The following is a 59,029-nucleotide window of genomic DNA, read 5'->3' as shown; positions in this document are numbered from 1 at the left end:
TGGCGACGGAGGAAAGGCGGCAACTTGGTGGCAAGGTCATTATTTATATTATTTTTTTTAAAAAAAAAAATAAGCGGCGAAGGTGGGGCGCCTGGCCAGGACGCCCACCCACTGGCGGTGGCACCAGCTCCGGCAGCCAGTGTCGGTGGCGTGGCGTGTGGCTTGGAAGCCCAGCCAACGGTAGAGGCGTCCAAACCAGGCGCCTGCCCACTGGCTATGGCTGCCGGATCTGGAGACACCGCCAGTGGGTGGGCGTTCTGGCCAGGCGCCCCACCCGCCTTATATATATTTTTTTTATTTTTATTTTTTTGGAAAATCAGAAAATTTGTGTTACTTTTAAATAATTTTATGTGTTAGTATATATATTTTTTATAAAATCAAATAAAAAACATAATTTCCACATCCTAAATCAAAACATAAATTTATTAAACATAATTTAGAAAAAAAAAACTGCTTTTAATGGAATTCAAGATTTTCATTTTTTTTTAAAAAAACAAAAACAAAATAAAAAAAAAAGGCAAAAAAAAAAAATTAAGGCGGCGTCTGGCAGAAACGCCAGTGTTTCGGGGTTTTCTGATGTCCTGCGGGAGAGTTACAATTCCGAGACTGGAACCGGACGCCTGTACCTGCAAAACAAACGGATACTCCGGATGATTGGAGATCCGCCTCCAACGGTCAAGTTAGTACTTGTTTAAGGAGTAATTAATGCGGAATATAATTGAGTCTCTCTAGGTGAGAGTGTTTAATGTGCGTAATCCCCTTTAATGAGGATTAATGAGCATATTTATATGCTTTGGGATGCGTGCCAATTCCTAGGTTTAGGTTATACCTAGAACTGACTGGGCCTCCCACGAGGATTGGGCCTTGTTGGCCGGCTTTCCCATTTAGCATGGGTGGACACGTGTCGCGTCACAATTGGTCCATGGAGGACGCATCTCTGCTTGACACGTGGCAGGCTCCTATTGGCCTACATGTAGGACACGTGGCGGAACCTGGTTGGTCCACGTGTCAGATGGTGATTGGTGGATAAAAATTCCCTAATCATTTGCCCCTCACAGGTGGCACGTGACTAGTCACGTGTTACCTGTGACAGGTGTCGCACCGTAACAGGCGACGGCCTGCTACAGGTGTCACTTGATGAAAGGCCGAGAGGTTTCCCGCTCAAATTTTGAATTTGGGAGTGATCCTTCGCCTTCTCATTTTGCCTATATAAGGGTGTGTTGACTTCAGTCATTTTCACACTTGAGAACTTTTTAAGAGAGCATTCGGACCCCTGAACCTGCTCTGACATTCCGGATACTTTCTGCCTACCGCCTGCTCTGACAAGTCGGTCGTTTTCTCAGAATTTTCAGAACTTCGTCAACTTCTCTCTCGTTCAGGTAACCGTCGGTTCTCTCACTCTTAATTTTTCTTTATTTTTTCCTTTTTGAAATGGCACCACGGAAGCACACGACACGACCTAGGTTAGTGATCAGCCGGTCACCGGGGACGGCTGAATCTAGGACTAGGAGTGCCGCCTGCCCTTTTCCGAACCAATCTTTGCCCTTTATACAAAGTCCGACTGTCTCTGTGTCTATGCAGAACATAATGGCCAGAACAAAAAGAACTGCTAGGATCACAAACTCAGACGGCTCCTCCTACCAGGTGCCGATTAGTGAGACATCTGACCAGGCGCCAGATGCTGAAGTGAACCAAGGCGGCTTGACCGCCGACAGCTCTGAGGGAGGGGTCAAGGTGGTACCCTCCCATTTTACCGTAGACATGTCTACATTTTCTCCTGCTCCTATTGAAGGAGAGGAGGCGGGCCCCTCTGGGAGAGGAGAGGAGTCGTCCTCTTCGGACTCTTCAGAGGACGAGTCCGAGTCTAGTTCTTCTGGTCATGCTTCTCTAGACACAGAAGAGAAAAACAACCGCCTACAAGAGGCGAGGCTTTCTCACGCAGTTGAGAAAGGAGATAATTGGGCGGAGCCATCCGCCTCCTATAGAGAACAAAACACCCCCTACTACTGCACAGTTCCGAACGGCCGGATCAAGGCCATGCAAGAGAAAGTGGGGAGCTTTATTGCGAACCACACAATGGGGCCTGGCTTTTTAGTTTTTGTGCCAGACCCAGAGGACACGGTCGTCTGGCCGACTGGTACCAGCTACGATAGCACCTATTTTGGCTGCTATGAGGCGGCCATCAGAGCTGGGCTGCGCTTCCCCCTACATCCGGCTGTTCAACGGATCTTGGATGGGTATGAGTTGGGGTTATGGCAGTTAGCCCCAAATTCCTGGTTCAACGTTCTCGGCTATGTGGCCGGGTGCGAACTGCACGGGGTGGAGCCAAACTTCGAGGCTTTCGCCCACATGAACTATCTCAGTCGGACCCCTAAGGCAGGCGGTACCGGCTGGTACCAATTGACGAGCCACCGTGGCTACCTCATGACAAGAGGTAAAGAGAACAAATGGAAGGATTGGAGAAGCACCTTCCTTATCATTGAGAGTTCAGACACGGAGCTGAACAAGCGCTTCAACAGATGGAACAGAGATCCGCCTCTTCTTGCAGGCGGTTGCAGCATGTCGCTTGTTCCCCCAAGAGCTAAGAAAGAGATCCTGGACAAAGGACTCTTTAAAGTAGAGACGAGGGTCGACTCTACTACAGGGGTACGAGAGCAAGTACCCCTGCACTGCGTCCCGAGCTTCAAATGGCTCTATGACGAGTACTTTCTGGCCGCCTATGGCCTCAGCAGTCGGTGCTCAAGAGGTAGCTGACCTGAAAAATACGCTCTTTTGCAGAATTTATTGTTATTATCTTTTGTTTAACTTTGGTATCTATTTCTGCAGCGGACGCCATGAGCAAAATTACCGCCTCAAAAACTGCGGCTGCTATGTTGCGTGCTACTATCATGCAACAATCTTCTGCCGACTCCCCTAACAAGGAGGCGCCCTTGGTAGGTTCCAAGCTTTTCACCCTTTCCCCCTTTTGTGTTTGAGGTTGGGTTCATATACTGACCGTGTGCTCTCTTTTTTTTTTTTTTAGACGGGCACACCAAGAACTTCCTCCTCCCAACAGCCGGACTCCAAGACCAGGAGGACGACTGTTGCGAGCTCTCCTGGCACTGCCAAGAAAAATGCGGCGGCTGAGAAACAGCCGGCCACCCCTTCTCAAACTCCAAGCAGGCCGCCTAGAAGTATGAAACTGTCATTCCAGCTTTCAACCTTCTTTCCTTGTGCGTTGTCTAACATTGTTGTTTATGCTTGATGCAGCCGGCCCTCAGGAACCGGACCTGGTCGAGGTGGCCAAGTCTATGATCAAAGCCGTCCCTCCGGCTGAGAGAGAGGCGGTCAGGGGTGTCGGCACCCTTGACCTAGACGGAATTGCAGGGCACCTTGCCGAGGTATACTTAGCATATTTTTGTTGTTTAATTCCAGGACGCCTGTTTTTTGTTTGAAACCTGACGTCTGTTTCCTTTTACTCAGGATCTGCTCCGAGTGAACGGCCTTCGCAAGCCGCTTGATAGGAAGAACAAAGAGGTAAAGGCTGCTAAAGCTATGGCCGCCTCTGACTGTGATAAGGCAATGTTTCAAATTGCTCAAAATGAGATTTTGACAACTGATATTCTTTAGTATCAGGCGCAGGCTACTTCTGCTATCCGGGCTCTGTTGGAGGCGGCCTAGAAGAGAAGTAATGAGCTGGAGGCGACCATCAACAATCTCAAGGACGAGCTGAGACCTCTTCGCCAAAAAATGACCTCATACGACACCTTGGAGAAATCCTTGAAACACGTTAAGGAGCGCTTGGCGACTCAAGAGAAGAGTCTCACTGAGGAGCTCTCGGCAAAGGCCGAGCAGGAAAAGAAGGATCTGGTCCGAGAGATGATGGAAGACTCGACTCAAATCCAGCGCCTGACCTGGGGCCGCCTTTTCCCAAATGCCGACTTTGCCTCATGGGAAAAAACGTACTGCCAGTGTTCCGAGAGATATAATCAAGAGATCCTGGCGGCTGCTGAGGACGAGGCATTGGAGGAGGAGGATCCGGTAGTGGCCCTAGTGCCGCTTGGGGTAGGTGCGTCGAAAAAAGATGCAGCTGAGGCCGAGTCAAGCAAGAAGAATGCTGACCAGGCGGCAGCTGCTATTGTTGAAGGCCTGCCCCCATCTTAAGCTTTTGTCTTCTTCGGCCTGCGTGCCGTTTGTTTTTCTTTACCCGGCCAGGGGGCCGGGGCTCTGAATATTTTGCCGGTCTTTATGGCTGGCTTCTTTTTGTATCTTTACCCGGCCAAGGGGCCGGGGTTTTGAATAGTTCGCCGGCCTTTATGGCCGTCTGTTAATATAACTTAGGCGGCCATTATTTCAGGTCACCTTATTTTCCAAAATGCTTCGAAACTCATGATATTCAGTTGCATACTATATCGACTGTTTTGTATGGCCGATAGTTGTAGACAGGTAAAATGTAGACACACTGCCTATGCCCCTGGACGACTGGTCGTCTGTTTCCAGGATAGACGATCAGTCGACCATTTATCCAACCAGTATCTGACTCATTTTGAAGACTGGATTCCCTTTAGGCAGGCAATCCTGTCATTGTTAGAATTAACCAAGTAGGAATGTGATGTCCTTACCTGCCATGTTTTTAAGCAAAAGAGACACTAAGCGGTCTAGGCCGGCTAGTCCCTGCTGTGTTAACTTAGTAAGAACAGGCGTTATATGAACACCTTTTTAGTTTTGCACTAAGTTTTAAGGAGTGACTAAGTAAACATGATTGTTACTTAGTCGCCGAATGACTGAGTAGTAGAGGTTTCAAGCGGTGGGTACCGATTGTTCCCCTTTATTCGCCAATGTTTGTTGGCTATTAACTCATAAGGTACCGGCTGTTCTTATCCCAAGTAGTTCAGTCGGTTGTTTGACTCGGATGGTTACCGTAAACACTTGTTGGACCTGATTAGTCGGTTAAGTGAGAGGTATCTTTGTCTGAGAAACGGCTACGTAGTTGTCTGGGTTAGACAGTCGTATAGGTGCCGTGTAATTATTTTATAGAACAATGTTCCACCCAAAAGGGAGCTGCTCTCTGTGACGAATTTCATTCGGATGGATGCCGCCGGACGCCTGCTATGATGTTGGGATAGGTCGAATTAATTTAATATTTGGATCAGTTGGCCTGGCGCCTAGTCTGATCATTTCGGCCATGAGCCTTTGATCATGTGTAATGGGAGAGTAGCCGGTTGTGTGGAACAAGCGGCATGCCCCTCCTAATTAAACATGTAAAAAATAAAGCATGGAGAGCGGCCGACTGTTCATCAGTAGGCATGCCCCTCTTAGTACAAATAAAATTGGATGAAATAGCAAACTTTTATTAAGTAGATCTCGGCTATTTACATCATTCAAAAATAATATTTCTTAAGATTATCTACATTCCAAGTTCAAGGCAACGGTTGGCCGTCTGGTGTTTCAAGATGGTAGGTACCGTCCCTGACTTCTTCATAGATTCGGTAGGGTCCTTCCCAATTGGGAGTTAATTTTCCAGACTCATTAGCCCTACCAACTGATCCATCTTTCTTAGTACAAAGTCCCCCACTTTGAGTGGACGCCTGTGTACTTTTTTGTTGTATGATCTAGTCATTTTCAGGCGGTAAATTTCATGGCGCAAGACTGCATTGCCCCTCCTTTCTGGGAGTGAGTCCAAGGCCAAGCGCATGGATTCCCAGTTTGCCTCTTCGTCATATAACATTACTCGAAGAGTCGGCTCGTAGTGTTCAATTGGAAGAACAGCTTCTGCCCCATAGGTTAGGAGGAATGGAGTCTCTCCAGTCTCCCCTTTTTCAGTCGTCCTAATGGCCCAGAGAACATGTGGTAGTTCATCTGCCCAAAGGCCGCCTGCTCGTTCAATCTTTTTCTTGAGACCGTCTGAGATGATTTTATTAAAGGCTTCTACTTGGTCGTTTGCTTGTGGACGGCCGACTGATGCAAAGTAATGTGAAATACCTTGGTCACCCAACCAGCTTTTGAGAACAGGCGTCTCAAATTGGGGACCATTATCAAAAACCATAGACATGGGAACCCCGAACCGAGTGATGATATTTTTCTAGATGAATGAAATTACATCCTTCGTCTTGATTCCCTTGACAGCCTCCGCCTCCACCCATTTAGTGAAGTAGTCGACTGCAACAAGTATGTACTTCCTACCGCCTGTAGCAGGCGTATAGGGACCCAGAATATCCATCCCCCACTTAGCAAACGGTAGTGGGCTATGGATGGTGGTGAGGTCGGTAGCCGGACGGTGAATCAACTTGCCAAACTTTTGGCACTTGTCACATTTTTTCACCATCTCCATTGCATCTGCTTCTAGAGTAGGCCAAAAGTAACCCTGCCGCCTTGCCCGTTGAGCAAGCGACCTGCCGCCTACATGGGAAGCGCAGTAACCAGAGTGGAGATCTTCTAGGATCTCTCGTCCTTTTTCTGGAGTAACACACTTCAAGAAAGGCTGAAGATACCCTCTTTTGTGTAGTTCTCCCTTTATCATTTCAAAACTGGCTGCTCGCTTTTTCAGTGCAGCCGCCTGGTAATGATCATTCGGCAAGGTGCCGTCTGTCAAATATGCCCTGATTGGATCCATCTAGGTTGAACTTCTGTCTAAGATTCCAATAGGGTCTTCCTCGATGCTTCTTTTCTCCATCACCTCCCAGAAAACAGTTCTTGGAGTATCACAGGAGGCCGAGGATGCTAACTTTAAAAGAGCATCCGCCTGATTGTTTTCAGACCTTGGTACTTGAATCAAATGAAAATCTTCAAGGGATCCGACTGCTTGTCGTACCGTTTGTAAGTACTTGATCATTGCCGGATGGGTCGCTTCGTATTCACCATTGTACTGACTCACTATCAATTGTGAATCAGAACAGGCGTCTATCTTTCTTGCCCCAGCCGCCTTGCACATGCGGATTCCGGCTAGTAAAGCTTCGTATTCTGCCTCATTGTTTGAGGCCTGAAAGTTGAAACGTAGAGCATACTCGTACCTGTCACCTTCTGGCGACTGACATATGACGCCTGCTCCACAACCATTTGAAGTAGAGCTTCCGTACACATATACCTTCCAAACTTGGTCTGGGACTTGAGAATCAAGGGGGCGAGTCATCTCAACAATCAAATCAGCAAAGGCTTGCCCCTTCACTGCTTTTCTAGGCTCGAATGTGACTTCGAGGCTCTGAATTTCTATGGCCCATTTGATCATCCGGCCTGACGACTCCATGGTGGTCAGTGGCCGCTTGATAGGTTGATCTGTATACACGACGACTGCATGTGCCAAAAAGTAGGGCTTCAATTTTTTTACGGCTATGAAGAGTGCAAGACCGAACTTCTCCACTAAGGGATACCTCAACTCAACATTTTTCAGTACATGACTGACAAAGTAAACTGGGAGCTGGCAGCCGTCTCTTTCAGCAAGAAGGACAACGCTTAAAGCATGATCCGAGACGGCCAGATACATGTAAAGTAGTTCTTTGGGCAAAGGGCTGACCAGCCTCGGCAAGGAATGCAAATGAACCTTTAATTTTTGGAAGGCCGCCTCAGCATCCGGCCCCCATTCAAACCTTGCCTTCTTAATGGCCTGGAAGATGTATAAGCATTTGTCACCTGATCGACTTAGAAATCTGAACCTCTCGGACGGTGCGAGGCGACTGCATGTCGATGACCGCCTGCACTTTCTCAGGGTTCGCCTCTACTCCTCTCTGATTGATAAGGAATCCGAGAAATTTCCCAGACTCAACCCCAAATACACATTTCTTGTGATTGAGCATGACATGGTGCCGCCTGAGTGTGGCGAAAGTTTCTCGGAGGTGCGACAGATGATCTATCTGAAGCTTAGACTTAACAATCATATCATCAATGTATGCCTCGACGTTCCTCCCAATCTGATCAAAGAACACAGTATTTATCATTCGCTGGAAGGTGGCCGGGGCATTCTTCAGACCAAACGGCATGACCGTGTAACAGTATAACCCTTGATCAGTGACGAAGGCCGTCTTCTCCTGATCTTTCTTCCATAAAGGAATTTGATGGAAACCAGAGTAGGCGTCCATAAAGCTCATCAAAGCATGGCCGGCTGTTGAGTCGACCAGATTATCAATTTTAGGCAGAGGGTAACTGTCCTTGGGGCACGCCTTGTTTAAGTCTGTGTAGTCCACACACATTCGCCAGGTACCATTCGGCTTTTTAACAAGCACTACATTTGCAACCCAGTCTGGGAAGTAGCATTGCCGAATGAACCCTGCATCAAGTAGTTTCTTTACTTCGGCGGCTGCCGCCTGACTTCTTTCTTCGCCATGGTTCCACTTCTTCTGCCTTACCGGCTTCTTTTTCGGATCCACGGCCAGTTTATGTACCGCCAGGTCAGGACTGATGCCTGGCATTTCATGGACTTCGAATGCAAATATGTCTTTGTATTCTTTCAAAAGTTGATGGAAATCTTCACCCAGAACTTTCAGAGCAGTCGTCCCAACCTTGACTATTTGGTCAGGGCGCGAGTCGTCTAGGATCAAGTCCGTATGCTCACCAGCCGGCTGAGGGCGGAATTCATCTGACCGCTCCTCTGCCAATGATTGCTATTTCTTCTCTTTTCTTGCGGCCCCCATCTCGGCAGCCTTTCTTTTCTTGCCGCCTGCTTCTTGAGCAGGCGCATTCTCCTTGACTACGTCAAGGTATGTTTTTCCACCACTTGACCCCGCGGCCATGACAGTGGGTTTGATATCCGAGAGGTAGCACTCTCGGGCCATCTTCTGATCTCCCCTTAGGGAGCCGAATGTTCCATCATCCCTCTCAAATTTGAGCAACATAAGAGACGGGATTATAACGGCCTTGGAATTATTCAGGGTTGGTTGTCCCAGAATCATGTTGTAGGCCGAGAGTTCTTCAACTACTAGGAATCGGACAACCATGTGGCGACCTTCCCCTTTTTTTCCCAAGCGGACGGGTAAATCCACTCGTCCTACTGGGTGGACGACTCCTCCTCCAAACCCTACTAGAGGGTGGGATACCGGGTGTATGCAATCAGTCTGGTATTTGAGCTTTGACAAACATTTGCTACTGATAAGATATGAGGAACTGCAGGTATCTATGAGGATTCGGCCAACTCTCTGGTTGGCCACTTTACATTCAATAACAATGGGGTCGTCATGCGGCCCCTTACCCCTCCTAAATATTCTTCAGTGATGACAATTTCAGGAAATGAGTATTTGGAGGGCCGCCCTTGGTGAACGGAATTGACGTCTAACCGCCTGATATTGTCCTTGTTGCCCCTGATAGTGCTGAGAAGCCGCCTGCAATGGTGTAGACGACTGCATCATCTGTATCAGAACTGTCGGCCTGTTGATTCTTCTTGGCCGACTGCTTTTTCGAGGAAGTGTTCCCCTTAGATTTCTTGATATAAGATTCAAGATCGCCTTGTTCAGCTAGGCGGTCCAGATACCGCATGAGACTGATGCATTCGTTGGTTTCATGACCAACGTCTTCATGATAATCACAAAATTTTTCTTGGTTCCGATTGCTCACAGAACCCTTCATGGGGGCCGGCTTCTCAATTGAGATCCGTCCCTTGATTTCTTTTAGGATAGCTTGGCTATCCTTGTTAAACACATACTTTGGGGAGTATGGTTTGAATTATTTCTTCTTCTTCTGGGCCGGCTGTTTAGAGGAATCGGCCGCCCAGATCTCTTTTTTCTTCTTGTCCTCTTTGTTGGACGACTGCTTCTGTCGCCCTTCTTTCTTGTCGAACCTCTTTCCGTCCGACTGATTTCCAGTACTACAAAGATCAGTCGCCTGTATATAGGCTTCTACTTCAATCAAGGCTTCTTGAAGAGTCGCCACCCTCTTTCGAACCAAATCAAATTTGAAGGTCGACCCGTCTTTGAGGCCTCTGAAAAAGTCAGTATAGGCCATCTCATCCGGTAGCCCTTGAATCTGTATCCTCATCAGGTTAAACCGCCTGATGTAAGAACGAAGCCCCTCCTTCTCGCCCTGCTGAATTGTCCCTAAATCAAGGGTCGTCTTCTTCGCAGGTATGTTCATAGCAAAATTGGAGGTGAATAAGTAAGCAAGCGTTCTGAAGTTATTCACACAACCAGTCGGCAGGTTGCCGAACCATTGTTGTGCGATTCCTTTAAGAGTCGCTGGGAAACACTTGTACCAAGTGGGATCATCCAACCCTTGGAGGTACATCAGGTTGGTGAATGCCATCAAATGGTCTTCTGGGTTAGTAGTGCCGTCATAGGAGCCTACTAAGACATTTTTCACTTTGGCCGGCTAAGCAGCTTCAGTAATTTCCTTGGAGAAAGCCGACGGCTGCTCCCCAAATCTAAGCAACCGTAGCTGCCAGTCCAAAGGCTGGACATTTTTTGCCGCCTGTCCTCCAAACGGAGGTGGCTGCAGAAAATATTGTTGTTGCGGTACAAAGGGTAAGTTGGGTACCGCCTGGTCACTATGACCGACGGGAGGTACCACCTGTCTGACTCTCATGATTTGACTGAGTATACCTCATAGAGGTATTGCACAGACTATCTTGAAAATCTGAAGTAGAGGCCGACTCTGACAGTCGGTCGTTCTTCTTCTGCTCTAGCAATAGCCGAGCGTCTGTGTATGTTTTCTTCGACCCATCCGCCTGTATATGACGAACGAGCTTCCTCTTTCCTGGAGTAGGAAAGCGATACTTTGTGAAATCAAGCACAGGCGGCTCGCACTTCCTAGAGTTAGGATGAGGGGTCGCCTCTCGTCCTTGAACAGGCTTCCTCTTCCCTGAAGAGGAAGGTTTCTTAGCCAACTGTTCCTTGGTCTGAGCAGGCGTCCTTTTGTTGATCAGTTCCTGGATCTCTCCCTTGAAGCCCCTCATGAAGGTCATGAGTTCGTTTCTTGTAATGGGAGCAGATCCCTCAGCTGACTGCTGCTGAGCAAACGGTGCGCCGACTGGATCACTGAGTCCAGTTTGAGGATCTTCCCGTTCTCTCCTTTCGGTATGACGGGTACGCCGGGCCCTTAGGGTCCCGTCTGAAGTTGTATGTGCTTCAACTTCAATCTCTTCATCGGTATCATGGTCCGACTGAACGTGAGGGTCGTCCAGGGGACGCCTCTCTTCTGGAGTCGGTACAGACGTGGATGCCATCTCAAAATTACTCTCCCCACAGACGGCGCCAAAATGTTTCGGGGTTTTCTGATGTCCTGCGGGAGATTTACAATTCCGAGACTGGAACCGGACGCCTGTACCTGCAAAATAAACGGATACTCCGGATGATTGGAGATCCGCCTCCAACGGTCAAGTTAGTACTTGTTTAAGGAGTAATTAATGCGGAATATAATTGAGTCTCTCTAGGTGAGAGTGTTTAATGTGCGTAATCCCCTTTAATGAGGATTAATGAGCATATTTATATGCTTTGGGATGCGTGCCAATTCCTAGGTTTAGGTTATACCTAGAACTGACTGGGCCTCCCACGAGGATTGGGCCTTGTTGGCCGGCTTTCCCATTTAGCATGGGTGGACACGTGTCGCGTCACAATTGGTCCATGGAGGACGCATCTCTGCTTGACACGTGGCAGGCTCCTATTGGCCTACATGTAGGACACGTGGTGGAACCTGGTTGGTCCACGTGTCAGATGGTGATTGGTGGATAAAAATCCCCTAATCAGCCAGTCCACTTGTGGTGGCGCCTGGCCTGGATGCCTGTGCACTGGTTGAGGCGCCTGGGCTGGACGCCAGTGCACTGGTTGTGGCGTCTGGCCTGGACGCCAGTGCACTGGTTGTGGCGCCTTGCCTGGACGTCCTTGCCATGGTTCCGGCGTCCAAACTAGGCGTCACCTCGTTTTCCGTCGAAGACGACGTATCTCCGGCATCCCTCGCCTCTCCGGCTTCCCCTCCAGTCTCCCTGGGCAACCCAGTACGACTCCACATTTGTTAGATCGAGATTTGTTCACTTTGGGTACGATTTTAGAAATGGACAAAATTGTCAAACCATGTCTAATTTGTGGGCTTTATGTGGAGATTTGCCGGTGATGTTTAACAAATCTCTAGATTTTAATCTACCACGTATTCATCAAATCTTACGGTGGGGTTTATTTTCTGTCAATTACAAACAAAAGCGTTTACTTCCTCTCTCCTCTCTCCTCCATTATCATGCGTTATTTTCTCTCTCCTCTGTTTTCTCTCTCCTAATTTCTCGATTCTTCTTCTAATTTCATGCTACTTCAAAATCACTATAATGTAATAGCTTCGATTCTTCATCAAATTCGTTATCATTATCGTCTATGATCTAGTATCAAGTAAGTAAATCGATTTTGATTTCGCTACTTGTATCATTTTAATTTCAGCGGTTTTGTTAATTTATTTTTTCGATTTTTTAAGGAATTTGTTACGAAATTGCATCAATTATGTTTGATATTTGTTTTATGTTCGAAATTGCATCAACTTTTTATTTTCTGCTGTTTTAGGGCTTGATTTCTGCGATTTTTATAGTGATTTTTTTTCCAATTTATGGTTCGAATTTTCAACTGCAATTTTGTTCGATGTTTTCCGAATTTCCAATATTTTTGTACTCCATTTTCATCCACCGACGATCTAAACAAGCCAGTTTTTGGTCAGCCGATTTACGACGGAGTTATCGCCGGCAGAGTTTCCGGTCGGAATTGGAAGCAGCCGAGGATTGTGAGTTGTTTGCTGAATTTTATCTAATTAAATTGCTTCTTTGTCAATTATAATAGTTTTAATTTGTGCTAATTTTATCTAATTAAATTTGGGGGTTTAGCGTATTTGTAATCTTGATGCATATCGGTTATTCTTTAGTTGAATTTGAATGTGCTTGTGTGTGATTCCAATTTCTAAAAATTAGTGGAATTTAATCATCATTATCAATGTATTTAGTTTGATGTTTTTAAATTTTAAAACAACTAAGAATGGTTATATCAAAATATAGAGGCTTAGAGAGTTAGAGGAGATGGAGTTACACGCCATATGTGGCTGTGATTTTGAACAAGAAGTGTGGGATCAATTGGGTTTTATGAGTGATTGTCCTGAGTTGAGTAATGGTATGGATTGAGTAGACTGGATTTTTAGTAATTTTTGGGGATAAGGAGAGGAACGAAAGATTGATTGTAGCTTGGGAAGTATGGAATGAGAGGAATGTTGTAGCTAACAGGGCATGTCGTAAGTGCCCTACAGTGGCTGCTGCTGCCGCTGCAGTCTTGAAGGTCTTCGGTACGGTGAGGCAACAGAATGTGGGATAAGGCATAGAAGTGAGCAGCGTGGTAGAAGGAAAGATATCCGGTGGCGACGTCCAATGTATGGTACAGTGAAAATAAATATTGATGGTGCCGTATATGGTGATGCAGGGGTAGGAATGGGTGTTGTTCTAAGAGATCATAATGGGGAGGTAGTGCGGTCAGTGTGTCTGCAGGTTAGTAGCAAATGGAAAGAGGATGTTGTCGAAGCAAAAGGCAGTGGCTTTTGGCTTGAAAATGGCTGTGTAATGTGAAGCAAAGAATGTCATTGTTGAGAGTGATTGCCTTAACTTGGTCAACATCTTAAAAGGAAAGAAGAGAGATGGATCATTTGTGGGTGTAGTTGCTAGAGAAATTATGAGTATTTCTTGTTTTTTTGATAGTAGTGCAATAATACGAGTTATTAGCTTTATTGTTTTTGTGTGCTGAAAGTCTATTAGCTCAATTGGTCGAGCATTGTGTACTTGCATTGTGCACATGATGTGGGTTCGAATCCTACATAGACTTACATGTAGTGATCTTTTTAAAATGTAGTCAAAATTAATATATTAACCTGACCTATGTGTAAATGTTAAATTGATATTGTTACCTTATTTTTATATATAGTGACGTCCGGGTAAATGGTGTCAAATTGATATAATTACCCGAAGTTTATATATAGTTACCTTATTTTCGTATATAATGACCTTAGTATCATGGAAATGTTGTAAATTTTATTTCAGTCACCTTATTTTTGTATATATCAATCTTGCTGGATTTTCGACAACATTGCAAGCTATAATTAATATAGTTATCTTATCTTTACATATAGCGACCTATATGTAAATGTGGTCAAAATTGATATAGTTACCCTACTTTTGTATATAGTGACTTCTATGAATAGGATCAAAATTGATATAGTTACCATATTTTTGTATATAGTGACAAATGTTGTAAATTGATATAGTTACCCTATGTCTGTATACAGTTACGTTATTTTTATATATAGTGACTCTACGTTTTTTTTTTAAAACCGTTAGATCTTGTTAGTAATAATGGATGGTTGAGATTTTCTGTTTTTAATTTTCATCATAAGCCCTGTTTTCAGCGGAACCTCCCCGTATATATATAAGATTTGAAGATATAATTTAATTATATCAAGAGATATTATATATCACATCAATATCAATATATATATATATACATATATATATATATATATATTACTAAAACATATTTGTTTGTTTTAGTAATATATATATATATATATATATATATATATATATATATATATATATATATATATATATATATATATATATTACTAAAACAAACAACAGTAATGACACGTGTCAAATCATGGTGTTACTTTTCCCCACCAAAACTATTTTTTACAAAAAAAAAAAAAAAAGATAAATCCTTAATTATTTTTCTTTCTATTTTCCCTTATCACTTTATAGATTATAATAATAATAATAAAAGATTCTTAGTACGTACTAATATTAATAGTATTAGCTAAAAATAAATTTCTAAAAATATACCAATCAAACTGATTTAATTTTTTGTAAACATATTTACTCAATATGGTATAAATTAACATTAAGCATGGAAATTTTTATTTTCTGCCTTATGTATTTAGCACATAAAATGTCTTTTATTAAAATCATATATATAATATCTTTTTACCAAATATTTTAATCAGATCAAATAGTTCTTAGAAGCATTAACTATAAAATAACTCGATATATTTTGTTAAATTAACATATTTAATGTATATAAAATTTCTTAAACAATTTTTTTTAAAATCAACCATAAAACTTTTATCAAAGATTTAGTTTTTTTTTTCTTATCATTATAATAATCTTAGTTTAGATCAAAATGAAGCTAAAATTTACAAAAGTTATACTTTAATGAGCATAATTATTGTTTATCCAAATACGGAGTATCCAACAATCACAAATTCTTATATGTGGTTGGCCACATAATGGAGGTTACTTTGTTAGCATTATAGGGGTTAATTAGTGCCGAAAATTTCCACCATATTTTCTTTTCAGCTAAAATAGTAATAATAATACTGGGTAATTCTTAGCCTAATTTTTAAAACCCATATTTAAATGTATATTTGTGATTATTGCTTAAATTTTGTTTATTTGGGATACTTAATGATTATATGCTTATGTTTTGTTTGCTGAATTTTATTTTTACATGAAGATCTAATTTAATCAGAGAATTATATACGAGCAAATATCTTTGGAATATCAAAGTACGAGTTTCTCGCCTTATGATCCTGTTGGATGAGGAGGTATTATATCTTTATAAATCGTTTACATTTATTAAATCTTTTAATGTATCTTTTAGTTTTTATCAATTAATTTTATGATTAAAACAAATTTTTTGTGATTTAGGTAGCTTAATTAAGTCATAAAATTAACTTAATTTTTTATTTTTAACTACAGGGTGATTACGTTCCCTCAATTAAAGTCAACTTTGTTCTACAATTTTTTTTCAAAATTGATTATTATAATTTTATTTTTATTTTTGATTTTGTTCTACGAATAATGGTTTAGGATTTAAATTATTTTAAAAATAAAAAAATTATCATCTTATCACATTAAAGATTTTATGCTAATATGTAATCAATGAAATATCATATTTACATTTTTTTTAAGATATCATATTATTGTCATATAACCAATAACAACAAATAAAATACAAAACAACAATAAATTAAGTGGCATTATAAATTACATTAAAAAAAATATACTTTTGTAATTGGCAATATCATTTTAATTAAATTATTATTTGTTTTTTTTTGTCTGAAATTATTAAATTGTAAAATAAATCAAATAATTATAAAAAAAAAATTAAAAAAAAAATTAGAGTATATAGGAAAATATCTTTTCTTGAGATATATGTATGACAATTCGTGCATCGCACGGTATTATTTCAACCAATTAAAAGTTAGATTTGTATTTTATTTTAGAATTAAAAAATTCACTCGCCACATATGCAAAAGTGACAATGAAATTTAAAATTTTTGCCACGTAGGTAAAAATGACGAATATGATTTATATTTAAATTAGTTTAAAACTAAAAATTATCTTTTTTAAAGGATGATCTTTTGATATTAGGATTTAAATTTAAAAAAACTATAAATTGTACAATTATTATATACAAACACTTTAAAATTAAATATTTGAAAAGGGAAAATATTTGAAAACGTTCAATATTTTTTTTTAAAAAAATTTAAAAGAAATATAAATTATTAATAATTAACTAATATTCTTCAAATTTTTTCAAAAAAAATCAATATTTGATGAGTGACGTTTATGTCACTCTTAGGGGTAGTATTTAGGTCTTTTTCCTCTTATTTTTCTTAGGTTTTTCCACCTCATTATCCTCTTATGGCTTCTTTTTGTGTTGATGAAAAGTAATGCTTATTTGCGCTTATTTTGATAATCTTTATGCATTATTTTATCATCCCCATGCTCTCGTGAACTTTGGTATCTTCTGCAGGTTCCGTGACGGTCCTATGCATGGTGGGAGGCCCCTTGGCCAAGTATGGAAGCCATGGACAAAGGCAAGAGGAGCAAAAGGGAAGGAGATGAAGCAAGAAAAGGAGGTGCAAGAGGAGGTGTGGCCGAACCTCTGAAAGGTCCGGTCGAACCTTGGTGTGGTCAAACTTTTGAAAAGTTTGACCGAACCTCCAGGGTGCAGTGAAGGCATTGTCAAACCAGTTTTCAGCAATTTTGCAGGAGAGGTCGAACCTCAAAAGTTCGACCAAACAAGGATCAGGGAGGTTCAACCGAACCTACACAGGGTTCGACCGAACCTACCCAGAGTTCGGTCGGACCTTTTCTCGATCTCAGCCAATTTTGTACGGACTATTTAAGGTCCTTTTGAGATCGTTTAAAAAAGAGAAGAGAGGAAGGACAGTAGCCTAGTTTTCAGAAACCTCTCTTAGTTTGAAACATTCCTTAGGGTTAATTTAGCTTAGTTTTCATCAAATCAAATCATTGTACTAGTGAAATTCAAGAATTATTCTCAAAGTTTGGCAATTTGTATTCAACATTTGAAGCTTCAATTAGTAATTTCTCCAACCTTCTTCCTTTTAATTTCAGATTTTATTTGGTATTTGCATGTTATTTAAATCTTCTTAGTTCTTGGTAATTTGTTATTGGATGATAGTTATTTCAATTGTTAACCACTTTTCCCCAATTATTGAAGTATTTAGAACCCTAATTCTTGATTGCATGTTGATAAACATGAGTTGTGAGTAGTCTTCTTGCTAGGGGTTGGGTGAAGCTCGACCTTTTGGGTTAACTATGCAAATGTGGGAGAAGCATTGATGTTTGTATTGCAATTAAATTGATTATATGAGATTGCTTGTTAGTTCCTCATGATAGGTTTAGCTACCCTTGACTAAGGAGCTTGATAGTATGATATGCCTAATTTGACATGGAAGTGTAAATTGAGTACGTCATTACTTATTGTAATTTGATTATGTATCATCTATTGCTAAACTAATGAGGAATCTAAGTTTAGTAGTGTGAGTTGTTTTCTAATTGCATGAGGTTGATTTTACATATAGTCCTTGCTATATCTTGTCTATTTTACTCCCCGTTTGCCTATTTGCCTTGGTTGAGTGGATCTCATTCCCTAGTATCTTTAATTCATTGATTTAGAACCATAGTTTGTTTGTCTTCTTGACGAACCCCAATTCACCAATTGACTTCGAGTTAGCTTAAGTGTAAAGATCTTTGGCAATCATATCCTGTTCCTTGTGGACCGAACTCTTACTTGTCATTATGCTTGGTTTGTAAGGTGTTTGTTAATAAATGTGTTTGATTGAGTGTGGAATGTACGACCGTTCTAACGCCCACCAAAATGGCGCCGTTGCCGGGGAACGGTGTTGTTGATAGCTAATTGATTACTTGAGTCTAGTTCACCATAAAAAAAATTTCAAAAAGATTGTCTCTTTTTGGCTACACTTGTAGCCTTGGTACTAATTGCGTTTGTTGAGAGTGTATGCGCAGAACTCATAACAGGATCTTGGTACCTTACGATCCCGAGATTGAGCAAACTTATAGAAGGAGAAAAAGAGCCGGTTCTAGGCCGTTTACTACTCCCCCAGCTAGAGAGACCAATTTCGAGGAGGATCGAGATTAAATGGGTGACGCGGAACCACCACCTCAAAGACCTTTAAAGGAGTTGGGAACTCCGGGAGCTTATAGTGCTTCAAGCGGCATTGCTCCACCCGTTACTCAAGCCAATGACTTCGAGATTTGGCCCGCAATGATTAATTTGATTGAAAGGAGGCAATATAGTGGAGCAAAACATGAGAGCCCTCTTGCACACTTGAACGAGTTCGAAAAATATTGTAACACGATCAAGGTAAATGGGGTAACTCAAGAGTTTGTGAGACTAAAGTTGTTTCCTTTTTCTTTGATAGGAAGAGCTCTTGAATGGCTTGAGAAGGAGGTGAGGCCTAACTCCTTGAGAACTTGGGACGAGGTCACCACGGCTTTCTTAGGAAGATTCTATTCCCAAAAGAAGACGGCCGAGGCAAGAGCTTTGATCCAAGGTTTCCGTCAAAAAGCTAGTGAAACCATTTATGAAGCATGGGAACGATACAAGGAATATCAAAGGGAGTTCCCTCATCATGGCATTCCGTCATATCAAGTGCTTCAAATTTTCTATGGGGGCTTGAGCCCACAAGGAAAGACTAGCTTGGATGCAGGAGCGGGTGGCCCGATTATGAACAAGACGGAGGAGCAAGTCATAGAGATAATTGAGGATGTGGTGAGGCACCACATGGATTGGCAAGAAGGAGAGAGAGATTCTCTAAACAAGGGAGGAAATGCGGTTTACTCCGTTGATCACCTTAATGCCATCAACAATTTGACCTCCCAAATCGCCAACCTTGGAAAGGAGATGACGTCCATTAAGGCAAAAATAGAGACCTCTAGTTCAACACAAGAGCATCCCTCCCAATCTAAGGGGAGAGGTATGAATTCTAACTCTTCTCCCTCTACTTCTAATAACATGCCTCATGGATGTTTGTTTTGTGAAAATTGTGGGTCTTATGACCATGATACCTCTTCTTGTAATTATGATTTCCAACCCCAACCCCAACCCCAATACGAAGATGGTAATGAAAATGAAAATGAACAAGTCAATGCCTTGTCTTATGATAATAGACATAGGAATGACAATCAAAGATACTTACCACCAAATAGAAGAGAACAAGGGGGGAATTCCTATAACCAAAGAGGAAATGATTACGATTACCATAATCAAAATCAATGGGGAAGTAGGAACCAAAGGGACCAAAATCCCCAAGGTAACTACAACCAACAAGGTAGTTATGGTAACCATAATCATAATAATCAAGGAAACTATGGGAATCAAGGGCAATTTCACCAAGGGGGAAACTCTAATAATCGAAACAATTGGAACAACAATAATAATAGAGGTTCTTCTAATCAAAATACGTCCAATTCGAATGCTAGAGGTAATAGGGCTTCCCAAGACAACCACTATGCACAAGCACCACATAGTAGGTCTAGCTTGGAGGAAATGATGGAAAATCAAACTAAAATGTTCAATTCTTTCATGGCCTCAAGTGAAAAGAAATTTAGTGAAGTAATGACCCATAACAAAATGCTTGAAACACAAATTTCTCAATTGGCCAATGCTTTAAAAGAGGGAGCTAGCACTTCTAAACTTCCACCCCAAGGACTTGACCCCAAGAAACCGGTGAATGCTATATCAACTAGGAGTGGGAAAGTGTTGGAAGAGAGTGTCCCTAAGGAAAACAATGAGAAAGTGAACATGAGTGAGCCTCCCTTTAAAAGTGATTTTGAACAAGAGAGAGAGCAAAACCATGAGAATGAAAAGGAGAAAGAATGTGAGAAAGAAAAAGAATTTGAGAAAGAGAGAAGAGAAAAAGAGAGTGAAAAAGAAACCAAACAATTGCAAAGACTTCCATATCCCCATAAATTTGTGAGACACAAATTAGATGTGCAATTCGGAAAATTCCTTGAAACACTGAAGCAACTTCACCTTTCAATCCCTTTTACCGATGCTATCAAGAAAATGCCTAACTATGCTAGGTTTTTAAAAGATATTTTGAGTGGAAGGAGAAAGTGTGATGTGGTGGAAACGGTGAATCTCACCGAGAATTGTAGTGCTATTATCATGAATAAGATGCCACCAAAGTTAAAAGATCCCGGTAACTTTTCTATCCCATGTGCAATATACAAGATGCAAATTGATAATGCTTTGTGTGACCTAGGGGCTAGTGTTAGCCTAATGCCATACTCGGTATACCAAAGACTTGGGATAAGGGAACTTCTACCCACCAACATCACCCTACAATTGGCCGATCGCTCTATTAAATTCCCAAAGGGTAAGGTAGAGGATGTTCCTCTAAGGGTGGGGAAGTTTGTAATCCCGGTGGATTTTGTTGTGTTAGAGATGGATGAAGATGTTAACATTCCAATAATTCTAGGAATACCTTTTCTTGCTACTTCGGGTGCTTTAATAGATGTTCAAAGTGCTAAAATTTCACTAAAAGTAGGAGATAAGGTGATAGAATTTGATTTGAATGAGAGAATGAAATATCCAAGCTCTAGTCATGATAATTGCATGATGATTGATACTATTGATTCTATTGTAACTTCTATGCATGAGCACTTGCTCACTACTAACGATGCCCTTGAGAATGTCCTTTTGAACAAGGAAAAGATAGGTGACCAAAGCAAAGAGATGGCATTGTATGAAGAGATGCTTGAAGGAAGTACGGAATCAAGCAATGAGCAAGTGTGCATGGGAATCACAACACATGATGCATTAGAAGTAGCTACCTCAACAGAAGGTAAGGGTGTTCCAATGGTAGAGTTGAAACCTCTACCATCACACCTAAGGTATGAGTTTCTGGGCCCCAATTCAACTTTTCCAGTTATTGTGAATTCTTCTTTGAACGAGTGCCAAACTCAAATGTTATGTGGTGTTTTGAGAGATCACCAAGGTGCTTTAGGCTATACCATAGATAAACTCAAAGGTATTAGCCCCGCTTTATGTATGCACCACATAACACTTGAGGAGGGTGCTAAGCCTTCCATTGAGAGGCAAAGGAAACTCAATCCTCAAATGGGGGAGGTGGTGAAGAAAGAAATCACCAAAATCCTTGATGCCGGCATCATCTTCCCCATTTCGAGTTCTAGATGGGTTTCCCCCGTTCATGTGGTCCCTAAAAAGGGAGGAATGACCGTAGTTGAAAATGAGAATGGTAATCTCATTTCAACTAGAACGGTGACTGGTTGGAGGATGTGCATAGACTATAGACGTCTAAATGCATCCACCAACAAGGATCATTTTCCTCTCCCTTTTATCGACCAAATGCTTGAAAGACTAACCAAGCACAAGTATTATTGCTTTCTTGATGGTTATTCGGGTTTCTTTCAAATCCCTATAAACCCGGATGACCAAGAGAAAACAACTTTTACTTGTCCCTATGGAACTTTTGCATATAGGAGGATGCCCTTCGGGCTTTGCAACGCACCGGCAACCTTCCAAAGATGCATGATGAGTATTTTTGGGGACATGCTTGAAGCCGAAATGGAAGTTTTCATGGATGATTTCTCGGTAGGGGGCCTTTCGTTCGAGGATTGTTTGTCCAACTTGGGCAAGTGCTTGACAAGATGTGAGAAGGTCAATTTGGTTTTGAATTGGGAGAAATGCCACTTTATGGTGGAAGAGGGAATTGTCCTTGGTCACAAGATTTCAAACAAAGGGATTGAGGTTGACAAGGCCAAAGTTGAAGTGATAGAAAAGCTTCCCCCCACCAATCAATGTGAGAGGAGTAAGGTCATTTTTGGGGCATGCCGGGTTCTATAGGAGATTCATCAAGGATTTCTCACAAATTGCTAGACCCCTAAATGCTCTTCTTCAAAAAGATGCCATCTTTATTTTTGATGAAGAGTGTCTCCAAGCTTTCAACAAATTAAAGGAGGCTTTAATCTCAACTCCAATTGTGCAAGGGCCAAGATGGGATTTTCCATTTGAGCTTATGTGCGATGCAAGTGATGTTGCGATTGGAGGAGTATTGGGGCAAAGGGTAGAGAAGAGGCTTCACGTGATTTACTACATGTCTAAGACCTTGAATGAAGCTCAACGGAACTACACCATAACGGAGAAAGAGTTTCTTGCCGTGGTTCATGCTTTTGAGAAGTTTTGGAACTACCTCATTGGTTCCAAAACTATTGTCTACACTGATCATGCGACTATTAGGTACCTTGTGGCAAAGAAAGAGTCCAAGCCTCGTCTTCTTCGTTGGGTGCTATCACTTCAACAATTCGATGTAGAGATTCGGGACAAAAAGGGGGCCGAAAATGTGGTTGCGGATCATCTATCCCGGTTAGAGAACGTGCAAGATAATGACGATGGGGTCCCAATAAGTGATGAGTTAAAAGATGATGTGCTTTACTTGTTGGCCGAGAAAGATCTTCCTTGGTTTGCGGATTTGGTGAACTATTTGGCTTGTGGGGAGTTTCCTCCAAATGCTTCAAGGAACCAGAAGAAGAAGTTGAAAAGGGAAGCAAGGCATTACATATGGGATGATCCGATCCTTTTCAAAAGAGGAGTAGATGGTTTACTCCATAGATGTGTGCCAAATGATGAAGTGAAGAGCGTTTTGAAGATGTGCCACTCCGATCCTTGTGGAGGGCACATGGGTGCCAACAAAACAGCCTTCAAAATACTACAAAGTGGGTTATGGTGGCCTCATATCTTCAAAGATTCATGGGGATTTGTGAAAACATGTGACTCTTGCCAAAGAACCGGTAATGTTTCGAAGAGAAATGAAATGCCTCAACAACCGATTCTTGAACTTGAGGTGTTTGATGTGTGGGGCATTGATTTCATGGGACCTTTTCCCTCATCTAATGGAAATCAATACATCCTTGTGGCGGTTGATTATGTTTCAAAATGGGTTGAAGCCATTGCCTCCCCAACTAATGACCACAAGGTAGTGATGAAGATGTTCAAAAAGGTGATATTTCCAAGATTTGGGATCCCTAGAGCAGTGGTTAGCGATAATGGTTCTCATTTTATTCATTATGTGTTTCAAAAGATGCTGAGAAAGAATGGGGTCCATCAACGCTTTGGCACGACTTATCACCCACAAACAAGTGGGCAAGCGGAGGTTTCCAATCGCCAAATCAAGGTAATTCTTGAGAAAACAGTGGCTAGGAATAGGAAAGATTGGTCGGACAAGCTAGATGATGCCCTTTGGGCCTATAGAACCGCTTTCAAAACCCCCATCGGCACTACCCCCTACCGGCTTGTATATGGTAAGTCTTGTCACCTTCCGGCTGAACTTGAACACCGTGCTCAATGGGCTATCAAAAAGATTAACTTTGATTTGGCGAGTGCGGGTGAACAAAGGTGGCTAGAATTGCATGAGTTAGAGGAACTACGGATGGATGCTTATGATTGTGCAAGCTTGTACAAAACCCGGTCAAAGGAGTGGCATGACCGGCAAATTGAAAAGAAGACCTTCAATGTTGGAGATAAGGTGTTGCTTTACAATTCAAGGATGAAACTATTTCCCGGAAAGCTCATGTCAAGGTGGAGTGGTCCATTCACCGTTAAGGAGGTGTTCCCCCATGGAGCAGTTGAGCTAAATGATTTGGATGGATCGAGGTCATTCAAGGTCAATGGGCATCGCCTCAAGCTTTATTATGAGGATGCTCATGTTGGTTTGATTGAGTCAATGCAATGCAATCTCATCTCTTGAGTGTGTGAAGTACGTCAAGCTAGTGACGTTAAAGAAGCGCTTCCGGGAGGCAACCCGAGTTTCTAACCCTCCTCTATTCTATTTGCTTGATGTTTTCTTTTCTTCTTTCACAACTTTGGATTGATGGTTTTGCGTGTATTTGGTTTGTGTTGGTATTCTTGTTTGTCTTGCCTTAAAAAGGAATGCATTTTCCATATACCTTAGGCATGATTGTGTTGTATTTTAGTGTGTCTTGAGGAGAAGTTTTGTGCAAATTTTCAGATAGAGGGATTTAGGGGTGTTCGACCAAACTGCAACAAGGTTCGGCCGAACTTTGCAAAAGTTTGACCGAACCACCCAAGAGTTCGGCCGCTCCTCCCCTAGAACTCAAAATGGGCTAAAAACTGTCGAATTCTGGAAAATCAAAAAGTTCGACCGAACTTTTCATAAGTTTGGTCGAACCTATGCTGGTCCGACCGAACCCCCAGAAAGTTCGGCCGCTCCTGTTCTGGAAATCAAATTAGGCTGAATTCTGGCAGTTTCTGGAAAATCCAAAAGTTCGACCGAACTTTTAAAAAGTTTGGTCGAACTTATTATGGTCCGACCGAACCTCATAAGGTCCGACCGAACCTTTTTCGAGCTTGCCCAGAATTAATAGGCTTGAGCCGCTGCTTTCTCACTCTTACTTCATACATTCGGCTCTCCCTCTCCCTTTTCTTCTCCTTCTCACCCTAATACTCCATTGTCACCCCTCCTTCAACCTCAAATCTCCATAAAAATCACTCCTATCTTTTTCCCTCCTCACTTCATTAACATCCACTACTCAATTCCTACAATCTCCTTAAATTTTCCCCAATTTCTAGGGTTTGAGTGACTTGAAACTTCTTGATTTCTACTTACTTCCAATCAATTGTGGTATGGTTATTCTAGCTTTTGCAAGCTCATTTCTTCAATTTCTCTTTGTTTTACCATGTTTTACATGTTCAAGTATGATATGTGGTATAATTGATATTGTTAGTCATGGCTTGTTTGATTTAAGTGGTTATTGGGATTTCCTTGTTGTAATTGGTTGGTTGTTGTTAGTAGAACTTGTTTCATGATGAATATGCATGTATGACTTGGGTTTTCATGATTTCAATTTGTTTGCTTGAATGTGTTAATCTTTCACTAGGTTGTTCATGCTACATTTTGATTGAGAAATTCTTGAGTTGGATGGAATTTTGTGGCTATTACTCATTGTTCTCGGTTTGATTTCGATGAGTTTTGAGTGGATTTCATGAATTTTAGGGGACATCATGCCCAATTTCGCCTAGGTTTTCTTAGGATTTGCATTCGATTGCCATAGGATTTTTAGCTCATGCCTTGGTTTATAAGTGTCCATTAATGCCTTGAATTGTATTGTTGCTACCGTCTACATCTATTTCACAACTCATGGCTTTTACTCTCATTGCACACACTTTTAATCTCGGCGAGCTTCTTGTGCCCCCTTTTGGCTTGAATCTTCCTAATGTTAATTCTTGGCGATTTTTGTAGATTCACAATGCATCTTTTTGGCAAAATCAAGTCCAAGAGGAAGAGGACGGGTGAATCTTCATCGTCAAATTTTCCTCCTCCACCCGGCATCTATGATCATGGCATCATCGCTCCAAACAAACACTTTTGGGATGTCTATAAAACCCTCATAGACCGTCCCATACGATCTACAAGGTTCTTCTGCGGGAACACCTTAAGAAAGCTTGGCATCATGGATGAAGTAGTCCGGCTCGCACAAAACTTTGGTTGGGGCGAGTTCATTGACCTCCACGCTCACACCTATGAGCGCGTCACATTGGAGTTCCTTGCTTCCCTCCGCAAGGAAGTCATTGAAGAAGATGATGAAGGGAATGAATCTCAAATTATTCTTCACTTTCGTATGTTCAACGAAGACCATTTCCTAACCGAGAGTGAGCTCAATGAGATCTTCCATTGGCAAGAAACCGGGATGCATCGACCTTCCGATATGACCTCAATGTGTCGCATTCCCTATAATGAACAAGAATGGTGGCAGAGCATCTCCACCAAGCCCATCTTTCGCACTAACACCGCAAAGGTCAACAACATCATCCATATTGCTTTGAGATACTTTGCCCGGCTCCTTCAGTATGCCGTATTCTTCAAGGCAAACCTCGGCTCTATGGTGAAAGATGAGGTAGCTTTCCTTTACTTGGCCGACAATCCTCAGCGTTTAAAGTTCAAATGCTCCACCACTTTTATCTCGAGATTGTTGGACACTCGAGATGGGCGGCTTGGTGATGAGATACACATGGGGGGCATGATCACCCTCATTTCCCTTTCTTTGAATGGTGGAGCTTACAAGGACCAAATTGATTTGCTCCCCCATGTGCTCCAAAACAAAGAAGAAGAGGCCGTCGGCTACCCTCCTTATGCTCTTTCTATTGTTGCTCTCCGCAACCAACGCTTCATCAACTACTCCACCCAGAATCGCAAATTTATCCTCTTGGTAGATAATGGAGAAGAATGGTGTGTCCTCCCGGATCCTCCTCACACTTCGGTAGACCCTTCCAACCCGCTAAGGTGGAAGATTGCGCGAAAATTCATCCCTGATGAATTAAGGAAAAAACAAGCCCGCGGTGCAATCCCTCACCCTCAACCGGTCTACCAAGTGGAGCATCCCTTTCCCCCCCCCCTAGTGGGGGAGGTGAGACATCTTCTTCTTCTTCCTCTTCTCCTTTTGATATGAGTGCCCTGCGTAGTACCCTCGATGGTATTCGTTTTGATAATCAGGCTTCTATTGAACAATGGGGGTACTACGCAAGGATGAACTATGATAGTCTTGTGCAAGCGGGCGTTCAAACGCCCTATGTTAACTATCCCTACCACCCGCCTCAAGAGGGTCCAGTTCCACATTGGGACCCCTATGACCCTAACAACCCCTCCCCCAACACCTATGCTTATTGGGAAGGTCCTATCGACCCATCCCAACGTGTTGGTACCCCACCATACAACCCCCGGCCGGGTGGGTGTGACTACGCCTATGATCCGGCAAGTCCATCAACCCCGAATCCTTTTGATGGTGGTTGGGGTACACAAGGGTGGCTCTATGAGCACTTTAACCAACCTTTCCATCCATTCATGGATCGCCCGAGGTTTGATTTCATGAACCCTCCTAAGGAACGGGAGGATAGAAACCCCCAATGAGGGTTCTCTCCCTCCCTTTCCTCCCCCCGGACTTTCATGCCTATTCCTTTTGCTCGAGACGTGCAAAAGACTAGCGTGGGGGAGGATGTTCCTTTTGGTTGAAGTGTACATAGGAGGGTAGTGTGGTAGGATGGTAGCTTGTGCATATGGAGAACCATCAGGGATAATGAATTTATTGTAGTTAGAGATGATTTTTGGTTGGTAATATTCTTATGATGATGATGTTATGAACCATTAAAAAAAAAAAAAAAAATATATATATATATATATTTTTGAAGTGGTTTTTCCCTCTTCTCTCTTGATCCCATAATCCAAATCCCAAAATCCAAATCTCAAAATCCAAATCCCAAAATCCAAATCCCTTAATCCAAATTTTGTAGATAGCTTTTTGTCAATCATTTTCTTTTGTTTATAATTCTAGTTTTTTCCTTTTGTTCACTAACTTTTCTTTGTATAGTTGTAGTGTTTCTTTTCTTTTGGCTCACTTTCCTTGTAGCTTGAAAACGGAAGCACACAATGATGGGATAAGGAGCAACTCAAGCTCCGGAAACCTTGGTGAGATCGCAATTTTGCCTTGTGTTCTATTTCAAGCAGCATTTGGTGAGATCTTTCCCTACTTTCCTTTATTTTTCTTTGTGTGCATAGTTAGTTTAGACTAGAATGGAGTTGATTGTTCGAGGTTGTTTGCATTTGATTCCTCGGAATCTGGTGATCGTTGGTATTGATGCCGAACGATCTTTGTTTGTCGATTGAGAATTATATGTTTACTAGCCTCTTATCTCTCTTGTACTCCTTGCATTAAAAAAAAATAAAAAAAAATTCGAAAAATGTGAAAAAAATGAAAAAGATTTTCCTTTTTATTCATGGCAAACCACGAAAAGCTTAGTTGTTTCATTTTTATTTCGAGCATAATAATGTTGACTCGTGTGTTTGAATGCTTTGCTTCTTGAGTGTTATAAGTTTGCATGCTTCAGGATTGCCATTGGTTGACTCTGGGACATGTTCATGCTAAGGTAGTTGTTCTAGAACTCGTTAGGCCCATCGAACCCAAATTCACTTGTTTGTGGTAAGAAGGTGTTGCTCTCATTAGGGGATTTGAAGCCCTAGAGATGGTTTTTGTAACCCGATGTGAGCTTTATTGTTCAAGCCTCCAACATTACTTGTATGAGCGGCGTAGGATCCTCACCAAGGCATGCTTAGATCTAGAACTTGGCGTCTGGCTCCCGAGATCGAGACCGAACTAACCTACGAATGACAAAGGCATTCTTCATTCGGTGACTATTTTTGTTTTCTAGTATTAGTTTTTTTTTCTTTTGTATTTTTGGGTTGCATTTGCCCTTACCATGTTGAATCTTCCCCTCCTTGATTATAGCACATTGCAAGCCCATGGCCCTTTTGTTTTACTTTCACCCTTAGAATCGTGAAGCTCAAGCCATGAGGGCTTATTGTAGTTTTGATTTGAAATTTGGAAAGGAATGGTTCTACTTGGAAAGTGAAGCAGTGTTTTTGTGAATATATGTTCAAGAAAAGCAAATGTAAATCCTAGAAAAAGCCTTTGAAGCTAAAAAAAAAAAAAACAGAGAGAATGTGACAAACGAAAAGTTGATGAATGAAGATGTAAGAGGAAAGCGAAAGCTCAAAAGTGTTTGGAATTATAGTTCAAGATTGTGGCAACGTAGTTTGAAAATTGGTTGATGATTGATTTTGAAAAAGAGGCTTGATCACCCTTTGCTTCACGGTTAGGCTAAGCACCAATTTCCAAATTCCTCCACACCCTTACCCCCTAGCCATCGTTACAACCCTTTCAATGCCCTGTTGACCTAGGTTGGTTGAGTCACTAATCGGTGGAGGGAGCTGGAACTCAAGCATATGGAGAAGGCATGACTTGGTGAGATGTCGGGTTCCCCTATTTTGCAGTGTTTTATCTTTGTTCCGGCTCCTTCGAGGAGTCACTTGATGCTATCTCCAAGGGCGGATTTGAATCTAGATGAGGGAACGCGGTAAGATTGTATGGAATGCGGGGGGAGTGGTGCATGTTTGAGTTCTCTATGCTTATCATAACTTATCCTTCAATCAACTTTCGGCATCCCCTTGCATGCTCACTTCTACTACTCAGAAAGTTTGACACTCATTCATGTTTGTTATCTCCAAAAGCTCGATTTGGCTATGATTTGTGTTGGATTTGTTGTTTCTCTTTCCCTTGTTTTTGGTTTGTCTTGAACGCAATTTTGTAAGAGTTGTGGGGTATGCTCTCTGGAAACCCTCACGAGATCACAACTCGTCCTCATCGACGACCTTGGGGTTTAAATGGCTTGTTGCTTTTGCTAAAAGCAATTTCGGTTTTTCTTTTGTTCCTTGCATGTTTGAATAACTAATTCTTTCTCCCTTGTTCTTTTTCCTTTGCTTTGCTCGAGGGCGAGCAAATACTTAGCGTGGGGGAGTTTGATGAGTGACATTTATGTCACTCTTAGGGGTAGTATTTAGGTCTTTTTCCTCTTATTTTTCTTAGGTTTTTCCACCTCATTATCCTCTTATGGCTTCTTTTTGTGTTGATGAAAAGTAATGCTTATTTGCGCTTATTTTGATAATCTTTATGCATTATTTTATCATCCCCATGCTCTCGTGAACTTTGGTATCTTCTGCAGGTTCCGTGACGGTCCTATGCACGGTGGGAGGCCCCTTGGCCAAGTATGGAAGCCATGGACAAAGGCAAGAGGAGCAAAAGGGAAGGAGAGGAAGCAAGAAAAGGAAGTGCAAGAGGAGGTGTGGCCGAACCTCTGAAAGGTCCGGTCGAACCTTGGTGTGGTCAAACTTTTGAAAAGTTTGACCGAACCTCCAGGGTGCAGTGAAGGCAGTGTCAAACTAGTTTTCAGCAATTTTGCAGGAGAGGTCGAACCTCAAAAGTTCGACCAAACAAGGATTAGGGAGGTTCGACCGAACCTACACAGGGTTCGACCGAACCTACCCTGAGTCCGACCGAACCTACCCAGAGTTCGGTCGGACCTTTTCCCGATCTCAGCCAATTTTGTACGGACTATTTAAGGTCCTTTTGAGATCGTTTAAAAAAGAGAAGAGAGGAAGGACAGTAGCCTAGTTTTCAGAAACCTCTCTTAGTTTGAAACATTCCTTAGGATTAATTTAGCTTAGTTTTCATCAAATCAAATCATTGTACTAGTGAAATTCAAGAATTATTCTCAAAGTTTGGCAATTTGTATTCAACATTTGAAGCTTCAATTAGTAATTTCTCCAACCTTCTTCCTTTTAATTTCAGATTTTATTTGGTATTTGCATGTTATTTAAATCTTCTTAGTTCTTGGTAATTTGTTATTGGATGATAGTTATTTCAATTGTTAACCACTTTTCCCCAATTATTGAAGTATTTAGAACCCTAATTCTTGATTGCATGTTGATAAACATGAGTTGTGAGTAGTCTTCTTGCTAGGGGTTGGGTGAAGCTCGACCTTTTGGGTTAACTATGCAAATGTGGGAGAAGCATTGATGTTTGTATTGCAATTAAATTGATTATATGAGATTGCTTGTTAGTTCCTCATGATAGGTTTAGCTACCCTTGACTAAGGAGCTTGATAGTATGATATGCCTAATTTGACATGGAAGTGTAAATTGAGTACGTCATTACTTATTGTAATTTGATTATGTATCATCTATTGCTAAACTAATGAGGAATCTAAGTTTAGTAGTGTGAGTTGTTTTCTAATTGCATGAGGTTGATTTTACATATAGTCCTTGCTATATCTTGTCTATTTTACTCCCCGTTTGCCTATTTGCCTTGGTTGAGTGGATCTCATTCCCTAGTATCTTTAATTCATTGATTTAGAACCATAGTTTGTTTGTCTTCTTGACGAACCCCAATTCACCAATTGACTTCGAGTTAGCTTAAGTGTAAAGATCTTTGGCAATCATATCCTGTTCCTTGTGGACCGAACTCTTACTTGTCATTATGCTTGGTTTGTAAGGTGTTTGTTAATAAATGTGTTTGATTGAGTGTGGAATGTACGACCGTTCTAACGCCCACCAATATTCTTCAAAAAAAAAAAAATAACAATAACGTTCAGTCTTTATCAATATTTTTCAAAAAAAAAAACAATAATGTTCAATTTTTATCTTATCTAACAACCCATTTCATGATTAGATAAATTTTTTATAAGAGATTTATTTGCTACTCCACAAATATATAAGATAGGATGATATTAAAGATTTGTATACATCCTCTCAAAAATATAATTTTGATTTTTTTCAATTGTAAATAGACAATATATATATACTATACAAAAAACACAAACATGTGAATATTACTTATCTACACTTTTTCATGGTGTGAATTTTTTTCAGGTCTAATTCGTTGATTAACAAAAAATATTGGAATTAATGTAAGTATATCAAGGCTTTCTGATGGTAAACAAAATAAATTGATTGTTATTCATTATTTTATAAGATGTATGTTTTGTTTTATTTTACCTAATCTAAATATGTTACTTATCGTATTAAATTTTGTTAAACAACTTAATTGTAACTTAATATTAATTATTCTGTATTTGAAGGGATTATGTCCATGCGCCAATTGAAAGAAATTATTGCAAAAGTAAGGGTCTGTTCTCTTCAGCTTATTTTCACTTCAGTTCATAATTTCCTTCTCTCATAAAATATTCAGTTCAATTCAGCTTCAATCAGTTCAGTTCACCTCATCAGAACAAACCCTAAGTCAACTATAATGCTACAATAGTAGGGAAAAAAAAATTAAAGATTGTAAGAGATGTCTCTGATAATTTTTATTTTTTGTGTATTATAGTTTCTGGTAGAATATCTATATTTTTATTGTAAAAATCATTGTAGTAGTGTATACATATAACTCTATTATTAAGACATATGATAATGAAATTTCATTATAAGTGTTTCGGGGTTTTCTGATGTCCTGCGGGAGAGTTACAATTCCGGGACTGGTATCCTTGCGCCTGTACCTGCAAAACAACGGAGACTCCTTGTGGTGGGAGCTCCGCCTCCAACGGTCAAGTTAGTACTTGTTTGAGGAGTAATAAATGCGGAAAGTAAAGGTGGGAGATCTGGTTCCTCTAGGGGAGGAGTGATCAATGTGTTTAGACTTCTCTAGGTGAGAGTCCTCAATTGCTGAATCCCCTTTAATGAGGATTAATTAAGTATTTATAGTCTTGAGAAGCGTGCCAATCCTAGGTTTAGGTTAACCAGGGCAAATTGGGCTTCTCTCGGACTTTGGGCCTTGGTGGCCATTTTGCCTATTTGGCATATGGGAGGCCACGTGGCGTGGCCTGATTAGTCCATATTGGACCTCTTAGGGTGACAAGTGGCGGACGCTGATTGGCCCACGTGGTGGACACGTGGCAGGTCCGGATTGGTCCATTTGTCATGGGTAATTTTTACCCTAAACATTTGCCCCTCGGAAGGAGTAATTTCACTTTCCATGAGGGATTGCTCCTTTCGAAAGTTAGACCCTCGAAGCTTTGCTAGGTCGGCATCTTGTCTAGTTCTAATGGGAGATGGACTTGATTAACTTAGAAAATTTTGATACCTTGGGCGGTATGACATTTCAAGGTTAATCAATCATAATAATGATTGCCGCCGAACTAGACAGATGCCGATTCTTTGCCCCACTATGCAGATAGCCCCTGATCAGGTGGACTGTCAACTATTGCACAAGGGTAAGCATTTAGCATTATTCGGCCGTTGGCCTCTTTTGTTTGAGTAGTAGGGAAGCCAAGCGGCGGGGGCCAGATAGTCCCCTTGATTCGCCAAGTTTTTCTTGGCTATTAACTCAAAGGTTGTTAACCTAGCAGGAGTAGTGGTTGAGAGCCCCTGTTTGCTAAAAACAGGCGGGCGACTCATACCTTTTAGGCTCCATACTAAGTTTGAGAGAGTGACTATGAGTTAACATGGGAGTTACTCAGTCTCCGTCACACTCTAGCTTGAGTAGTAGAGGTACCAGGCGGCGGAGGCCGGCTGATCCCCTTGATTCGCCAATGTTTGTTGGCTATTAACCCAAGGAGTGGTTACCTAGTAGGAATAGGGGTTTGAGTGCCCCTGTTTGCCAAAAAACAGGCGGTCTACTCAAACCTTTTAGGTTCCATATCAAGTTTGAGGGAGTGCCTATGAGTTGACTTTGGTGTTACTCAGTCGCCGTCACTCCTGCTTGAGTAGTAAAGGTACCAGGCGACGGAGGCCGGCTGAACCTTTTGATTCGCCAATGTTTGTTGGATATTAACTCAAGAGGTACCCCCTGCATTTATCCCAAGTAATACAGGGGGTCATCCGACTCAGATGTCAACTGCTACCACTGGTTTGGTTAGTGATAAAGTTATCCTTGTCTCAAAAACGGCTACGTGGTTGTCCTTGGGGACAGTCGTCTAGGTGCCGTGTACTTAGTTTATAGAGCAATGTTCCACCCAAAAGGGAGCTGCTCTCTGCGACGAATTTCATCCGGAGGGTTGCCGCCGGACGCCTGCTATTATGTTGGGACAGGTCGTATTAGTTTAATTTTAAGGGAGGATCAGTCGGCCTGGCGCCTGGGCTGATCATCGGGCCTGTGGCCTTGGTTAGTTCTTGGCGAACGTAGGTGCTAAGTAAGAAGAGGGCAGCCGCTTGTTTAGGCACATGGTCGGCCTGGCCCTAATCTTTTTTAGCTAAGTATAAGGGGGTGGTTGTCTGTTTTGGAAACAGCCGTCCCTCTTCTATGGAGAGTGGCCGACTGTATGTCTAGACGGCATGCCCCTCTGGTGGAGTAAAATAACCAATGGAGAGTAGCCGCCCATAAAGGTACAGGCGGCATGCCCCTTTGAAGATAAAGAGTAAAATACTCAATGGAGAGTAGCCGACTGTAAAGGTACAGGTGGCATGCCCCTCTGAATCAGTATCAAGTATTGAAATCATTTCAAGTGTTAGAGCAGATGGATCACCTAGTTCCCTTCCATAAAGGATGGATGGTGTTATTAATGAGAGTCGGCTGCTTTCATAGCTACGAGACTTCATTGTATAGGGGGTCGGCTAGTATTCATGCCGCTTTTCTTGCCTGATAGACTGTCATGCAAACAAGTGGAGGTAATCCACGAAGAAAGACGGTCTTCAATAGAGTGCCGCCTATGCTGCCTGGTTTAATAACCTTAGGCAACATTTTTTAGGGCATCTTATACTTTTTTTTATTTTTTTTTATTTTTTTTTATTTTTTTTTTATCATAATAATGATTGAGGTCGCTTAAACCAAGGCTACGAAACCATGATAATCATACCACCAGACATTTGGCATGCCGCTTGCTTTCATTTGGCAAGACATCCAATCTTCTCAGCTTCAAAATCACGATGCATGATCATGATGATGTTGGGCTTAGCATAATGATGCTAGTTGTACTCGTACCCATGATAATTTTCTTGATGATAATTTCTTTCGTGTAACAGCCGGCTGTTTAGAGCTGGCAGGCCGGGTGCTTAGTGGCTGGGTTGGGGCCGGCTGCCGCCTGCTGGCTTTGAGGAACGATGCCTAGGAGCCGGTTGTTCAAGCATAGGTGTCATAAAGCTGGCTGTATTGAGGCAGTTGGGAGCCTTGTATTTTGACGCCTGCTTTCATTAGTTTAGCGAGGACACTAGGTGTAGTTAAACAGCCAAAGGCTTGACTAGCTAGGTGCATCTCTGTGCTCAACCACTAATGCCGGCTGTAGCCTAAGGCCGGCTTGGCTTGTGCGGGCGCCTCAATGGTGGACTGGCAACGAGGGCCGCCTATTCTGAAAATTTACAAACGACTTCTCAAATTCAGGCGTCCATACCCATCTTGCGTATCCAGCCATGCATAACATTCTCTCGTTCTCGCATATGCTGCTTTATTAGAGCTAGCTTGAAGTTCGACATTGAGATATCGTCTTGCACATTCTCAAACAAGGAACTTTTTGGTGTTAAACGGTTTCGGACACCATTAATAACCAAGGTGCGCAGCCGACAACCGAGAGTTTGAGTTCAACATTTTACTTGCATTTTACTTGAGTTTGAGTTTGAGCTCATGCCTTTTCAACCAAGTGCCGACTGTTTTGGGTGAGTTGGTGTACTTAACACATGCGCCTGGCTGGGGCTGGGCTGAACGCCATCGGCTCTCAGCAATTTAGTTGGTAAGCTAGGCAAGTGATACAATTGGTGATAAGGCCGGTTTATTTTGCCATGATGTGTCGGCTGTCCTCATAGCGTTCTTGCCAATTATATATTAGCCGCTGTTCATTAAAGAGTGCCGGCATCTGGCTGCTCCCACAAGGTGAGTTTACTCGCCCATCGCCATATCTAGATGGTCTTCATACACTAAGTGTGAACGGTACACACTCAATCATACGCTTGTCGCTTGTATTAATCACCATAATGGTTATTGATGGTATGATGCTGCTGCTTGTATGAGAGAAAGGGGGGTTTGTTAGCTTCTCTTGATGGCTTAATAGCCGGTGGTACAGTGCTTCCCCTACATACATACAGCCGCCTAACCGCCTACTTTGTACATACACACGAACTCATTCGACTCGGCATTTAGAGTCGCTTGTTCTTGGAGTGCCGTTTGATATTCTGCTGTTTGCCCATGATACTTCGAGATTCAAGAATCACTTAGCTTGAGGTTACATGTGGAGCATGCCGGCTTCTTTCATGGTTACGAGGACTTGTTTGTTAGCGTCGTACCGCAATCGGCTTTAGGAGTGTTACACAAACGCCATTTCTTCAAATTCATCTAGCTTTCTCAAGGCTATCCTCATTTATCACCGGCTGTTTGATGGCTCGGATTAGGCTGGCTGTTTTGCGGCCGTGTTGTCAAACACCTTATACTTGATGCTATACGTACACTTGATGCTAGTTGTTTAAATTTAACCAACCAAGCTATACGTACACTTGTTGCGTTTGTTGTGAAGGTCGCCTGCTTTAACATGGCTGGCTGCCTCTTGCTTGATAGCTTGAGGAACGATGCCTAGGTGCCGCTTAGGATACACAAGTGAGTTGTTTTCCCATCTAACTTTACACTTGTCTTTTCTCATAATGCAAGTAAGCTAGCTTATCTATATAGAAAATGAAAGACGAATAGATAATGGACAAGCTTGTTCCACTAATTAATAAAATAGTTAATAAACTAGTGGAGCTTTGCCGCCTGACATCATCCCCAAATTGAGTGGACCAGCTCATAAAGCATAGCAAATACTTGGGAATTAATGATGGCGTTTATGGTGTATTGGAGTGTGAAATTAGTTGGCTTTCGTTGCAAGTAGCACAGCCCCACTCAACAGATTTAAAGAAACAAGTCGCCCTTTTTTTTCTTTTTTTTTTTAATTCAAAATCATAATAATGATTTGATAATAATAATAGCCTACAAGCTTGACCATCCGACTCCTGTTATTCGGCCGTATGGCGTTTGTGGCACATGCGGGGCCGACTAGTTTTTATGGGATCCAGACCGACGGGAGGTGCCGCATATCTGGCTCTCGTAATTTGATTGGGTATACCTCATGGAGGTATTATGAAGACTGTCTTGAAAATCAGTAGTAGTGGTCGACTCTGACAGTTGGTGATTCTTCTTTTGCTCGATTATCATTCGAGCATCAGAGTATGTTTTCCTTGATCCATCCAGTTGAATAAGGCGGATGGGCTTCCTCTTCCCTAGAGAAGGGAAGCGGTACTTTGTTAGGTCGATCACTGGCGCCTCTCTCCCCTTAGGTCTAGGGTGAGTAGTCGCCTCCCGATCCTTTGCAGGTTCTTCCTCCCAGATTGGGAGGGTCTTCTGGCCGACTGTTCCTTTGCAGGAACAGGCACCCTTCTATTGATCAAGTCTTGGATCTCTCCTTTGAAACTACTCATGAGGGCCATGAGTTCATTCCTGGTTATAGGGGCAGATCCCTCGGCCGCCTGTTGATGATCAGGCGGCGGGCCGGCTGGTTTACTAGATTTAGCCAGGTAGTCTCCCCGTTCCCTCCTTTCGATGGGACGGGTGCGTCGAGCTCTGAGGGACCCGTCAGGGGCCGTGTGAGTCTCAACTTCATATTCTTCGTCGGTATCCTAGTCTGACTGGACCAGGGGGTCGTCCATGGAACGCTTCTCACTTAGAACCGGTACAGACTGTGATACCATCTCGAAAGTACTCTCCCCACAGACGGCGCCAAAATGTTTTGGGGTTTTCTGATGTCCTGCGGGAGAGTTACAATTCCGGGACTGGTATCCTTGCGCCTGTACCTGCAAAACAACGGAGACTCCTTGTGGTGGGAGCTCCGCCTCCAACGGTCAAGTTAGTACTTGTTTGAGGAGTAATAAATGCGGAAAGTAAAGGTGGGAGATCTGGTTCCTCTAGGGGAGGAGTGATCAATGTGTTTAGACTTCTCTAGGTGAGAGTCATCAATTGCTGAATCCCCTTTAATGAGGATTAATTAAGTATTTATAGTCTTGAGAAGCGTGCCAATCCTAGGTTTAGGTTAACCAGGGCAAATTGGGCTTCTCTCGGACTTTGGGCCTTGGTGGCCATTTTGCCTATTTGGCATATGGGAGGCCACGTGGCGTGGCCTGATTAGTCCATATTGGACCTCTTAGGGTGACAAGTGGCGGACGCTGATTGGCCCACGTGGTGGACACGTGGCAGGTCCGGATTGGTCCATTTGTCATGGGTAATTTTTACCCTAAACAATAAGGATTTAATTTTTTTCAATTAGATTTATTTTAGTAATGCAACACTCTTGGTAGTGTGTGTGTATATATATATATATATATATATATATATATATATATATATATATATATATATATATATATATATATATTTCATTTAACTATTTAAAAATTTATAAAGTCATATCTTTTACTATTACTCCCACCGTCTTTATTTTAACCCTATAGTTTTGGCCTGGGTTTACTTTATTAATTTTTCATTGTATAAAGTTGATACGGAGTAAAAGAATAATGGTGGTCTAAGTTATTGTTTGTGAAAGAAAAATAGTAATTCTTTAACTATATATGTATAGTGGAACAACGTGTTTTCGTTATACAAACGAATCATAGGTTTCTTTCAAAAAAAAAAAAAAAAAGGAATCATAGGTTAAAAAATTACGAACAAGATTATGATTTTATTCTAATATCTATCATACTTATAATTTTCATATAACTAATATTAGTAAATTAAGGTCGCATTATAAGTTGCATAAAAATAAAACAAATTATCCGTTTTCTAACAAGCAAAATAATAAAAAAATTATAGGGTTAAATTAAGAAAAAAATCTTTTTCATGAGATTTATGTATAAAAAACCGTGCATCGCACGAGCTTCCATCTAGTATATAATAATGTTGACTTCTTCCTTAATTTTTTAAATTTTAAAAGTTTTACCTTTAATTTTAGGGAAATTCTCAATGGTAGTCATATAGTTTTGTTCATTTTCAATGGTAACAAAATATTTGTCAAATACTCCCAAATAGCATTACTTTTTAAAAGTTTTCCTAAAATAACAATATTTTTACAATTAACAATTAATTAGCTTAATTAAACCTATTTAACAATTTAATTTTTGTTTTTTAATTTCTTAAATCTCTCTCCTCTTAATTCCCACCTCCCTAACTCCTTCAATGCAACCTCGACCATAACTCCACCGGCACCATAACCTGAACCGCACCATCACCTGAACCACACCTCACCCGACCCCAAAACTCCACCTAACCACACCCCCTTTCACCAAACCCAATCCCTTCTTACCTGATCATTCTCACCGGACCCCAAAATCCCACCGAAACCCACTCCGAAACACCAAACCTCACCCCCCCTCACCAGACCCCGAAACCTCTTCGACACCCTCATCGAACTCCAAAATCCCACTGACCCCATCCCAAACAACAAACCCCACCGCGAAATTTGATTGAGGTATTGTAACTCAAGGCTGTGAGACTCGGTAAGTTAATTTGATTCAAATTCAAGCGAATCAAGGAAGATGATGGGGAAATTAGAGGAACACGAGTTTAAGTTTTGATGAGAGAGAAGAGATGGCGATGATGAAGGAGGGTTTAGTGAGTTGGAGTGAGTTAACTCGAAGTGGGTTGACAAGGGGTTAAAAGGGGAGACCTTTGGGAGAGAGAAGAGGTTTTTAGGATTTCGGCGCAGCGTAGGCTTCCGGCGAGGGCTGGAGTGGGGTTGCGGGATTCAGGCACGTTGGGTGGTGGGACTTTTGGGGCGGTGGTAGGTTCCGGTGGCTAGCTGGTGGCTGGCAAGTGCTCTGTACTTTTTAAAAAAAAATTGTTTAATTAAAGCTGCTTTTTTAGGATATCATGTTTAATTAAGCTTTTTTGTTTTAGGAAAATGTTTAATTAGGCTAATTATAAAAATATTGTCATGTGAGGGGAACTTTTAAAAAGTAATGCTATTTTGGAGAATTTGTCAAATATTTTTTGCTACCATTGAGAATGAGCAAAAGTTCATGACTACCATTGAGAATTTCCATTAATTTTATTATCATTTTTGGAATTGTGAATTTTAACACATATTCATAGTTGCTTCCATTGCTGGAATTGTATGAGCAATTGTTCTTTTGAATCCATTCCTTAAACACCTCCCAATTTCACACAAGTAGTTACACACTAGACGAAAATCCTAATTTAGCACCGGTTCAAACCCCCCCTAAGGCACCGATTTTGAACCGTTGGGGATTTGAGGGATGCCAAATCCTCAAAAATTTGGCACCGGTTCAAAACCGGTGCCAACTAAAGCATTTGGCACCGGTTAACCGGTGCCTACTACCTTGAATTTAATTAAAAAAAACTGGCGCCATCAAGTTAGCATCGGTTAACCGGTGCCAACTATAATGGCGCCAGTTTTTTTTTTAACAAATTCAATGTAGTTGACACCGGTTTTAATCATGAACCGGTGCCTTTGACTTTTTTTTTTTTTTTTTTCGGAAATAATATATATTAATATTAATACTAATAAATATAATACTAATGAGATCATGCACATAATGCAGATAATTAATATTAATAATAATAATTATCATTATTATTAATTTTAATAATAATAATAATTATTATTATTATTAATTTTAATAATAACAACTATTATTATTATTATAATATTAATAATAATAATAATTATTATTATTATATTAATAATAATTAGTATTATTAATATATTAATAATAATAATAATAATTGAAAATAATAACAAGGACATAAATATTGATAACAATCCCAAAATATGATATTAATTAGGAAAATGTGTCATAACTACAAACAAACAAATATAATTAGTAATAATGTAGTACACTAAGCTAGTTAAAATAGAAATAAATGATATTTACAAATTAAATGTGATGTAGGCCGCCAACATGTCTCGAATTACATTGAGTTCCTCGCTCGTGAACGGATTTCTCGTTTGTCCCTGGCAAAACTTGGAATACATACACAAAACGTAAGTTAGTAGGAGTGAACTCATAAATAATCGTAACATGTCTTTATCACTTAGTTATACGTGGTCAAGGCTTGAAATTACAAGAAAATAGCAATTAATGGGTTTTAGAACGCATTTTCAACCAAAATGGTCCGAGTAAGGCCATTTTGACTACTAGGATGCCTATTTCCTACATTTCTTGTCAAGTGAACTCATAAATAGTCATAACATGTCTTTATCACTTATTTATAGGTGGTCAAGGCTTGAAATTACAAAAAAAATAGCAATTAAGGGGGTTTTAGAGCGCATTTTCAACCAAAATGGCCCGAGTAAGGCCATTTTGACTACTATGATGCCTATTTCCTACATTTCTTGTCTAGTGAACTCATAAATAGTCATAACATGTCTTTATCACTTATTTATAGGTGGCCAAGGCTTGAAATTACAAGAAAATAGCAATTAAGGAGTTTTTAGAACGCATTTTCAACCAAAATGGCCCGAGTAAGGCCATTTTGACTACTAGGATGCCTATTTCCTACATTTCTTGTCAAGTGAACTCATAATTAGTCATAACATGTCTTTATCACTTAGTTATTGGTGACTAAGGCTTGAAATTACAAGAAAATAGCAATTAAGGGGTTTTAGAACGCATTTTCAAACAAAATGGCCCGAGTAATGCCACTTTCACTACTACCATTTTCATAAACAACAGCAACACACAACACCAACAACAGTTCAATAGCAACATCATTAGCAACTCAACCGCAATAACATACAGCACAAAACAACGCAAAAACCGCACAACACAACAAACTTCATAAGTTCACAGCTGAATCAAAGAACCAATATCACCATCCAAAGAAATAACTACACAACTCACCTGTAGAACCGGAAAGTCATGAGGTGTTGGATTTTCAAGCTCCCTCAAGTACGCATGTGCAGGATTACCAACCTGCAACAGTGTATTGATAGTGCGAGGCTAATTAGAACCCACGTAACTCAACAAGTCAAAATACTTATAGATTAGAAACCACGTAATCATGTACCTCATCGTCTGCATGTATCTCATCTTCTCCTTGTTTTCGTGGGTAACTAAAAGAGTTGACCGGTGTAGTCGAGGAGACAGGCAAGCTCGGCAAGTTCATCTGCTTTGCCCATGCATTGAACTCTTCTCGCATCTCGTTGCGCACTTGTTCCTTAATTGATGCCACCGTAGCATCCTAGTTGACCGGTGAGTTCACACTTGCCCGGGATCTCCCTGATTTGGTATATTTCGGACCCATCACCTTCTCCCATCCTAGCAAGCTCCCCCCTGCACCCAATACGCGTCCTGGATGGTAGGGCTTTCCCAAAGCCAAGGTGAAAGGGTCCTTCTCCACTGTTGGGACGAGCTTGCCTTCAACAAGCTCTCCAGTGTACTCAATTAAGCTGTAGCAAAAGCAAAAAGGCAACATCAAGTTAGTGTTTATGTAAAGTGATATATATACAACAGATTCATGCAGTTCACAACATAGTTGCTTACAAGTTTATCTGCCATTTCTTTTGTTTCCGGAGCCTTGATGGACCATTTTCCGGTTTTCTTGTCACGAGAATGCAAAGAACAGAAGAAATCTCCAGCACGACTCACCAAAGTACTGGTTGTGGAGTCAGAGGGCACAGTGGAGGACCCTAGTAGCGAAGTGGGGTATACTCCCTCACTCACCCACGTCTCCCTCCATTCATCATACGTCATACACCCCATATGATGGTAGTATTGCTTGTGCAATGCATTCTTGGAATTCTGCTCTCTTATTTCCTACATAATTAGACATATTAGTTTCAAAACTACCAAAATATTAAATATATTTTACAATTGTCATAAGAGTTACTTGAACTTACAATTGCTTCTTTTTTGCTTTTTTGAAGAACGAAAGCATCCCAATTTTCCTTTGATACACTAGGCCATATTTGCCATGGGAGTTTCTCTTCATCGATGACTTCTTCATCCATGCCACCTTCTTTCTTGTTCTTTGGTTTTCTCACAAGCTTCTTTGTGATAAACCGACGAACTAAGGTGGTCTTGAACCCTCTGAATCTTGTCGCAAGTAAGGATTCAAACACCCTTTGCTTGGCGTACTCATTTGGAATGTTAAATAGACTCTGCAAGCACAAATAACAGTCATTATTAGTTTGCCCATTAAATAACAATAAAGTGAAGGAATTTACAAATGTGGAAAGAAATCACTTACCCGTGTATCATTCCAAAACGTGTATATCAAGCCAATAGGTACGTCGCTCAAACGAAGAGTAATGGGGATTTTGCGCGCACAAATCCCAACTTGAACAGCATACTGACGACGCCATTTGCCTGTAGGTTGTCCTACCCTGTCATACTCCAAGACCATTGGACCGACAGGTTTCTTGAAACTTGTAGTCGGACCCCTCAGCTTTTTCTGCGCTGGTCCCTTCACCCCCCTCCACTTTGATCCTCGCCGAACGACTCAGACATTGCGTTCTCGATAGGAGGCGCTTGTTCAGCTGCAATATCAAATTCATCAAGCATACGATCCAAAGCATCTTGAGCCTGATCTTCTGCCTCACCCAAATCAAGCTCCTTGTTCACATCATACAACTCGTCCCCATCCCCAGATGAATCATCATCATCATCCTCTACATCCTCCACTCCAATACGGTAGTGATCATCCGCCATGAGATGTAAAACCTGTCATTACAAACATAACACGTTATTAGTTGTAATATAAATAAATTTGTAAGGTAAATTTATAATTAAATATAAATTGCTGAATTATAATACAAATTAACATAGAAAATGGGGAACTAAGTTACTTCATTCATTTAAAAGAAAATAAGAAAAATGGGCAAGTAAGTTAGCAATTTAATTCATTTTCACCTAAAAATGTGATTTAATAATACGTTCGACGCCTACAATTTCAAACTAACAAAAAATAGTACCTCAATCTAATATTCCTTCGTCGTGGTCTGATCGCATGTAATTGGCTTGGTCGTCTATCTCATTTGGTACAACAGGTCTAGGAACAGTGAAAGGTGCTGAGTCATCAAACGCATCATATTCTTCCTCATCCTCGACATCTCCAACGCCAAGGATTCTTCTTTTGCCAGCTAGCAAAATAGACCATTTTGAGTCGGCTGGATCACTTACGTAAAACACTTGCTTGGCTTGAGATGCAAGGATGAATGGTTCAGCACTATCATTCAGGTGGCCAAGATCTACAAGAGTAAAGTCATCATGTTTGACGTTAAGCCTGATATTATCAACCCACTTCCACCGGAAAAGAGCAATCGTGAAGTCACAATAATCAAGCTCCCATATTTCTTGAATTCGACCATAGTATGACAACTCTGCATCAACAGGTGATTTATCCTTAGCACTTGCAAACTCCCTTGACGATGCCACAAGCGTTACACCACTGTTTTGGGTCGAGGATGATTTCAAATCCTGACGCTCAGTGCAAAATGTGTACCCATTTATGTCATATCCCTCAAATGAGCGAATGTCATCCCTAGGACCATAAGCAAGACACCTTACTGTATCTGTGACACTCTCATACTTTCCACCCATCACTCGATCACGAAACCAGCTCACAAACTTCTTATTATGCAACTGCATCAGTGCCCGTTCACCTTTCGATGAAAATTCATCACGCAAACTAGCCATGTGCTCGTCTAAATATGGGTGAACATCTGCAACATGGTGCAACACATATAGGTGCGCTTGTAAGAACTTATCTCGATCAGGTGACATTCGTTTTGACCCGATTGTGCCATGACCATCAAGTCTCCCTTCGTGTCGAGAAGTAGGAATACCAATAGGTTTAGCAACGGCTATATAGTCGGCCACAAAATTACCAACCTCCTCAGCCACGGTCCCTTGAATCATACTTCCTTCCGGGTGAGCCCGATTCCTGACTTTATCTTGCAATGTACCCATATGTCTTTTAAAAGGATAGCACCACCGCATGAACACTGGACCGCATAATTTAACCTCACGCACCAAATGAAGAATCAAATGCACCATTATGTCGAAAAACGAGGGTGGGAAGTACATCTCAAATTTGCACAAAGTCACAACCACATCCGCCTGTAAAGCATCAAGTGTACAAGGATCAAGCACTTTGCTGCATATTGTATTGAAAAACGAACAGAGGCTTGTAATAGCTTCCCGCACGTGCTTTGGTAAAATACCACGTATTGCAATTGGTAGGAAAACTTGCATCAGAACATGACAATCATGGGATTTCATACTTGTCAGCTTCAATTCTCCATTTAAGGATACAAATCTTTTCATGTTAGATGCGTACCCTAATGGAACCTTAATGCCATACAGACATGCACAAAACATCCGTTTTTCTACCCTTGACAATGTGTAGCAAGCCGGAGGTAAATAGGCCTTGCCCTCCTTGGCTTTTCCCTTATTTTTCTTCTTCGACGCATCCGTGGCCTTTCCCTTTCCCTTGCTCTTCCCCTTTCCTGTTTTCGAACTCAATTCATTTTCCTTTTCCTGTTCCTTTCCCTTACTAACCCTTTGCTGAACCCACAATTCTGGACGAACCCCCATCTTTTTCAAATCGTCCCGTGCACCCTTTCCGTCCTTTGTATTGCTTTGAATATTCATCAGCGTTCCCACAAGAGCATCACACACATTCTTCTCTATATGCATTACATCAAGACAGTGCCTAACGTCATGTTCTTTCCAGTACGGGAGCAACCAAAAGATTGATTCTTTTTTAAAGAGAGCAGTTGACTACGCCGCTTTTTTTGATTTCCCAAAGACTGTTCGTACACCCTTTACTCGAGCGTAAACCTCCTCACCAGTCAACGGCCTAGGAGCAGCCCCCTCTTCCACTGTTCCATCGAAAGCCTTTTTCTGCCTACGGTACGGGTGATCGCGCCTGAGCAACCTTCGGGTGCGCAAGTACACCTCTTTGTGAGAATGATCAAGGCGCCTGCTTGGCGTATCATCAATACAAATGGGGCATGCTTTTTTCCCTTTGTTCTTATACCCGGACAAGTTGCCATACGCAGGAAAATCATTAACGGTCCACATAAGAGCTGCACGCAATGTGAACATCTCATTCTTATGAGCATCAAAAACAGAAACCCCTTCGTCCCACATCTTTCTCAAATCATCAACAAGGGGCGCAAGATAAACATCTATGTCGTTTCCATGTTGCCTTGGCCCCGATATCAATAGAGAAAGCATTACGTATTTCCGTTTCATGCACAACCAAGGAGGCAAATTGTAGATCACTAATTGTACCGGCCATGTGCTATGCTGGGTACTGAGAGTGCCAAATGGATTCATCCCGTCCGTGCACAAACCAAGCCTTAAATTTCTAACTTCATCACCAAATTCTCCAAACTTGATATCAAGGTTCTTCCATTGCGAGGAGTCGGCTGGATGCTTCAGCATTCTGTTATTCTTTCTTCCCTCTGCATGCCACCTCAAGTTTTTAGCGTCTGTTGGTGTTGAGAATAGACGCTTAAACCTTGGAATAATGGGAAGATACCACAACACCTTAGCAGGCGGTCCCTGCTTACCAGCATTGCAACTCATGCGCTTGTAGCATGACTTCTTACATCGTGGACACTCCTCCAATTTTTCATATTCATTTCGATAAAGAATACAATCATTAGGACATGCATGTATCTTCTTATACTCCAAACCAAATGGACACATGAGCTTCTTAGCGTAATAGTAAGATTTAGGAATTTCATTCCCGTCGGGCAACATCTCACTTAACACGCTCAACAAAGAAGTAAAACTACTGTCCGTCCACCCATGCTTCGACTTAATGTTAAAAAGTGTTAGCACGGCGGATAGTTTAGAGTATTTTTTGCACCCAGGATACAAAGGCTTTTTAGAAGGCTCCGATAATGACTCAAAAACGTCACCTTCAAAACCACGCATCATCTCATCCACCCCTTCATCCTCGACCTCATCCACATGATCATCCTCAAATCCATCCTCAGCACCAGTATCAACAATATGTTCATTATTCTTGTATTCCTCTTCCACACAAATGTCATTGTTTCTATCATCATGCACATCATTCCCAATAACATCCCCACTGTACCCTCCTTCTTCACTGTGCCAAATCCACACATGGTATTTAAGCCTAAACCCACGACAAACTACATGATCTCTAATGATATCAATACTATTGACCACCTTCACATTATTACAATCAACACAAGGACAATAGAGGCAATCGAAACCCATTCTGCGCTGATAAGATGAAGCCCTCGCGCAAAAATCTTGAACCCCATTAAAGAATTCCAATGTATCACGTCTACCATACATCCAGCCACGATCCTTCTCCATTAAGTAAATTGTCTCTAAACAGAGCAACATATTACGAATCATGTATAATTGCTACCATCTATTATATATGTAAATCACATTCAAACACACAACATGCATATAACATTCATATAGATACAAAAATGCATATATGCTTCCAAAGGGCCCTTATCACTCCAACTTAACCCATCCTTGAACGTTTACTCTCACTAGTGAATGTATGTCGACTTTCCAATTTTAAGGAAAATCCAGTAGCATTTCCCCCAGTTCTTTAAGTACACGACGTAGGTAATTACTTACCCACATATGTACCTTGAGAACATGGTGATCAAGGAAATGGTAAGCCAAGATGTTCCTTAAAATCGAAAAAAGGACATATATTCACTGCCTAAGTGAGAGTAAACGTTCAAGAACGAACAGTCCCAACCGGGGACTATTCAAGACTTTCTCCTAATGAGAAAGCCTTGAACAGGTATCTAGGCATATGATGATACATGCAATCAATTAAAAAACAATGGATTAATCACACATCATGATAGAAGTTGCACTAAAGTTATATCATACACCATCTCCACAAAAGTGTGCAAACAAGAACTTATATATAGCACATAAAGTTATATATATACCTTAGTACCTATAAAGTCTCAACACTCTCAAATAGAAGGTCAATGCCAAGGTCAATGCTTTGCCCAAAAATTCCTCTGAATCTTTTTCAATATAGCCTATATAGAACACAAATAGAAAACCAGATTAAGGGAAAAGATAAGAATGATATTAGTGAGCAAGAACAAGGACAGTCAGAGTAAGATACCAGGATGCTTTCCGCTCACTCTCCAAACTGATGATCTTACCCTAGAAGCCCTTGACACCCATTTCTTAGCCTGAAACACATATATAGTGAGAACCAACTCGTAAAGAAAAGTATATTCAAGGGAAGTTAAATGAAGGAAGCAAAATGTTCGACGCTTAAACTCATAAGTTACAGAAACCCTAAACCCTATACCCTATACCCTAAACTCGAAACCCTAAACCCTAAACCCTATACCCTAAACCCTAAACCTATAAATGCTTTACTCTTATATACTTTACTCAATATCTAATGCTTACTTATCTCATTTGATACGCTTTTTAGTAGAATTTGATGAGCTACTAATGTAAATGAACTACTATTATTAGCTTCCTCTCAACTTTGTTCTCTTAAATAAAAAGTACTAAATTATCCTATAAACAAAATAAAATTCTCAACTTTATTAGTGATGATAAATAAAGTTCTCATAACAATTTAGAATTATAGATAAATGCAGGTTGTACTAAATAGAATTCTCAGCTTATAAACAGCAACAATAACAACTACAAAGGACTTACATTTGTGGAGGGGCAGCCTTGTGCGTTTAATGGAGGGGGAGCCTTGCGAGTTTAATGGAGTAGTTAAGTAGCAATTGCCAAGCCCTAGCAATTACAAGAAACTTACAAATATTAAACTAAAGACCAATTCCTCATAAAACCACAACAATGGTGTTAATGCAATACATGGAGAAGCTAAGTGAAAGGAGGAGCGTTATTACTTACCTAGGTCGAAGCTGCTTCAATAATGCATGGAGGGAGGCAGAAGAGAAGAACTAAGTGCGTGTGTGCGTGAGTGAGGAGGCAGAACAAAGCCCAACCAGGCTGCGTGCGTGAGGAGGCCGAAGCTTCAATGGAAGCTTCAATGGAGGAAGGGTTTGGGAAGAGGAAATGCAGAGAATTGAAGTAGCAATGTGAGTAAGGTCGCTTAGCTTAACTGCTTCAATGGAGAGGAGAAAGCTCGCACAACCTTTCAATGGAGATGGAGGGAGAAGAGAATAGGGCGAAACTTTCTAGGAATTTTTGAAGCAAACATGAGAAATGAAGAAAGTGTCGTTGAATTGAACAGGTTGAAGCAGCAAACCCGCGTTTTTTTTTTAAATGCCACCGGTTTGAACGGTGCTAACTTGCTTATTTGCCACCGGTTTAAGGAGAACCGGTGCCAACTCCTTCCCCATCCTTTTTTTTATTTTTTTTATTTTACAAGTTGGCACCGGTTTGAACCGGTGCTAATTGCATGCTTGGCACCGGTTTGGGTTAGAACCGGTGCCAACTCTTAATTTTTTTGGTCCCGCCCGTTTTATTTGGCACCGGTTTTGCCTATATAATTTTTTCTACTAGTGACAGTATTAATCATTGCACAAGTGCAAGTAAGCTAATCTAATTTAGAAACGCTTTGACACGAAGAACTCATCAAACTTGACACAGCCTCAACACAAGTTGCGTGAACTTGACTCTTGAATAGACAAATCACTAGCTTAGGTCCCGTGCCATACACGGTAATAAATGACTATTTTTTAAAATAACATTATATTAAAATTTTCAACTTTCATATGTTATACTCATATCAATTGAATGCTGAAGAACAACAAAAATGACAGGAAAATTCACACTAAGAATAATCAACTTGTGTCTTTCTTGGCAAGTATTATTGAAGTATCCATAGTAATTATCGATTATTGATTGATTAAAATACTAATAATAAATTGTTCAAGGAAATAACAAAAGTATAATTTGTTGATTTGATATATATGTAGCTTTCATCACATAATTTAAAAAAAATATATGATGTTGTAATAAACGTAGTATACATAATATGTCTTTCCCAAAAATAAAAATACTCCATATGTCACAAATTGTGTATAAATTTTTTTTTTCTTTTTTTTTTTGGCTTAAACTTATAATTGTCAATATGTGTTTTTCGGAAGCAAAAATCAAATCTTTTATTATACTCTATAAGTAATTAGATTTGTTGCTTAAATATAATTTTTTTCATAAAATAAAAAAATTAGAACTTACCAAGAGAGGACACTTTTAGTATGATTGATTAATTCTATACATAATTAGATAATATTTAGTTACATCATATCAATTATAATATATTTCTAGTAGTACAACATGTCACAAAATACGTCTAAAATAGTAAAGTTTGATTGCAGAATATTAGAAGATACAATGTGAAGTATATTAAATATTTTATTTTAAGTAATTATTATATTAATGAAAATAGCTATTATTTTAGTATAAGATTTAAGGAAAAAAAAAAAAAAAAACTAAAGACGCAACAGGAAATTAGGAAATATAAGATTATTTTAAGTAATTATTATACTAAAATAGCTATTATTTTAGTATAAGATTATTTTAGTTATAGTTATTATTATTGATGATTATTTAAAAAGGATTATTTTTTTAATTTTTTAATAAAGGTAACATACATAGAGGAAATTAGGAACGTAAATGAGTCAGAGTAGCATATCCGAGAGACGAAACATAGTCTGCTACTCTGTTTCCTTCGCGAAAAATATGATGCATAACACTACCTCCAAAAGATGATCAAGGATTTGGGAAACAATAGATAGAATAACCGGTGAATAAATAGAGAAGTAAACAAATAAGAAGATGACTTTTCAGCAAGCATAAAATTGCATTGAGTTTGTAAAGGCCAAATAACATAGCCGTTTGTAATTCAATGAAGATCAAAGATTATTCTGAAGAAGAAAAGAGGACTGCCAAACCGAAGCCAAGTGAGGTTTAAAATAAATAAGTCTAGAAAGCCTCAAGAGATCAAAGCTTGTATGAAGGGTTTTGTTTCTCACTTGCTTGTTATCAATCCATAAGAATCGTAGATCTAGAAGGAATGTGGGACGAACCATATCTGCATATAAAGACATTCAAGAATTGGTATCAATAATAAACATGTAAATGCAAGTAATTTAAGCAATTCAATACATCTTAAATCTTAAATGAAAAGAAAAACCAAAGAAAATTGACCAACTTCAAATTACATGACAACAACAAATGAGATAAGGGCATATGTTTTATCATTTATCAGTCTTCACTGTTAATCTTTGTATCTATGCAAAGTATTACTGCTACCTATTAACATTTGGGCAAATGTGAAAAATGGTTTTTCACCGAGGTATAAATGAGCAACCAAGTAGCTTTCCAGCATGAAGTTATATACTAAGATGTAGCAACTAAAGTTATCTACTTACTAATGCAGTACTTAAGATCCTCCACATAAGCAAGCCAGCCATTAATCCCGAACATTGAAATACCAATCAAAAATTCACATTGATCAGATATTCTATTAATTATTCATGTCAATCAGGAATTAGTGATTGACAACTTTCACACGTGCATTAAGGAATTACCCACCCCTTAAGCCAAAGTGCGTAAATATCATTTCCCAGTTCCATTTGCATAACTGTTGAAACCTCATGATTAATTACTTCTTTATTCATAAATATAAGAGACTCAAAGGATGGAAATGGTAGTTAGTCCAATACTCCCTTTTCTTCCTTTCAGTAGTTATAATAAAAATACTCTCTGTAAAATAAACATTTTCATTCAACCACCTACAAATCAGATCGGAATTTTATAACTCTCTGTTAAGTAGCAGCTATCAACAAGGACCAATTATTGGAATAAATGCAGCAGTAGAAAATAAAGACTGAAACAAACCATTTGGTTGAGATAATCAAAAAACACAAACATCACTAATGAAATCACAATTATATTCAATTTTTCACATGTTGCCTAACTGTGTGCTTCACACCGGTTGATTCTTGGTAGCGATAACATAATATTAAATAAAAAAAATTACCAGTAAATTTATATGGGTCTAAAGTGTTGCTTTAAGCTCTGCAGCCACAGCATCTAAGAACTCTTCTGTGTTCAGATATTGGTCCCTTGCAATCCTGCAGTCACTCAAATCAAATTAGGCAAGAATATTTCAATAGCAGCAACATAAAAATAAAACTAACTAAATGCACTACTGACTTGGGTCCATGGGTGATAATAGCAAGATCCTTGGTCATCTTTCCAGATTCAACAGTGTTGACACAGGCTGCTTCCAATTTCTGTGTGAACTCCAAAAGTTTCTCATTGCTGTCCAACTTAGCACTGTTGATCAAGGAACAATCGCAAAAAGCTTAGTTAATTACTACATTAACCAAAACAGTACGGTGCTCCTATGTGATAAAGATTGCCAGCATACCGATGAGCAAGTCCCCGAGTCCAAGCAAAGATCGAAGCAATGCTGTTGGTGCTGGTTTCACCACCCTTCTGGTGAACTCTGAAATGGCGTGTCACTGTCCCATGAGCAGCTTCAGCTTCAATAGTCTTGCCATCAGGGCATATCTGAAGAGAATCCACAATGTTAGCATACCATAAACAATTTTTTTTGGTCTTCACCTCTCCTTCTAAAGATGTGTGTGTGTGTGTGTGTGTGTGTGTGTGTGTGTGTGTGTGTGTGTAGTGTGTATATGCGACTTAGAGTCATCTACTGATATGCCCAAGTAAAGGATCAGCCATGAACCACTGGAAGTGCTACCTGCGTGACTAAGCCAATGAGGCAGATGCAGCCATGCACAATACATCAGAGAAATTTTTAGTGTATGAATTTTAGCAGGCATGCTCAATGGAGTACTTATGTGCATACTTTTCATGTTTTGTCTAAACAGAGGTAATTCATAATTTTATTGTTACATAATGGCACCAAAAAAAAAAAAAAAAAAAAAAAAATTATATTGAAGACAGGATACATACCAATACAGAAGTCATCAATCCCAAAGATCCGAACCCTAAAACAATTGAAAAGAAACAATTGATTAAAAATTTAGTAAACCAGTAAAAAGTCCTTAAAACAAACAGAGGTAAGCAGTCGTACTGCACTAAAGTGAATACATCTCCAAACACGTTTCATGTATTAACGTCACAAATTGACAGCTAAATACAAATGTACATTACAAACCTTGGGCAAGGAAATCACTCTGTACATCTCCATCGTAGTTTTTGCATGCCCATACGTAACCTCCATCACTCTTGAGAGCATAAGCAACCATATCATCAATGAGACGGTGCTCATACCTAGCAAATCAGTCAAACATTAATTTATTGCAATGCTACAGCTTATGAGATGATAAAGGCCAAATCAAGCACGCACCATATTCCAGCTTGCTCAAACTTTGTCTTCCACTTGCTTTCATAAACTTCTTGAAATATGTCCTTGAATCTTTGCAAACAAACAATAAAAAAATATGAGCAACATTTGTAATAAGATAGGTTTAAATAAAAATTAACCTTCAGAGAAGTAAAGGAGATTCCTACCTCCCATCATATTTCTTAAGAATGGTGTTCTTTGTGCTAAGATAGAGTGGCCACTTTTTCTCATAGGCCATGTTCATTGAAGCCTCTGCAAATGAAGAAATGGACTGCATTGCAACATAAACAAGTGAAATTACGAAAAAGGTTCTTAATTAATTAAGTAAATGTAACAAAGCCAAGGACAATCAAGAAGTTGTAGCAGTCGAACCTCATCGGTATTATACATGGCCAAAGCTACTCCTCCATCACCAGTAAACTTGTAAACCTCCATTTCTGTTTTCTCATCTTTTCCTTCGGGTACTGTACAAGTGTACAGAAACTGTATTTAGTATATATGCTAGTAAATGCAACTTGCACTGTTCAGATTTTTAAGTAATGTATTCAGGCATTCCACAGAATCTTCTGTGTTTTGGTGTGTGAGGCAGTCTGCATCTACACATTATCTAGTGTGCTAGAATTGAATACTGTAACCTTAATATCCAGGATCAAGAATTGCAGGAAAACTAGAAAACAATAAACAAGAGGTACCTACCAAATACTAGCTTGAGTGTCCCAGCTCCCTTAATGACAGCATCAGTAGCTTTGTACTGATCTCCAAATGCATGTCTTCCTATGCAAATAGGCTTAGTCCAGCCTGGAACAAGCCTAGGAACATTTTTACAAAGAATGGGTTCTCTAAAGACAGTACCTGCAACAACAACAACAAGAACAGTAAAAATTATGACAGAAACTAACCAAAATTACTCCTAAAAAGCATTAGAAAAACAATCTCTTGAATTCAGGTGTTCAAACGCATATAGACGGACCATTCAAAATGTTCCTAATTGTCCCATTTGGGCTTTTCCACATTTGCTTCAACTTAAATTCTGTCATACGGGCTTCATCTGTTGAGAAAAATAAATAAATAATAGCCGTTGTTATCAACTAATGGTATAAGGGGAGGTGTGCGGTTTATATAAAGAAGAAATATAAATATAATGAGCACCACAGACCTGGAGTAATAGTTGCACATTTGATTGCCACGTTGTACCTGCAATAGCAACATAATAATTCTTTAATCCTCACTCACAAAGAGATTGAAGAAGCTAGTAAGAATGAAGTTTTGCTTCCATCTCTCATCTTACTTTCTGTCAACTTATCAATCAACCATAGAAACAATACAAGCTAATACAGTAATGCTTGATACCAAGCCAAAGAAAACTTACTTTAGGGTTGCTTCAGCACTTTCAATAGTAACTTTGTCATCAGTGGCATCACGGTGGGGAAGACCAAGATCAAAGTATTTAATGTCCAATTCCAGAAATGGAGAAATCAGCTGAAATAATAATTGACAGCACGGAGAAAAGGGTGAGCATAACACATTTCTGCAACAACCAAAAAAAAAAATACAGAGAAGTGGTATAACGTTGACAGACCTTGTCCTTTATCATCTGCCAGATGACACGAGTCATTTCATCACCTGCAAATCAAAATAAAAAAATTAAGGAACAACCTTCAACAAGTTATTGGTCTCCACACATTCCAACAAAACAAGATTAAAAAAGATAAGAGAAGAGAGCACTTTGTGGCAAGCACAATTTAAGACACAGCAAAAGATAAACTTGGATGGATAAGAGACGCAGGAAGCAATTTGATTGTAAGTGCACTGCATTTGACCATCAAACTGATAGACCAACATATAGTGAGTTATATAATGCCACTTGCTTGCTTATTACAGTAGTTCAATTTCAAAAAGAAGCTCATAAGGACAAGAAGCCAATTAGTAGAAAAGGGCAAAAAAAAAAAGTTATGGCGTCCTAATTTTGCTTAACCTGAATGGCTAATTAAGTCCAAAAGACACAGGGCTTGACTTCTTAACTCTTTTAGTTTCAGTTTCTAGCCTTGTTTCCATTGAACTACTTTGCTTCTCAATATAGTAATCATTCCCAGGACATGTAATATCACACAATTAGATCTACTAAAAGAAATATGTACATGTAATGATTATGTAAAGCCTTCATTTTAGTTAAATCAAAATCACAGCACTATCATCCTTCGAGAAATCAATCTAGCAGAGATGATAGAGCATAGCAACAAAATCACAGCACTATCATCATTTGAGAAGTCATTGGTTTATATTAAAGTTCTAATAGAGCTGCATCTTGTCCTTTATGACATCTCTTTCATAACTTGCTTGCCTTTTAATTTGTCCCTTTACTTGAAATAAATAAATACTTCTTTTGTTTTTATTTACTTTACTCGCCTTTTAGTTTCCACTTCCATACAGATTTAAAAGAGAGATAAGGGAAGTGGTGATAGTGAGTGATATGCATTATATAATTTATTTGAGAAGAAGTGAGTTAACTATTTACAAATAGCCACAAAAAAAAAGAAAAATCCTTTTCCTGACTCTGCAACAGCACATCAACAAGATAATAACATTTTTCATCCTATGCTTTTCTTGATGAAATTGTCAAGATCACAACTTCACAAGTACAACATATGTAAATCCTACTCAACCCAAATCCGAAACCTACTACATTATTGATGTACATAAATCCATATAGACTCAATACTCCTAAAAATCATTAAGTCTACTATTAACAACTACAAGTATATCTTTAAAATATACGATCCAAATATCGCCCAAATAACTCATCACCCGAATGTGATCCAACCCAAATCTAACCCAAAACCTGAGTGCCACCTCCACTGCCAAATTTGCAACTCTACAGCAACAAAATACCGATGATTTCACCCAGATAATATTTATTCATTGAAGAAATGCTCAAGATCACAGCAAGACTACTTAAAAAAATATATACTACTACACATAAACATAATTACAAAACTATCCACCAAACATCAGCAACAATTCCTCGTATTCAACCAACTCAGAGGTTTATACTGATATAAAGAGCATAAAACATACTCCGTATTAAAATAAATATTTACTTCCTCCATTTTCTTTTACCTGCACCACTTTAAATTATGCACTATTCACATAATCAACTTCGAGTAATTTTTTATGATTTATAGTTTATAAAATAAAAAAAAAAAACGTCGGATCTTGTTATATTCACCTCGATTTATACTTTTAATTTGCATATATTAATAATTAATGATACCACATACAAGCGATTGAAATGATACATCAACACAAGTAAATAAAAATTATTAACGATCAACGAAAATACTTGTATGCATACTACGTATAATAATTTTTACACCAAAACATCTAAACCGATCATACAAAAAACACGATTATCCTCATCATTTATACAAATAGATCTACATCAATCATTCAAACCCATAAAAACACAAACAAAAAAACGATTTCCGATCAAAATGAAACAAATAACATTTAAGATGAACAAAAAGATTACCATCCATTTCAACAATGGGGTTGGCAACCTTGATCTTGTCGAAGCTAGCCATGGCGGGAGGAGAGAGAAAATGTTGGGGTAGGTGAGAGATGAGAGTGAGTAGTGTATTACAGCAACAAATACAATACAATCCGCCGCTTTAAGAATTGGGGTGAGAGAAAATGTCGGGAGTCTAAATGAGTTTATATATAGCAGAGGAAATACCGGAGGTTTGGGGTGGTTGGATTGGCTGATATTATTATATGCATTGGAAAAAGTGAGATTGTCCTTCCAAAAAAAAAAAAAAGTGAGATTTATTTTATTTAAGGATTTTTGAGGAGTATTTTTTTTAGGATATTTGATGTTTTTTTTTTTTGAATAAATCAATATCAATCAATGAGAGCTGATTAATGAGACAAGCAATTTAGACTGGTGTTTTTCGTGACAACTCGAAAGTCTTGTAGGCTTTACATCGTTACATGCAATTTGCTGATATTTTTAGAATGGGGCCTAAAGGTCATTATCATTTCTCTTATGGATATTACTAATACTCCTTTGTATTATTGTTTGAATGAATAAATATTTCTCTTGTACAAGTATGTTAATGTAAAATTTTGACTAGTAATATTTTAGTGATCAATAAGTGAAAACTATAACAATTGAATATTATCATTTATTGATTGAGACGATTCGAACAAGTAATTTACAAAACCATATTGTGAAATGCTAAATACCGCCATAAAAAATTATCAAACCGCCATCATTTCAAGTGAAGAGATATCTTTGCCCTCACTAAAAAAATTTCCATTTTCTTTCTCTAGCATTAGTCCATCCACTACAACCAAGTCAACCACCACCAATCACGACATCGGTAAAACCTACGGCACCACATCGACCACCACAACCCACAACCATCGTGCCAACCACCACCATCTACACCGTACTGCCACCACAACCGCGAAAGTTGACAAGAAATGGATGGTGATAGAGGTGGCTCGTCGGAAAACAAACCGTAAACGCCACCATCGGTCCGAGGGTTTAAAGTGGTTTGATTTGCCGGAGAAACCGCGGTTTGACCATGGTAAAACGAGGTCAGAACCGATTACCATGGATGGTAACCGGAGGTCAAAACCGATTACCATGGATGGTAACCAGTTTTGGCCTTCAGTTACCCTGGTCAACCGGAGCTGAAAACTGGTTACCGTCCACGATACGGTAACCGGTTTTGAGCTCTGGTTACCATCCACGGTAATCGGTTTTGACCTCCAGTTACCATTGCATCCAAAAAAAAAAACAAAAAAAAAACCTCCACTGGAAAACTTACTTCCTTCCACGGATTTCTAGCCATCCTGCCACCAGAACCGCCGCCTCTAGACCTCCACCTGACCGACCGCCTGGTTTCTCACTGTCGCTGCCACCAACTGTTGCCCATAACCTCTACTATGTAGTTGTGGTGGTTGTGTGGAAAAAGGTTAGTGGTTGGGGTGGTTGATGAGAGAGAAAAAAAAAGGGAGAAAAAATGGGTTAGGGTTTAGTAAGGGCAATAATGACCCTTTGCTTGAAATGATGGCGGTTTGATAAATTTGGATGGCGCTAGTTAACACCCCCCGTATTCGAAACCAAAGACCTGTCCTCCTTCACTTGTGCCGTGGTTTGGAACCCACTGACTTAGAAGCAAAATACGCCACCACCGGTCCAAATTCGAAGGTTGGAATTACTCAAGAACTGTTCAGACCTCAAAAAAGCAGGTTTGTGTTTTGAGTTTAGAGTTTATAAAGAATGAATAATAAAATCATCACAATCTCTTTTTTAATATATATATATATATATATATATATATATATATGCACGTGATAGGAGGAAATTATCAAAGGAAATAAAACACACAAAACCGCCTCACACTACTCGTCAAAACCCGTGCCCGCAGCCCCGTACCCGTGCTTGCAGGAAAACTTGTGGGTCTGACCTGCGGCCTCTACGGGAGCTCACCGAAACTGCCTGCTCGCAACCCACACCTGCGCCCGCAGTCCGTGCCTGCGACCCACCAAGATGGAGCTTTACAACTCATACATAACAAGGGTTGGGTTTTGACACTTAGCGGGTCGTGATCGAGATACTTGTGGAAGGTATAAACAAGGTTGAACATCGATAATATATATCCAATAACAAGACGACTATAACATGTAGCGCCTACTCGCCTACTTGGCCACGAGCCTAACTGTCCGGATGCATTACTAAAATTTCCAGCAATCCTCCACTAATGCATACGAAACAAAGAACATGAGATCTAAACAGTAAATGAAAGTCTCAGTACTTAAATGCTAGTATTCGAAGATTTTAACTAACTGTAGACACCTTATTGTGCCTCCCCAAAAACCAAACCCAGTGGTGAGTACCTTTCACGTCTTTGATTATCGAGTTTGGTGAAGGGTTGAAGAGTCTCGTAAATTTCCCTTTAGCCTTGACCATTTCTAACCTTACCTAAAAATTTTTTAAGCCAAAATCATTTATTTCGTGTTTTTAAACCCAAAATCATTCATTTCGTGTCTTTGAAAATCATTTATTTCGTGTCCTCTTTATAAAAATGTTCAAACCAGATTATT

At 40.1% G+C, this 59,029-nt stretch overlaps 2 protein-coding genes and 1 long non-coding RNA gene across 7 annotated transcripts; 1 reads left to right on the top strand and 2 right to left on the bottom strand.

The window, feature by feature from the left end:
• Positions 1-11,995: 11,995 nt before the first annotated feature.
• Positions 11,996-29,866, top strand: LOC110735159. Of its 3 annotated transcripts, none has more exons than XR_002514016.1 (4): positions 11,996-12,272; positions 12,592-12,654; positions 15,417-15,507; positions 29,829-29,866. It is a non-coding gene; the product is annotated as an uncharacterized LOC110735159 (long non-coding RNA). The 3 variants fall into 3 exon arrangements; XR_002514015.1 differs by lacking the exon at positions 29,829-29,866 and adding an exon at positions 16,722-16,742; XR_002514017.1 differs by lacking the exon at positions 29,829-29,866 and adding an exon at positions 16,722-16,742 and having other exon boundaries at positions 12,581-12,654.
• Positions 29,867-40,397: 10,531 nt separating this feature from the next.
• On the bottom strand, positions 40,398-48,977 carry LOC110735158. Of its 3 annotated transcripts, none has more exons than XR_002514013.1 (10): positions 48,481-48,977; positions 48,277-48,360; positions 47,723-47,792; positions 47,538-47,633; positions 42,818-43,290; positions 42,468-42,728; positions 42,112-42,384; positions 41,636-42,017; positions 41,470-41,541; positions 40,398-40,589 (listed from the first exon to the last, which is right to left on the bottom strand). XR_002514013.1 is itself a non-coding variant. In XM_021915324.1 (9 exons), the coding sequence occupies exons 4-7, from the start codon at positions 42,971-42,973 to the stop codon at positions 42,009-42,011; spliced, it is 699 nt and encodes a 232-aa protein (XP_021771016.1). In that variant the 5' UTR covers positions 42,974-43,290; positions 47,538-47,633; positions 48,277-48,360; positions 48,481-48,977; the 3' UTR covers positions 40,398-40,589; positions 41,470-41,541; positions 41,636-42,008. The 3 variants fall into 3 exon arrangements, 1 of the variants encoding a protein (XP_021771016.1); XR_002514014.1 differs by having other exon boundaries at positions 47,546-47,633; XM_021915324.1 differs by lacking the exon at positions 47,723-47,792.
• Positions 48,978-50,328: 1,351 nt separating this feature from the next.
• Positions 50,329-56,710, bottom strand: LOC110735157 (isocitrate dehydrogenase [NADP]-like). Its single transcript, XM_021915323.1, has 15 exons — positions 56,448-56,710; positions 54,498-54,541; positions 54,288-54,397; positions 54,075-54,112; positions 53,889-53,966; positions 53,615-53,770; positions 53,291-53,382; positions 53,086-53,189; positions 52,922-52,990; positions 52,730-52,845; positions 52,525-52,559; positions 51,974-52,116; positions 51,757-51,879; positions 51,581-51,674; positions 50,329-50,629 (listed from the first exon to the last, which is right to left on the bottom strand). Exons 1-14 carry the CDS (start codon positions 56,497-56,499, stop codon positions 51,599-51,601), a joined length of 1,236 nt encoding a protein of 411 aa, XP_021771015.1. The 5' UTR covers positions 56,500-56,710; the 3' UTR covers positions 50,329-50,629; positions 51,581-51,598.
• Positions 56,711-59,029: the final 2,319 nt, after the last annotated feature.

This window comes from Chenopodium quinoa, unplaced genomic scaffold (genome assembly GCF_001683475.1).
Source record: "Chenopodium quinoa cultivar QQ74 unplaced genomic scaffold, ASM168347v1, whole genome shotgun sequence".
Lineage (NCBI taxonomy): Eukaryota > Viridiplantae > Streptophyta > Magnoliopsida > Caryophyllales > Amaranthaceae > Chenopodium > Chenopodium quinoa.
The sequence above is the reverse complement of the archived record's forward strand: the minus strand, read 5'-3'. Positions and strand labels throughout refer to the sequence as shown.

Coding starts and splice junctions, on each gene's coding strand:
- LOC110735158 (XM_021915324.1), bottom strand. CDS start 42,973: ATGGTCTTGGAGTATGACAGGGTAGGACAACCTACAGGCAAATGGCGT. Junction 42,729..42,817: donor CGTTTTGGAATGATACACGG/GTAAGTGATTTC, acceptor TTGTGCTTGCAG/AGTCTATTTAACATTCCAAA. Junction 42,385..42,467: donor AAAGCAAAAAAGAAGCAATT/GTAAGTTCAAGT, acceptor CTAATTATGTAG/GAAATAAGAGAGCAGAATTC.
- LOC110735157 (XM_021915323.1), bottom strand. CDS start 56,499: ATGGCTAGCTTCGACAAGATCAAGGTTGCCAACCCCATTGTTGAAATG. Junction 54,113..54,287: donor AGTGCTGAAGCAACCCTAAA/GTAAGTTTTCTT, acceptor TTGCTATTGCAG/GTACAACGTGGCAATCAAAT. Junction 52,991..53,085: donor CTTAAGAAATATGATGGGAG/GTAGGAATCTCC, acceptor TTGTTTGCAAAG/ATTCAAGGACATATTTCAAG.